Here is a 70,496-nt window from a genome sequence, read left to right as displayed (position 1 = left end):
GGCCAGTTATTTAAAAAAAATCAGAATGATGTATGATAAATGCTGGGCCTATTATTCTTGGGTGTTGACAATGATGAGACATGGAGTCGTGGACCCGTCTCTATTCGTGAGTTGCAAAGTGGGGTCGGGGGTTCGCAAAGTTATCTATTTTTCAACGCCCAATTCGTACGGGTTCGGGAGCGCGCGGGATGATGAGGCATGATGAAAACTTGATTTTTGAAAAATGTGGAGTAGTCACGGTTACCGACGCAAACGTCAAAATTTGGCGACTTGACTACAATGGGCCAAAAACCAAAAACGGTATGTTTACTTCCGCACGTCAATGTTTATGTTGTTATCGGTTATTCGTAAATGTTCGAAAGCATTTTGTTTATTGTCATATTCTCGCATTTGGAAACGATTGAATGAACCTGGAATGCCAATACCGGTCCTAACGATTTCACAAAGTCTTTGGAGGGATACAAGTCGGATCCTACGGGGTGCCAGGGGACTTTCTTTATCAACTAGAATGTGCAAAGAAGAAAGCATTTTGTTTATTGTCATATTCTCGCATTTGGTAACGATTGAATGAACCTGGAATGCCAATACCGGTTCTAACGAGTTCACAAAGTCTTTGGAGGGATACAAGTCGGATCCTACGGGGTGCTAGGGGACTTTCTTTTTCAACTAGACTATGCAAAGAAGAAAGTCGTTTTCGTGATTTTTCAAAAAACCGAGAACATTCAGTGAAGATTGACGACAGTTCAGCTCAGTGGAGGGAATTGGTGAACATTTGAAGATAAATTCTACTCAGTGGAGAGAATTTGTTCAGTGAAATTGATGACAGTTCCTTTGAAGTGGAGGGAATCTGTTAAGGTTTAGAGGTCTTACAAAAGAAATGGGGGGATAAAAATTTTCATATGTTGAATTTCTTTGGTAAATTTCTAAACGCAATTACAGGTGGTAGAGTTTGTGATTTTCTGGTGATACTAAAGGTTCTACGTGGAATGTTTTGCACAGACACATATTTGAGGATTTTAATTAATTCTCCAGCCAGCGTGAAGAGTTTTGCACGGAAACATATAGGTATCTAAAGTCGACAGTAGTTTCAAAGCGCTGTTCACTGAAGACCTGGGGGAATCTTTATGAAAGCTGATAGTTCAAGGCTGAAGACCTGCAGGATTCGGTTTTGGGTTTGATGTTTCTTTGGGATTTTACAGGGATCTGGGGGTAACTCAATTCGTTGAGTTTGCAAACGATGTACTTGGTCAAACTGACATCCTGAGTACTGATGTTGAAGATCCGTAGTGCTTTACTTGGTCAACTTCACAAAGGCGAGACAATGAGATCTGGATGTAGTTCAACTAAGCGTGCTGTTTGGTTGAGCTTGCAAGGGATATACTCGGTCTAGCTGACTTTCCTGAATATTGATGCTGAGGATTAAAGTGCATTACTTGGTCGATTCCACAAAGACGGTTTACAGAAGACAGTTCACCAGAAATCTCTACCAATGTAGTATGCTTGAATGAAATAGAGTTCTTATGATAGATCAAGACTTGATGCAGTTCTTAAAGAATGGAACCCTTATCAAATGCCGGTTGGAGTATTGGAAGATCAGCGGAAGATTGGTCAATTGAGCCTTGTGAGGACATTGCACAACACGCAACACGGATACGCGTACTTTAAGGGGGAAATATTATACAAGGAGCGTCAAGATACTACTTACTTGGATCATCGGTCAAGGGGGAATTTGTTAACACAGAGATGATAAATATTTGACTGAAGATCGATTGCAGTTGCATTTTCAGCATTCGACAGCAACGGACAAAGGGGAATTTGTTGATGCAGATTTTGTGTCCGATGCTGTTCGAATAGTTTAGTTTTTATTTTATGTTGATTATATAATAGTTAGTGAAACGGTCAAACGAATGTGTATTGACCCGCTCGTTTGAAGTGGTCAAACGAGAGGGTTATGTGTTTGACCATGTGTGTGTGAAAGTGAAGTGGGTGTGGCTATAAATACCACCCCTTTGGTTCATTTGCATGAGAAAGAAAGATAGAGAATGAGCTCATTTGAGAGAGTTCATAGTGAGTTGTGTTTGGTTTGGGGGAGAGATCACCACTTGGTCTCTCCCCGGATGTATACCCCTTTGGTATTAGTTCGGTTAGCTTGTAATCGGGCCGATTTGTAATGTTATACTACCGGATTAATACAAAGAAGTTGTTTGTTTGTCTCTAATCTCTCCCGTTTTGAACATAATTACTCACTAATCATGGTTTCGGTCCCGAAACACGGTCCTACAATCATGAAAATTAGCAAATTTTAGAATTTTGATTTAATGTGCATGCATATTTAATCTTGTTAACCTGATTACATGTTTCACTTGCGTTTTTGTTGATGTCTTCCATGTATGAATGCTAGTTAGGTGATGGACTGTGTGTTAGTGACTAGTTTACAACTGTGCACAATTTCCGTAAGAACTGTGATTAAGGTTTTTAATATGATTTAATATTTTACCAATATTTATATCCGTAAGGTGAGAGATTGTTGGTCCGTCTTTATTGTTAGATTGCTAGGGTTTGGTAATTCGTAAGAATATCAACTTAATTTACCTTTCATTATTTACTTACCGAGTTAAATAAGATTCTTTAGTTGCCTTAGATTTTCAACCGTGAGGTAGTTAGTCATATTAGGGCATTTTTCTAGATAATTTAGATAATCGTAAGGTAATCTTAATAAACCGGTAGTCTTAACAGCTTTTAGAGTACCATAGGTGTCTTTCCGAGAAAGATCGGGGGTCCTGTTCGGTTTCTCTTACGGTTTAGCACTTAAAGATCCCGATTCCATAAACACATTAGCATCGATAGAAACCATACGATAAAAATTGGGATTCCAACCTAGGTAGTTATTCGTCATCAGTTGAAAAAACACTAGATAAATGGTCGGAACCGAGATATCTAGGGGGTTTGAATTCGCATAAAAAGGTTAGTTTCCACTCGATCGATTTAGGTCTAACAGACCTTCTTCTCTGGTAATTCTGCAAAAAAGAACACCGTTAGCCTCGTCAAGGGGAGAAGTGGGTTCTCTCCTTGACCCGACTCCGGTGTGAGAATAAGTATTGGTAATGAAGAAGAAGGTGTATTTGAGAAGTGTGTGTAACTTGTATTCATACCTGATTTTTCTCATATTTATAGCCGGGAGTCGTTTAAAGGCGGGAAAACCCGTTAGTGAAAAGAAGACGGAAGATGCTAACTCCGTAAGCGGTTATGTTTTCTTCCGTTAGTACTCCTTGATCCGACGTGATAGCACACGGATCGTGGTTTAGATCAAAGGCTAGGGATTGGCCACGTGTAAAGTGACTTAAGTGGAGATTACTCTTCATTTGCATGCATTCGTTGTGAACTTAGGGACGACTGATATAGTGACACGTGTCCAGACGGTTATAACCGTCTTGGTGGTGCACGATTGCATTACTTCTAGAAGATTACTGCTGTAATCTGGTGTGACATCTTATCATGTGGAAACAGGTGAATAAATCCCAAGTCTGGGCAAATAATATCCAAGTCTGGATATTAAACGGAAGTATCTAACTCTGGATTCTTATCCTTAGTTTTGTGTAGGAGAGGCGCAAGGTTTTATGGTTCCCTTTAGGCGCAAGTGTTGACTGCTGTAGGCCATTTAGGCCTTTCTTTTTGTGAGACCAGTGCGCAGCCGCGCAAGGTGCCAGGCTGAAAGTTAAGGTTGTGGTATGGTCCCAAGCACTTATTATGAGGTTTTTGGGACCTTACCCCTTCAAGTCCCCCAGTCTAGTGTTGTACTTATGCAAATATGTGGAGCACTGGACTTTATGAGAGGAAATGCATTTGGGTGTGGTATGTAAGGAATCTTCTACGAGAAGATTTTTAATTTTGTTAAAAAGGTTTTTTTAGGAGAAATTATGACTTCTGCCCTCTTGTAATCATGCCCTGACGTGTGGTGACATCAGTTTGCAGTAAAATTGGTATATTTCCTTTTTATCTTGGGATTCGTAGTGGCGCTTGTCAGGCCTTATTTATGGGGATATGACGCTTGCTCCTGTAGCGCCGTTTTGAAAAGACATCTGACAGGTAATCATGCCCTTCCAGTTCTCGGAATTATGTGCCTATATATGTGAGTGTTCCTCTTCGTCTCTTTGTTTGTTTCTAGAAAGATGAAGATCGGTCGTTCCCCTCGTACTCGACGTCTGTTGGAGGTTCTGAATATGTTTGAGGATGCTGAGAGTCTCTTACTTCTTGCTAGCTCACCACCGCTAACAGTTACCGGAGTCGGGGAGCTGATATCTTCTGTTCATCCCTCCTTGACAGGGGTTAGCTCTGAACTATGTGCACCGGAGATTAAAGAAGAAACCGGTGCATTGTCTGCTGAAGCCTTGATGGCTCGTTTCCCAATGCTTCAACCTGGTGGATGCGAGTTAGTATATCGTCGTCGGCAGAATCGTCGAGTTGGTCATGTTTCGACTGGTGATGCTACCGTTGAATAGGGTAGGTTTGGGAACTGTATATTCCCTTCTTTTTTGATGTTTAAGTTGGTTTTGTTTCTGAAAACTTTTTGTAAATCACTGTCGTGATTGTTGTGAATGGTTGTTTATGCCGCCTGATGATATGTATATTTTTAATGCACTGTTGTGCCTGTAGGTTTGTTTGTTTTGTATGTTTGGGTTACAATATGTTGCATGTGTTTTAATTGCTTTGATCAGGTAAAGCGAATGAAAGATGGTATTGTGCTCATGTGTGAACGTTTGTCCAGAATGTGCGCTTATGTTGCGCTTTTCTCAGACTGTTCATGAGGTGTACAATGTTTACCATATTGTTTTCGCGCAAACCAAAAGAATTACATGCAATTTGTAACAAACAGAAACAAGTATGAAAATAATTTTTGTATTGATAAAGCGCGAGGCTTGTAATACAGGAGTAAATAGGAAATACATTGCCTGTGAATGATTTGACCTACATGTAACACCTGCGCAGCTGCTGCGCGTTCCAGGTGCGTGGGACTAGAGTCCCGTCAATTCTCTTGAGAGTATATGCCCCCTTGCCTAGGACCTCGTTAATGACATATGGTCCTTCCCATCTTGGCGCTAATTTGCCCGGCTTCTCAGCGTTTGATGCTTCATTATCGCGTAAGACGAAATCACCCGGAACGAATGTACATACGCGGACGCGCGCATTGTAGTATTTTTCGAGTTTGGATTTGTATCTGGCCTCTGTGATAGCGGCATTCTCGCGCCGTTCTTCGAGGAGGTCTAGATCCAATCTTCGTTCGTGCTCATTATTCTGTTTTTCCATGGCTATCATGCGTGGTGATGGTAAGCCAATCTCAGCTGGGATGACGGCTTCAGACCCATAGACTAGACTGAACGGAGTTTCGCCTGTGCTAGTTTTTGGCATTGTTCGATGCGCCCAGAGGATGCTGGGGAGTTCGTGGACCCACCCTCTGGTTGCTGTTCCTAGTCGTGCTTTTATTCCGTCGACGATCTGTTTGTTTATACTTTCTACTTGACCGTTCGCTTGTGGATGCGCGACGGAAGCAAAATTATGCTCGATCTTCATTTCTTTGAACCACTTTTGAAGATCTTCTGAGGCGAAGTTTGTGCCGTTGTCAGAGATAATGCGCAATGGTAATCCAAACCTGCAAATGATATGTTCCCATATAAATTTGTGAATTACCATTGCTGTGGTTGAGGCCAAGGCTTTAGCTTTCACCCATTTGGTAAAGTAATCGACCGCTACAATGATGAATTTTACTGCGCCTGGCGCGTCAGGAAATGGGCCAACAAGATCGATGCCCCATTGTTGGAATGGCCAGGCGGATGTGACAGGTACTAGCGGATTTTTTGGTCGGAGTGTCTTTGGTGCATGGCGTTGACAGGCTGCGCATCTTCTTAATAAATCAACTGCGTCCATATGCATTCCTGGCCAGTAGTATCCGGCGTTCATTATTTTTGCCACGACCATGCGCGGTCCCGCGTGTATTCCACATAAACCTCCATGGATTTCTCTGACCAGGTATTGAGCATCTGTTTTATCGACATAACGTAATAATGGTCCCATGAATGACTTTCGGTAAAGGACGTCATCCGCCATTTCGTAATTTATCGCTTTGTGTTGGAGTTTTCGGGCTTCTGCTTTTCCTTCCGGAAGTTTCCCGTGTTGTAGGTATAAGATGATCGGAGACATCCAGGATGGGTTACCGACCTCTATAACGTTTACTTGCTTGAGATGGATCGATGGATTAGACAGTACCTCTATGCGCACTTCTTTTGCTAAGTGCTTGAAGCTGGTAGCGGCCAATTTGCTAAGCGCGTCTGCGTGCTTATTTTCGCTTCTATTTATATGGTTAACCCTGAATGTCTGGAATTGGCTGATTAACATCCGTGCTTGTTCAAGATATAATGCCATAGCTTCTCCTTTTGCATCGTAGTGACCGTTAACTTGCTCGGCTACTAGTTTTGAATCAACGTTGGCCTCAAGGTTTCTTGCCCCCATTTTGAGCACTAGACGAAGGCCTGCTAAGAATGCTTCGTATTCTGCTTCATTGTTGGTACTTTGGAAGTCTAAGCGTATGGCATATGTGAGCTCGTGATTGTCCGGACTGACCAATCGGAGGCCTGCTCCTGCTCCGTCATCATTGGAAGCGCCATCTGTGTGTAAGGTCCAGACTCTGTCGTTGAAAACAGGTGTAGGGTTCTGGATTGCCTCGCATTCTTGTACTTTATCGATGGGCACTTCAGTAGCGAAGTCTGCTAGAACTTGCCCATTGATTGCTGGTCTTGGCTTATAGAAGATATTGTATCCTCCCAGCTCAATGGCCCATTTAGCCAATCTTCCCGCCACATCGGGTTTTGATAAGATTTGGCCTAAATGATAATTTGTGAGAACCGTGATGACGTGGCCCGAGAAATACCTGCGCAAATGTCGGGATGCGTGCACTAGTGCTAGAACCAATTTCTCTATCATCGAGTAACGAGTTTCTGGGCCGGTGAGCATTTTGCTGATATAGTAAATTGGAGTCTGAACGTTTTCTCGTTCCACCATTAATACTGCTACTTCCGCGGCTGATAGGTATAAGATTAGTGGCTCTTTTTCTTTTGGCGCAGTCAACATTGGTAGCTGAATTAAACATTCTTTCATTTGTTTGAATGCTGCTTCTGCTTCAGGTGTCCATTGAAAGGGGGTTTTCTTCCCGCAGTTTCGTAGCGTACTGATAAATGGATAAGATTTAGCCGCATGATTAGCCAAGAATCTGTTCAATGCTGCTAAGCGTCCGGTGAGTCTTTGCATTTCTTTTATTGTTGCGGGTGAGGGCATTTGCTGGATAGCCTTACTTTTTCTGGGTTTACTTTGAAGCCCTCTCTTGTGACTATGAAGCCTAGAAATTTTCCTTCTTCCATGCTGATGTATTGCAAAATACATCTTTTATTCGTGTAAAGTTTGTATAGTTTTCGTTATATTTAGTTTTGATTTTCGTTAGAATATGCATGCTATTAATTAAATCGTGTTTCGCAGGTCTTGATGTTCAAATATGCGAGAAAGCGAGTAAAACGAGTAAAAATATTGAAGTGTAAAGTCTTGAAGCATGTTGGAAAGGTCGAGGAGTTGAAATAGAGCTAAAGAGCTGAAAAATCACTCTCTGGCACCCCATCACCCACTAAGCAAGTCTGTGGCACCAGGCGAGAGTCTGAAGTTAGTACATGAGCTGAAAAACAAGGTGGCACCTAATGTGTGTAAAATGCAACATATAAAACACATCAATTAAGGCATAAAACTAACCCTTTTTAAGTACTAATGTTGGAAAAAGAGTGTTTTTGTCTTTCTTTTGTATTTTCAGGATGAAATGAGCTCAAATTCACAAAAGAAGCAAAAGGACAACTAATTCTAGCATAAATACAAGAAAAGGAATAAAAGTAGACTGCCCGGACCCTCAACGGCATCCTCCAAGGCAAAGAAGAGAAAGCAGAAGACTGAACACGCCCCGTGTCCAGCGGACACGGGGCCGTGCCCAAGAAGCAGCATAAAAGACAAACCTATAGAAGCTTCTATTGCCCACCACGGGGCCGTGTCCAGCGGGCACGGGGGCGTGGTGAAAGTACAGCAGGCGCATTAATTGTAATTGCGAATTACAATTAATGAGGAGAGAGAGTGTCAGACGGGCACGGGGGCGTGTCCAGCGGACACGGGGCCGTGCCCAGCCTTCTGTTCAGCCTATAAATAGGAGTGCTTGGTTTCATTCCATCTCATCCCTTGGCACACCACCTCTCTCACACTTCATCCACCACCCACCACCACCATAACACCATCATCCACCACCATCATCCATTGTCCATCGTAGAGTGTGTGAGTCGTCTCGGGATCCAAGATTGATCGTAAGATTTCTTGACAATCAAGGCCATGTTTGCCTAAGTCTCTTACATCACTTGGTGAAGACAAGTGTTTAGTATAATACTTTTTATTTTTAATCTTTTGCACTTTTTATTTGGTTTTGTATTAATGACTTTAATAACTAGTTGCTTATGTTGAAGGTGATCTTTCCTTATCGTTTGTCCGTGGTGTCTTGACATTATTTTACTGTCTATATAAAATAAAAGATTTTCACCATTCATATCTCCACGGTCTATATGGAGGTATGTTGGCTACCTGGTCGGGGGTTAAGGGAACGGTTTGGTAAGGGTCTTGCCCTTGTTCAGCGTTTAGAGGTCCTGCTTGGGACCTGGGTCAAATTTAGTAGGATCTCCTTCAATGCCCATAGGTATTGGATGGCGGGGATCCAAACTCTTTGACCCCCTCATAAGTTAACTACTATTAATACTATAACCCGGCTATTTAGGACTGTATCCCTGCTGACTCAGACTACTTAGCCGAGGGTAACGTCACCGCCAAAAGCGGGGCCTACCATAATTTGCATTAATAACTTAATTCATTATCTTCCAATAATCCGACCCTTTAGGATTGTATCCTTGCTGACTCAAACTACTGGGTTGAGGGTAACGTCGCCTTCAAAAGAGGGGCCTACTACAATAACTAAGATAATCTCTTAAACAAGTGCAAAAGTGCGAAAATAATCAAAGGTTATACTAATACACGAGTCGGATCCAAGTGATTCATCTTGTCTATCTGTTTTTATTTTTATTTTATTTTTCAGCATTTAGTTAGATTTTATTTTCTTAGTTTAAAAACATTTTTCTCACTTTTTGATTTGATTAGACGTTGAGGATAAACCGGTATTAAAAGCTCTTGTGTCCTTGGACGACCTCGGTATCTTACCAACACTATACTACGTCCACGATGGGTGCACTTGCCCATATGTGTGTTTAGTGTTAGTGAATATCGTGTTTTATAAATTTAAAACTTGGCTAAAGGTGTAAAAAGGGCTTAATTATATATCTAAATTATATACACACCAACACACATCAAGTTTTTGGCGCCGTTGCCGGGGACACAAGGATTTTAAGAAAGCTTAAAATCGACGGCCTAATCAGTTTTTCAAAACCTTTTCAAAATGCGCGCACAGTTTTCTGCATTTTAGTTTAGTTTGCATTTACAGTAGCCTGAACACGGGGCCGTGCTCGCTGAACACGCCCCCGTGCTGCATATTTTTAGAGTAGATACCCAGATACAGAGTCTGAACACGGGGCCGTGCTCACTGAACACGCCCCCGTGCTCAACGTGACCAGTAACTTTAATTAAAACGCCCAGATACAGACCCTGACCACGGGGCCGTGTTCACTCAACACGGGGCCGTGTCCAGCTTCTGTTTCCGTCTTTATTTTTGTTTTCTGGTCCCGAGACTCAGTTGTGATCTGTTGAGTGATTCTTATGGATCAATACTCAAGAGGTTACAACTACACCTATGATGAGGATGATTATAGGGGTAATTATTGCACTAATTGTCGTAACGCACGCTCAGTTCAATATAATAACTCATATCAACCATCCAATTCATACAACTACTATGAGGAGCCCAGGTACGAGCCATCAACTTCATACACATCCTATGAAGACCAAAGGTATGAACCTCCTCCCTCATACTCATATTTTGAGGAACCAAGTTATGAGCCTTCATACTCCTACTTTGAAGACTCAAGATACGAGCCACCACCTTCATACTCTTATTATGAGGAACCATGGCGTGAACAACCCACCTCATATGAGTACTATGAAGAACAAAGTTTCGACCCTTATCCATCATATACTTACAATGAAGAACAATGGTGTGAACCATCTACTTCATATGAGTATTATGAGGAGCCAAGGATCGAACAACCGGATTCAAGCTTTGAGGATCCAAATTCTTTTTCTCTCACCGAAGTGACCAATAGGATATTAGAACACATTAAAACTATCGAACGTTACATGAAAGAATCTCGCGCAAGGGAAGAGGAATCCCGCGCAAGAGAAGAATTGAATAGTAATAATAACGTAGAGATAGTTGAAAATGTAAAAATGGAAGAACAAGAAAGTGAAAAACCGACACATGAGTTAAACAATGAAAAAGGTGAGTCCGATAATGTTAAAATTCATGAAGAGTCTAATTTTGAAGAAATTAATCTCTTGTCACCTACTTTCGAAAATCATTGTTTAGTAACCCCTCATGCTAAGTTTTTAAAAGAGTTAAACACTAGTGCCAAAATCAAAGAACTAGTAAGTGTTAAGTTAACTAATGATCAAACTTCGCTAATAAAAGAAGACCCTTTTGAAATTAACATTACACCGGTTCCATGTTTCTTTCAAAATTCATTTATTAGTAACATCACCATTGATAAGGATCTTTGTGTTAACATAATGCCTAACTACATTTTTGAAAAATTAAGTATTAGTGATTTTACTCCACTTCAAATTCCCATTTTTCTATCCGATCGGAAAGTTATAAAATCAATCGGTGTAGTTGAAGATGTTTTGGTTCACACAAATCAATTTGTAATCCCAACCGACTTTGTCATCCTTGATGACGCCCCTCTAGTCTTGGGAAAACCTTTTGTAAAAACTCATAAAGCATTGAAAAACCGGAAATTCAACAATCTACCTCTCCAATTAGGGGCATTCAAAAGGAGCATAGATCTTGAGCGTTCAATGAAATATCCTTTTGGCAATAATGACCCTCTAATTGAAGATGAAGCTGAACCACCCGATACAACTAACGAAGAAGACCACTTTGTCGAAGAAGAGATAGCCATAGAACAAACCTTTAAGGTTCTTAATCTAGATGAGCCACAAAATAAGGTGTCTTCTAAAGACCCATCCATTGAGCTCAAAGAACTCCCAAAAGGTTTGGAATATGCTTTTCTAGGCAAGGATGGTAGTTTACCTGTAATTATTTCATCTAAATTAAGTAACGTAGAAAAAGAGAAATTAGTTAATCTACTTAAAAAACACAAAAACGCGATCGCTTGGAAGCTTGTAGATATTAAAGGAATAAGCTCTTCCATGTGCACGCACAAAATTTTAATGAATGATTACTACAAAACGGTAATTCAACCACAACGAAGAGTGAACCCCAATGTTCAAGAGGTGGTTAAAAATGAAGTTATCAAGCTGCTTGACGCCGGACTAATCTACTCTATCTCCGATAGCCCGTGGGTATGTCCAGTTCAAGTAGTCCCGAAAAAAGGAGGTATGACGGTAATAACTAATGAGAAAAATGAATTAATACCAAGGAGAACCGTCACAGGATGGAGAGTTTGTATAGATTATAGGCGATTAAATGAAGCAACAAGGAAAGACCACTTTCCTTTACCCTTCATTGATCAAATGTTAGAACGATTATCCGGTCATAAATTTTATTGTTTCTTAGATGGTTTTTCAGGTTACTTTCAAATACCGATAGCACCAGAAGACCAAGAGAAAACAACTTTCACATGTCCCTACGGAACTTTCGCATATCGACGCATGCCATTCGGTCTATGTAATGCGCCTGCAACATTCCAACGTTGTATGGTGGCCATTTTCCATGATATGATAGAAAAGACAATGGAAGTCTTCATGGACAACTTTTCCATCTTTGGAGACTCATATGACCTATGCCTCGATAATCTTGAACGAATGCTATCCCGATGTGAGGAAACTAACCTCGCCCTTAACTGGGAAAAATGCCATTTCATGGTAACAGAGGGAATAGTACTCGGTCACAAAATCTCAAGCGAAGGAATGGAAGTTGATCGAGCAAAAATAGATACTATTTCTCGATTACCTCCTCCATCCTCCGTAAGAGCAATCAGAAGTTTCCTAGGGCATGCCGGATTTTATAGAAGGTTTATCAAGGACTTTTCAAAAATTTCAAGGCCTCTAACAAAATTACTTGAAAAAGATGCACCCTTCATCTTTGACAAGGAATGCAATCAAGCATTTCTAACCCTCAAGGAAATGCTAGTCAATGCACCTATCATGATAGCGCCGGATTGGAAATTTCCTTTCGAAATCATGTGTGATGCAAGTGACTTTGCTGTTGGAGCAGTCTTGGGACAAAGAAAAGAAAGGCATTTCCACCCAATCTATTATGCTAGTAAAACTCTTAATGATGCACAAGAAAATTATACAACTACAGAAAAAGAATTACTAGCAGTGGTGTTTGCTTTTGATAAATTTCGTTCTTATCTTGTTCTTTCTAAAACTGTAGTTTATACAGACCACGCAGCCATCAGGTACCTTTTCAAGAAGCAAGATGCAAAACCCCGTTTGATCAGATGGATTCTACTCCTCCAAGAATTCGACATCGAAATCAAGGACAAAAGAGGAGCAGAAAACACTGCTGCAGATCATCTCTCACGCTTAGAAGACCCAGCTTTGGAAACGACCAGAGACGAGCAAATCAACGAGAAATTTCCCACAGAATCCTTGGAAATGATGGAGAGTAGACAAGAGCCATGGTATGCCGACTACGCTAATTTTCTAGCTAGCAGTATAGTCACCAAGGGATGGCCACATCATCAAAGAAAGAAATTCTTTGCTGATGTAAAGCATTACTTTTGGGAAGACCCCTATCTTTTCAAAATGTGTGCCGACCAGCTCATCCGAAGGTACGTCCATGGTAATGAAGCACGAAGAATTCTCCGTCATTGTCATGAAGGTCCATACGGAGGACATCACGGTGCCGCAAGTACCGCACGAAAGGTATTTGACTCAGGATTTTACTGGCCAACCATTTACAAGGATGCACAAAACCTTGTGAAGACATGTGATGCCTGCCAGAGATCAGGTAATATTTCTTCCAAACACGAAATGCCTCAAAATGGCATTCTCGTTTGTGAAATCTTCGATGTGTGGGGACTCGATTTCATGGGACCTTTCCCACCTTCAAAGGGAAACAAATATATACTTGTGGCAGTCGATTACTTGTCTAAATGGGCAGAGGCCGAGGCTCTTCCAACAAATGATGGAAGAGTAGTGGTAAAATTTCTGAAAAAACTGTTTTCTCGCTTCGGGACACCAAAGGCTTTAATAAGTGATAGAGGTACCCATTTTTGCAATCATCAACTCGAAAAAATATTAACAAGGTATGGGGTCTATCACCGGGTCTCAACAGCATATCACCCTCAAACAAATGGGCAAGCCGAAGTGACTAATCGAGGTTTAAAACGAATACTTGAAAAAACCGTAGGAATAAATAAGAAAGAATGGGCCAACAAATTAGACGATGCTTTATGGGCTTTTCGAACTGCTTATAAAACCACTATAGGCACAACCCCATATAAGCTGGTCTACGGAAAAAGTTGTCACTTGCCAGTAGAAATAGCTCACAAAGCCTACTGGGCAATAAAAAACGTAAACTTAGATTTAGAAACTGCCGGTAAAAATCGATTTTGTCAAATAAATGAATTAGACGAGCTAAGGAATTATGCATATTCTAACTCCGAAATTTATAAAGAAAGAATGAAAAATTTACATGATAAATATATTAAATCTAATGAATTTCGGGTAGGAGATCAAGTTCTATTGTTTAATTCGCGACTTCGATTATTTCCTGGTAAACTAAAATCTAGGTGGTCAGGACCTTTTTCCGTCACCCATGTTTTTCCGCACGGTGCAGTAGAAATTAAAACTCGAAATGGGATACCATTTAAAGTCAATGGCCAACGACTAAAACTCTACCGAGGGTCCATTGAGGATGAGGAAGAGGAGATCTCACTTCAACCGGTTAACGAATAAACTCATACCTGACATGTTACAAACAGGTAAGTGTGCGTTTAAAAACCGGTAAGTCTTCTAGCCATTTTCGGAAATAAGGGGGCATGCACACGAGCACATAAAAAAATAAAATAAAAAAAAAATTTTTTTGCTCGGCACGGGGCCGTGTCCGCTGGACACGGGGCCGTGTCGAGTCAACTGTCGAGATAAAACCCTCTTTTCATAACAGTTTCCTCATTCCACACGCCCCGTATTGCCGAAAACGCTCTGGTTCCAGGCGATTTTCCGCAGATTTCCGACGTCACTACCGAGTTTAACAACATCAAGGTATGATTCTATCATCTTTAGTAGTTAGATTAGTTACTTGCATGTAGTTAAAACATCAAAAATTGGGAAAAATCTAGGGTTCTTCATGTTCATCCGGATCGAACTTCAAATTTTTGATGAAATCTGTTAGTAGTAGTTTAGATTAGTGTAGTAGGAAGTAAATAGACATGTATTGTTGATAGATTCGTTCGATTTCCCCACTAAAACCCCAAACCCTTGTTTTTGAACCGAAAAACATGAAATTAAAAGGGTAAACGGTTTATTTTGGGAAAAACGACACTTAGGGTTTCATTTTCGGGGGAAACCACTACTATTGGGCTAAAAATTTTCAGGTTTTCGAAACCGGGACGAAAAATGAACTTTTTAGGTTAAAGACGCCTGGACACGGGGCCGTGTTCGCTGAACATGGGGCCGTGTCCAGCCCACTGTTTGCAGTTTCACCCCAAATATCTTTGTTTCGTACTAACTTTTGGTGTATTCTTTCAGATGTCAAAGTTCACAAGGTTCAACGCAAGCGAACTCGATGCTAGGGCACGATATGAGACACTCCAAACAAGACCCGAGGAGTACCCTAGGCGGGCATGTACCGACTTGTTAACCATGGTGAATCAACTCGACCGATTCAACAACATCGTGACAGGGCCACTAGCAGTTGCATTGAACACTCGGCTTCGGTCGGTACATCAATGCACCATGGAGTTCTACAGTACTTTCAATTTCACCTCGAGGTGTGACCCGTTTGACAATGAAGGGGTTGCATTTCGATGTGGCGGGACAATGTACTCGATCTCCATGGCACAGTTTGGAGCTATAATAGGACTGTACGGGGAAGAAGAATCGGGGAATGAGGAGAATACTGGGGGATTACGAGACTTGGATGCATCTGAACGTCAAGCCGCATGGGCTCAGATCGGTGAAGGAATCTACAACCCTAGCAGCACCAAGAGTACCAAACTGAGGGACCCGCTTTACCGCTACATCCACAGGCTGCTCACCTACTCGCTGAACCAACGTCACGACAGTAGTGGCGTTGTAGGGTTGAAAGATTTGGTTGTCCTTCACTGCATCCACAACCAGAAGCCTCTCGATGTTCCATATCTCTTGTTACGAAACATGCACCTCAATCGCCTTGCTCACGCTCCTACGCCTATCTTCTTCGGGGGATGGGTGTACCGTCTTTTCAAGCATTTCACGAGAATCCCAAGGTCCTTTGAAAGGAGTCCATGGTCGGGACGAGTTGACTACCACATTTGCCGAGCCATGAACTTACTTTATGAGGCGGAAGACGGGACGGTGAGCTTTCAAAGGACACAAGGCTATGCATGGAACCCACAAGAGGCTCTAGTTCTTTATGCACCACCTCCCCACTATCAGTACCAACCCCATGGCGATCCGGGTCAATCCTCCTCACAAGGAGGCGGTTTTCCTAACTTTCAAAGCTTACATGATCTTTTGCAGGAAAACCTCATGTGTACCAGGAACACCTACAACCTCGCCAACAACACATACCACCGGGTTGGAGCTATTGAGCGCAACATCAACGATATACAAGATGATATCGGTAGCATCCGGGAGTACATGGCGGGGCATGGGGATGGAGGTGATGATAGCGGTGAAGACATGGACGTTTGAAGGAACAAGGGGCAGGTTGGTGATGAGCCCACAGGTTTAAGTACCCTTCTCTATCGAACAATTTACGGCCTGCGTGCCGCTTGTTGAACAATTTACTTTCTTTAACTGTTTTTTTTATTTTCACTTTATGCTTGGAAACAATTAACGTTGGTAAATTAGGATGGTTTATGTTTGTTTGGTGTGGTATTGAGTGATTAAATAGGTACAATGCAAGGGTTAGAGTGCTAAACATTAGCACTTGCAGCCCCAAAATGGAGAAACCGGGAGACAAAACCTGTTTTTCAGGCTCACAGACTGTCCACACGGGGACGTGTCCAGCCGACACGCCCCCGTGTTCATCTCCCAGACCTGCTGTTTGGTTACTGACCTGCAATTATTTGCCAGACACGAGGCCGTGTCCAACCGACACGCCCCCGTGTTCATCTTCTGTAAGTTTTTATTACTGGCAGTTCGCCACGGGGCCGTGTCCACTGGACACGGGGCCGTGTCCAGGATGCCAGTAACATAAATCTTTGCTTTTTAACCCACTTTTACACATTCTAATCAACCGAAAATATTATTTTTGGGACACATTGAGGACAATGTGTAATTTAAGTGTGGGGGGATGCTAAAACCTTGAATTTTGCAAATCCTAATTACAAGCCTTACACAAAACTCTATTGGAACCGCTAAACACCCCAAATTTTTTCAAAAACTTTTCGTCTTTTTACTATTTGCTTGTCTTGGTTTGATTTGGAAATAACAAGTTCTAAAAAGGTTATATTTTTACAAATTTACAACCGATAGCGTCGTGATAATAAAGAACCAATATAAGAAAATTACGAAACGGCATAACAAGTCTAGTTAAAAATTCGATTATATATACTTGATCACATTAAAAACCCATTCCCACAAAAGTGAGTTTTGAGCCTTTGTTGAGTATACAAATATACATCTTTAGACTAAATGCTCATTTTTCGTTTCTTGTGTGAATAGCCGCTTGGTTCTTACAACTCTAGAACTTGCCACGACGATACATTCCCGGTCCTTACCAACTTAAACCCAAGTAAGTAAGTGATGGAGGCATTAGGACTAACCATATTTTTCTTTCTACACCATTATTTTTCATTTTTTTTTACCACCTACCCAAAATCCCCATAGTTAGCCCCTTTGAGCCTAAACCTTTCATTTCATTACCCCAAAACCCTTTTTACCCACCAAAACCCCTTTTTTTTTTATTTTTCACCCTTTATTTTAGTAACAAGCTCGGTTTTTCGTAAGCTCGCCATTTTATGTGATTAAAAAAAATGATGGTGAAGTCAAAAACAAACAAAAGCTATATAAAAGCTTGTTTGGAGAAATACTTCAAAATAAAAAGTCACAAAAAAAACAAGGTATGTCACGAAAACTGACGCTTTTTACAATTTTCGCCCTTTTTCTAACCACTAACCCAACCACCCACCTTTAACCCAAGCCTAACCCTTCACCCAAAAAAAAGTCCTCTGGATATTTACAAAGGTAAAAAGTTAAAAAGAAGGAGGATTGATTGCTTGGCAAGCCTATGGAAGGCGTAAGTTCCATGCCGCTCTCGAGTGATTCACTAAAAAATTACACCTTCGGCCGAGTGTTGAGTGATCTCCCGTGAGGTATGTGAACTTGTATATGAATGGAATTTTAATAAGGCATGCTATGCCCAAATAAGTAATTTATCTTATGAAACGTTCTAAATAAATCATAACGAATAGGATTGTAAATAAATAAAAATAAAACTTACAAAGATCTTGGATTCCCGACACTCTAGGACAAGCCCAAAAACTTTCTCTTCTACCCATTCCATTTGGGAGTGTAAGCCACATTTAAAGAGTTTTGCTTGAGGACAAGCAAAAGTTCAAGTGTGGGGGTATTTGATGTGTGTAAAATGCAACATATAAAACACATCAATTAAGGCATAAAACTAACCCTTTTTAAGTACTAATGTTGGAAAAAGAGTGTTTTTGTCTTTCTTTTGTATTTTCAAGATGAAATGAGCTCAAATTCACAAAAGAAGCAAAAGGACAACTAATTCTAGCATAAATACAAGAAAAGGAATAAAAGTAGACTGCCCGGACCCTCAACGGCATCCTCCAAGGCAAAGAAGAGAAAGCAGAAGACTGAACACGCCCCGTGTCCAGCGGACACGGGGCCGTGCCCAAGAAGCAGCATAAAAGACAAACCTATAGAAGCTTCTATTGCCCACCACGGGGCCGTGTCCAGCGGGCACGGGGGCGTGGTGAAAGTACAGCAGGCGCATTAATTGTAATTGCGAATTACAATTAATGAGGAGAGAGAGTGTCAGACGGGCACGGGGGCGTGTCCAGCGGACACGGGGCCGTGCCCAGCCTTCTGTTCAGCCTATAAATAGGAGTGCTTGGTTTCATTCCATCTCATCCCTTGGCACACCACCTCTCTCACACTTCATCCACCACCCACCACCACCATAACACCATCATCCACCACCATCATCCATTGTCCATCGTAGAGTGTGTGAGTCGTCTCGGGATCCAAGATTGATCGTAAGATTTCTTGACAATCAAGGCCATGTTTGCCTAAGTCTCTTACATCACTTGGTGAAGACAAGTGTTTAGTATAATACTTTTTATTTTTAATCTTTTGCACTTTTTATTTGGTTTTGTATTAATGACTTTAATAACTAGTTGCTTATGTTGAAGGTGATCTTTCCTTATCGTTTGTCCGTGGTGTCTTGACATTATTTTACTGTCTATATAAAATAAAAGATTTTCACCATTCATATCTCCACGGTCTATATGGAGGTATGTTGGCTACCTGGTCGGGGGTTAAGGGAACGGTTTGGTAAGGGTCTTGCCCTTGTTCAGCGTTTAGAGGTCCTGCTTGGGACCTGGGTCAAATTTAGTAGGATCTCCTTCAATGCCCATAGGTATTGGATGGCGGGGATCCAAACTCTTTGACCCCCTCATAAGTTAACTACTATTAATACTATAACCCGGCTATTTAGGACTGTATCCCTGCTGACTCAGACTACTTAGCCGAGGGTAACGTCACCGCCAAAAGCGGGGCCTACCATAATTTGCATTAATAACTTAATTCATTATCTTCCAATAATCCGACCCTTTAGGATTGTATCCTTGCTGACTCAAACTACTGGGTTGAGGGTAACGTCGCCTTCAAAAGAGGGGCCTACTACAATAACTAAGATAATCTCTTAAACAAGTGCAAAAGTGCGAAAATAATCAAAGGTTATACTAATACACGAGTCGGATCCAAGTGATTCATCTTGTCTATCTATTTTTATTTTTATTTTATTTTTCAGCGTTTAGTTAGATTTTATTTTCTTAGTTTAAAAACATTTTTCTCACTTTTTGATTTGATTAGACGTTGAGGATAAACCGGTATTAAAAGCTCTTGTGTCCTTGGACGACCTCGGTATCTTACCAACACTATACTACGTCCACGATGGGTGCACTTGCCCATATGTGTGTTTAGTGTTAGTGAATATCGTGTTTTATAAATTTAAAACTTGGCTAAAGGTGTAAAAAGGGCTTAATTATATATCTAAATTATATACACACCAACACACATCAAGTTTTTGGCGCCGTTGCCGGGGACACAAGGATTTTAAGAAAGCTTAAAATCGACGGCCTAATCAGTTTTTCAAAACCTTTTCAAAACGCGCGCACAGTTTTCTGCATTTTAGTTTAGTTTGCATTTACAGTAGCCTGAACACGGGGCCGTGCTCGCTGAACACGCCCCAGTGCTGCATATTTTTAGAGTAGATACCCAGATACAGAGTCTGAACACGGGGCCGTGCTCACTGAACACGCCCCCGTGCTCAACGTGACCAGTAACTTTAATTAAAACGCCCAGATACAGACCCTGACCACGGGGCCGTGTTCACTCAACACGGGGCCGTGTCCAGCTTCTGTTTCCGTCTTTATTTTTGTTTTCTGGTCCCGAGACTCAGTTGTGATCTGTTGAGTGATTCTTATGGATCAATACTCAAGAGGTTACAACTACACCTATGATGAGGATGATTATAGGGGTAATTATTGCACTAATTGTCGTAACGCACGCTCAGTTCAATATAATAACTCATATCAACCATCCAATTCATACAACTACTATGAGGAGCCCAGGTACGAGCCATCAACTTCATACACATCCTATGAAGACCAAAGGTATGAACCTCCTCCCTCATACTCATATTTTGAGGAACCAAGGTATGAGCCTTCATACTCCTACTTTGAAGACTCAAGATATGAGCCACCACCTTCATACTCTTATTATGAGGAACCATGGCGTGAACAACCCACCTCATATGAGTACTATGAAGAACAAAGTTTCGACCCTTATCCATCATATACTTACAATGAAGAACAATGGTGTGAACCATCTACTTCATATGAGTATTATGAGGAGCCAAGGATCGAACAACCGGATTCAAGCTTTGAGGATCCAAATTCTTTTTCTCTCACCGAAGTGACCAATAGGATATTAGAACACATTAAAACTATCGAACGTTACATGAAAGAATCTCGCGCAAGGGAAGAGGAATCCCGCGCAAGAGAAGAATTGAATAGTAATAATAACGTAGAGATAGTTGAAAATGTAAAAATGGAAGAACAAGAAAGTGAAAAACCGACACATGAGTTAAACAATGAAAAAGGTGAGTCCGATAATGTTAAAATTCATGAAGAGTCTAATTTTGAAGAAATTAATCTCTTGTCACCAACTTTCGAAAATCATTGTTTAGTAACCCCTCATGCTAAGTTTTTAAAAGAGTTAAACACTAGTGCCAAAATCAAAGAACTAGTAAGTGTTAAGTTAACTAATGATCAAACTTCGCTAATAAAAGAAGACCCTTTTGAAATTAACATTACACCGGTTCCATGTTTCTTTCAAAATTCATTTATTAGTAACATCACCATTGATAAGGATCTTTGTGTTAACATAATGCCTAACTACATTTTTGAAAAATTAAGTATTAGTGATTTTACTCCACTTCAAATTCCCATTTTTCTATCCGATCGGAAAGTTATAAAATCAACCGGTGTAGTTGAAGATGTTTTGGTTCACACAAATCAATTTGTAATCCCAACCGACTTTGTCATCCTTGATGACGCCCCTCTAGTCTTGGGAAAACCTTTTGTAAAAACTCATAAAGCATTGAAAAACCGGAAATTCAACAATCTACCTCTCCAATTAGGGGCATTCAAAAGGAGCATAGATCTTGAGCGTTCAATGAAATATCCTTTTGGCAATAATGACCCTCTAATTGAAGATGAAGCTGAACCACCCGATACAACTAACGAAGAAGACCACTTTGTCGAATAAGAGATAGCCATAGAACAAACCTTTAAGGTTCTTAATCTAGATGAGCCACAAAATAAGGTGTCTTCTAAAGACCCATCCATTCAGCTCAAAGAACTCCCAAAAGGTTTGGAATATGCTTTTCTAGGCAAGGATGGTAGTTTACCTGTAATTATTTCATCTAAATTAAGTAACGTAGAAAAAGAGAAATTAGTTAATCTACTTAAAAACACAAAAACGCGATCGCTTGGAAGCTTGTAGATATTAAAGGAATAAGCCCTTCCATGTGCACGCACAAAATTTTAATGAATGATGACTACAAAACGGTAATTCAACCACAACGAAGAGTGAACCCCAATGTTCAAGAGGTGGTTAAAAATGAAGTCATCAAGCTGCTTGACGCCGGACTAATCTACTCTATCTCCGATAGCCCGTGGGTAAGTCCAGTTCAAGTAGTCCCGAAAAAAGGAGGTATGACGGTAATAACTAATGAGAAAAATGAATTAATACCAACGAGAACCGTCACAGGATGGAGAGTTTGTATAGATTATAGGCGATTAAATGAAGCAACAAGGAAAGACCACTTTCCTTTACCCTTCATTGATCAAATGTTAGAACGATTATCTGGTCATAAATTTTATTTCTTAGATGGTTTTTCAGGTTACTTTCAAATACCGATAGCACCAGAAGACCAAGAGAAAACAACTTTCACATGTCCCTACGGAACTTTCGCATATCGACGCATGCCATTCGGTCTATGTAATGCGCCTGCAACATTCCAACGTTGTATGGTGGCCATTTTCCATGATATGATAGAAAAGACAATGGAATTCTTCATGGACGACTTTTCCATCTTTGGAGACTCATATGACCAATGCCTCGATAATCTTGAACGAATGCTATCCTGATGTGAGGAAACTAACCTCGCCCTTAACTGGGAAAAATGCCATTTCATGGTAACAGAGGGAATAGTACTCGGTCACAAAATCTCAAGCGAAGGAATGGAAGTTGATCGAGCAAAAATAGATACTATTTCTCGATTACCTCCTCCATCCTCCGTAAGAGCAATCAGAAGTTTCCTAGGGCATGCCGGATTTTATAGAAGGTTTATCAAGGACTTTTCAAAAATTTCAAGGCCTCTAACAAAATTACTTGAAAAAGATGCACCCTTCATCTTTGACAAGGAATGCAATCAAGCATTTCTAACCCTCAAGGAAATGCTAGTCAATGCACCTATCATGATAGCGCCGGATTGGAAATTTCCTTTCGAAATCATGTGTGATGCAAGTGACTTTGCTGTTGGAGCAGTCTTGGGACAAAGAAAAGAAAGGCATTTCCACCCAATCTATTATGCTAGTAAAACTCTTAATGATGCACAAGAAAATTATACAACTACAGAAAAAGAATTACTAGCAGTGGGTGTTTGCTTTTGATAAATTTCGTTCTTATCTTGTTCTTTCTAAAACTGTAGTTTATACAGACCACGCAGCCATCAGGTACCTTTTCAAGAAGCAAGATGCAAAACCCCGTTTGATCAGATGGATTCTACTCCTCCAAGAATTCGACATCGAAATCAAGGACAAAAGAGGAGCAGAAAACACTGCTGCAGATCATCTCTCACGCTTAGAAGACCCAGCTTTGGAAACGACCAGAGACGAGCAAATCAACGAGAAATTTCCCACAGAATCCTTGGAAATGATGGAGAGTAGACAAGAGCCATGGTATGCCGACTACGCTAATTTTCTAGCTAGCGGTATAGTCACCAAGGGATGGCCACATCATCAAAGAAAGAAATTCTTTGCTGATGTAAAGCATTACTTTTGGGAAGATCCCTATCTTTTCAAAATGTGTGCCAACCAGCTCATCCGAAGGTGCGTCCATGGTAATGAAGCACGAAGAATTCTCCGTCATTGTCATGAAGGTCCATACGGAGGACATCACGGTGCCGCAAGTACCGCACGAAAGGTATTTGACTCAGGATTTTACTGGCCAACCATTTACAAGGATGCACAAAACCTTGTGAAGACATGTGATGCCTGCCAGAGATCAGGTAATATTTCTTCCAAACACGAAATGCCTCAAAATGGCATTCTCGTTTGTGAAATCTTCGATGTGTGGGGACTCGATTTCATGGGACCTTTCCCACCTTCAAAGGGAAACAAATATATACTTGTGGCAGTCGATTACTTGTCTAAATGGGCAGAGGCCGAGGCTCTTCCAACAAATGATGGAAGAGTAGTGGTAAAATTTCTGAAAAAAACTGTTTTCTCGCTTCGGGACACCAAAGGCTTTAATAAGTGATAGAGGTACCCATTTTTGCAATCATCAACTCGAAAAAATATTAACAAGGTATGGGGTCTATCACCGGGTCTCAACAGCATATCACCCTAATTTCGATTAGAGGACTTCTAGGGCGACTTATTGAGCATTCTTGGAGCTTTTTCGGAGATCTTGAAGCCTAGGAATCATCGGTACGAGTTCGGGGAAGAAGACTTGAAGATCTAATCGGGTTTACTAGTTCTTTATGCTTGACTTTTCTTACGAAACTTGTCATGATGAATTCATGTTTTGACATCTTTGAATTGTTTTCACGTTTTATGATTCTTGGCTAAATTTATTAACCGCCTAGACTTTGATGAATGGATTAATTTAGAGTTTTTACCGGTTATGTTATTTGCATGATTAATTTGGATTAATTGTGTTTTGTAAGCGGTTTGATTTAATGGTTTGATGTGTATGCGTACTTTGAATTGGTTTATTGTTATTATTTGCTTCATATGATTCTTAGTGACGGTCTATATCACAACATAGAGTCATATTAGGGTTTAGGATTTCGCTGAGTGTCTATATCACATAAGAAAACCTTAGCTCTTTAGGGAGAATCAGCTGATAACCCCTAGAAGTAATTGGTAATAATTCACTAAGTCTTAGTGTTCTACTAGTCCTAATACCTGGAAAGTGAGGGGCTATTGGTAGGTCTTACCCGGCGAATTGCTTTAGATAGTCCTTGGAAAAGGTCATGTCTTGGTTTACCCGTCGGTTTTATTAGTCTATCAAGTCAAATTGATTACTTCAAACTACCCTAGATCTAGGATTGGAAAAGAATTAGGGTACTTACACAATAATTAGACAACTGGAAATGGGCCAACAAGATCGATGCCCCATTGTTGGAATGGCCAGGCGGATGTGACAGGTACTAGCGGATTTTTTGGTCGGAGTGTCTTTGGTGCATGGCGTTGACAGGCTGCGCATCTTCTTAATAAATCAACTGCGTCCATATGCATTTCTGGCCAGTAGTATCCGGCGTTCATTATTTTTGCCACGACCATGCGCGGTCCCGCGTGTATTCCACATAAACCTCCATGGATTTCTCTGACCAGGTATTGAGCATCTGTTTTATCGACATAACGTAATAATGGTCCCATGAATGACTTTCGGTAAAGGACGTCATCCGCCATTTCGTAATTTATCACTTTGTGTTGGAGTTTTCGGGCTTCTGCTTTTCCTTCCGGAAGTTTCCCGTGTTGTAGGTATAAGATGATCGGAGACATCCAGGATGGGTTACCGACCTCTATAATGTTTACTTGCTTGAGATGGATCGATGGATTAGACAGTACCTCTATGCGCACTTCTTTTGCTAAGTGCTTGAAGCTGGTAGCGGCCAATTTGCTAAGCGCGTCTGCGTGCTTATTTTCGCTTCTATTTATATGGTTAACCCTGAATGTCTGGAATTGGCTGATTAACATCCGTGCTTGTTCAAGATATAATGCCATAGCTTCTCCTTTTGCATCGTAGTGACCATTAACTTGCTCGGCTACTAGTTTTGAATCAACGTTGGCCTCAAGGTTTCTTGCCCCCATTTTGAGCACTAGACGAAGGCCTGCTAAGAATGCTTCGTATTCTGCTTCATTGTTGGTACTTTGGAAGTCTAAGCGTATGGCATATGTGAGCTCGTGATTGTCCGGACTGACCAATCGGAGGCCTGCTCCTGCTCCGTCATCATTGGAAGCGCCATCTGTGTGTAAGGTCCAGACTCTGTCGTTGAAAACAGGTGTAGGGTTCTGGATTGCCTCGCATTCTTGTACTTTATCGATGGGCACTTCAGTAGCGAAGTCTGCTAGAACTTGCCCTTTGATTGCTGGTTTGGCTTGTAGAAGATATTGTATCCTCCCAGCTCAATGGCCCATTTAGCCAATCTTCCCGCCACATCGGGTTTTTATAAGATTTGGCCTAAATGATAATTTGTGAGAACCGTGATGACGTGGCCCGAGAAATACCTGCGCAAACGTCGGGATGCGTGCACTAGTGCTAGAACCAATTTCTCTATCATCGAGTAACGAGTTTCTGGGCCGGTGAGCATTTTGCTGATATAGTAAATTGGAGTCTGGACGTTTTCTCGTTCCACCATTAATACTGCTACTTCCGCGGCTGATAGGTATAAGATTAGTGGCTCTTTTTCTTTTGGCGCAGTCAACATTGGTAGCTGAATTAAACATTCTTTCATTTGTTTGAATGCTGCTTCTGATTCAGGTGTCCATTGAAAGGGGGTTTTCTTCCCGCAGTTTCGTAGCGTACTGATAAATGGATAAGATTTAGCCGCATGATTAGCCAAGAATCTGTTCAAGGCTGCTAAGCGTCCGGTGAGTCTTTGCATTTCTTTTATTGTTGCGGGTGAGGGCATTTGCTGGATAGCCTTACATTTTCTGGGTTTACTTTGAAGCCCTCTCTTGTGACTATGAAGCCCAGAAATTTTCCTTCTTCCATGCTGATGTATTGCAAAATACATCTTTTATTCGTGTAAAGTTTGTATAGTTTTCGTTATATTTAGTTTTGATTTTCGTTAGAATATGCATGCTATTAATTAAATCGTGTTTCGCAGGTCTTGATGTTCAAATATGCGAGAAAGCGAGTAAAACGAGTAAAAATATTGAAGTGTCAAGTCTTGAAGCATGTTGGAAAGGTCGAGGAGTTGAAATAGAGCTAAAGAGCTGAAAAATCACTCTCTGGCACCCCATCACCCACTAAGGAAGTCTGTGGCACCAGGCGAGAGTCTGAAGTTAGTACATGAGCTGAAAAACAAGGTGGCACCCCACCACCCAGTCCCTGATTTTATGGCGCCCAGCCAGAAGCTTCTGGCTGGCAATTATTACGAATTTAATAAGGGTTTTTTATGGGAAGCCATATATAATCATCCTAAACGTGAAAAAACCCTAATTTCGATTAGAGGACTTCTAGGGCGACTTATTGAGCATTCTTGGAGCTTTTTCGGAGATCTTGAAGCCTAGGAATCATCGGTACGAGTTCGGGGAAGAAGACTTGAAGATCTAATCGGGTTTACTAGTTCTTTATGCTTGACTTTTCTTACGAAACTTGTCATGATGAATTCATCTTTTGACATCTTTGAATTGTTTTCACGTTTTATGATGCTTGGCTAAATTTATTAACCGCCTAGACTTTGATGAATGGATTAATTTAGAGTTTTTACCGGTTATGTTATTTACATGATTAATTTGGATTAATTGTGTTTTGTAAGCGGTTTGATTTAATGGTTTGATGTGTATGCGTACTTTGAATTGGTTTATTGTTATTATTTGCTTCATATGATTCTTAGTGACGGTCTATATCACAACATAGAGTCATATTAGGGTTTAGGATTTCGGTGAGTGTCTATATCACATAAGAAAACCTTAGCTCTTTAGGGAGAATCGGCCGATAACCCCTAGAAGTAATTGGTAATAATTCACTAAGTCTTAGTGTTCTACTAGTCCTAATACCTGGAAAGTGAGGGGCTATTGGTAGATCTTACCCGGCGAATTACTTTAGATAGTCCTTGGAAAAGGTCATGTCTTGGTTTACCCGTCGGTTTTATTAGTCTATCAAGTCAAATTGATTACTTCAAACTACCCTAGATCTAGGATTGGAAAAGAATAGGTCAACATTAGGGTACTTACACAATAGTTAGACAACTGGAAAGGCGTCTAATAACCGGTAAGATTAGCGGCCTAGGTAGTTCCACAGGTTTCTCCTTGAGAAGGGTCGAGGGGCCTCGATGGTTCTCAATAGGTTTAGTACTTTAAGATCCTGGTTCCATAACTCGTGCACTTAACTTAATCGGTAATCCCTTAAAAACAATCCAGGATTCTTGTCTACGTGGTCTCGTTCTCATATAAGCAAACCCTATCTTAACAAGTTCGTCATTGTCTTCATCGACGACATTCTGATCTACTCCAAGAGTCAGGAGGAACACGAGCAGCACTCACGTCTTATCTTGGAACTTCTTCGAAAGGAGCAACTGTACGCCAAGTTTTCTAAATGCGACATCTGGCTTCGTGAAGTCCACTTCTTAGGCCATGTGGTGAACAGGGATGGGATCCATGTTGATCCATCCAAGGTAGATTCGATCAGGAACTGGCCTGCACCGCGTACACCAACGGAAATACGCCAAATCTTGGGTTGGCGGGGTATTACAGACGATTCATCAAAGACTTCTCCAAGATCGCACAGCCGCTCACAATGTTGACATAGAAAGGTGTTACCTGTCGTTGGGGTAATACACAAGAAACGGCTTTTCAGTGTCTGAAGGATAGACTATGCAGCGCACCTATTCTCTCACTGCCAGAGGGCACGGATGATTTTGTGGTCTACTGTGACGCATCGATACAGGGGCTTGGTTGTGTATTGATGCAGCTTGATAAAGTTATTGCCTACGCTTCGCAGCAACTCAAGGTTCATGAACGGAACTACACGACGCACGATTTAGAGCTGGGAGCTGTTGTTTTCGCGGAGCTGTTGTTTTCGCGCTTAAGATATGGCGATAATACCTGTACGGTACCAAGTGCACTATTTACACCGATCACAGGAGTCTCGAGCATATTTTCAAGCAGAAGGAATTGAACATGCGTCAACGACGATGGGTCGAACTGCTTAATGATTACGAATGCGCCATCAAGTACCATCCAGGCAAAGCCAATGTCGTGGCTGATGCTCTCAGTCGAAAAGACACTCTACCTAGGCGTGTACGAGCCTTGCAGCTCACTATTCAGTCTGATCTTCCTGCACAGATACGAGATGCTCAGGTGGAAGCATTGAAACCAGAAAGCGTAAAGGCTGAAGCTTTACGTGGTTCGAGGCAACGAATGGAACAAAAGGAAGACGAAGCCTACTATGTAACGGGGCGTATTTGGGTCCCACTATATGGCGGTTTACGAGAACTTGTGATGGATGAAGCTCATAAGTCTCGCTACTCGGTACATCCAGGTTCGGATAAAATGTACCACGACATCAGAACTACATATTGGTGGCCTAGCATGAAGGCCCACATAGCAACTTACGTCGGCAAATGTTTGACGTGTGCAAAAGTCAAAGTGGAGTATCAAAAACCAGCGGGCCTACTTCAGCAGCCCAAGATACCGCAATGGAAATGGGAAGAAATTTCCATGGATTTTGTTACAGGCCTACTCAGATCCCAGCGTGGGAATGATACTATATGGGTGATCGTGGATCGACTCACCAAGTCTGCACACTTCCTGGCTATAAAGGAAACGGACAAGTTCTCCACCCTCGCAGACGTTTATCTTAAAGAAGTTGTTTCGAGGCACGGGGTGCCCACCTCCATCATTTCAGATCGGGATGCACGATTCACGTCAGAGCTATGGCAAGCGATGCACAAATCTTTCGGCTCACGGTTAGACTTGAGCACAGCGTATCATCCTCAGACGGATGGGCAGTCTGAGCGAACGATCCAAACTCTTGAAGACATGCTTCGGGCATGTGTTATTGATTTCGGCAACGGCTGGGAAAAAGCACCTTCCTTTGGTGGAGTTCTCATACAATAACAGTTACCACACCAGCATACAAGCCGCTCCATTCGAGGCAATGTACGGACGTAAATGCCGGTCACCTCTCTGTTGGGTAGAGGTGGGGGATAGTCAGATTACAGGTCCAGAAATGGTAGTTGACACTACTGAACGAATAGCACAGATACGACAATGCATGGCGGCAGCACGCGACCGTCAGAAAGCCTACGCGGATAAGCGTAGGAAACCGTTGGAATTTCAGGTCGGGGACCTGGTTTTATTAAAAGTCTCACCCTGGAAGGGTGTGGTTAGATTTGGTAAACGAGGCAAGCTCAATCCACGGTATGTGGGACCATTCGAAATCACTGAAAGAATAGGCAAGGTAGCCTACAGACTAAACCTACCAGATGAACTCGGTGCAGTTCACAACGTGTTTCACGTGTCGAATATGAAGAAGTGCCTGTCAGATGAGACCCACATAATTCCTTTTAAGGAACTCACTATCGACGAGCGGTTGCAGTTCGTCGAGGAACCAGTTGAAATCACGGACCGGGATGTTAAGGTCCTCAAAAGCAAGAGAATCCCTCTTGTTCGAGTTCGTTGGAACTCCAAACGTGGCCCAGAGTACACCTGGGAACGCGAAGATCAAATGAAAGAAAAGTACCCCCAGTTATTCGGAACCAATGCACCCACTACTGAGACTGAAGCTACTACTGCGGAATTTCGGGACGAAATTCCAAATCAACGGGGGGATGATGTGACACCCCAGGAAAACCAGTGAACAATACAGCTTACCTAGCTTCCTCAGTGAGTGCGTACCAAATTTCGGGACGAAATTTCTTTTAAGTTGGGGATAATGTGACAACTCGAATTTCCAAGATTTCTAGTTCGCATTTATGGCACGTTTATTGATTGTTTAATTGTTTGCTTGCACAATTAGTTTGCTGTGAAACTGCAACGTTTTTGATTCAGTTAAGTATATGTGTTGATTATGAAAGATTTGTCAAATGTATGAATGTGGTGGTGAAACTGTGAAACTGTTTGAGATGGTGTGCTATTGTAAGATATAGTAATTCAGGGTGTAGAGAGCAATTAGTGAAATCTAAGTCATAGTTAACCCTAATCTCTTTCTCTAATCATTCACTAATCATCACAAGAATCAAAACACGTACCCTCACATTCTCTAATCCTCTCTGCAACCATCTTCTCATCATTCTTGGATTCACAAGTCTCTTGCAACAAGTTTAATCTTCCAATCCATTTAGAATCAATCAAGGTAATTGTTTAATCATTGTTTGATGTTAATTGTTGATTGATTGATTGATGTTAAAACCCTAGTTCTTCATGTGATAGGCTGTGATTATTGATTGATTCTGATTATTGTGTTATGATGATGATTAGTCGTGAAATCATTTGCTTGTATGATGATGATATTTGTTGAATTGATTTGTGCCATGTATTGTACGAATTAGGGTTCTGGGATCGTATGAATGCTAGAACGTAACTGATTGGATTCTTGTGATTCTGTGCCATGGTTTGGAATTCACACGCTATTGTTAGTCTGAGTTTTACAATATGATGAAGGATCCGAGTTTTAGTTACATAATGTTGTCCGAGTTTCTTGAAGAATACACCTATGTCCCGAGTTTTCTAATACAAACATGCATGTCCGATCTTTTTAAACATGTAATCATGTCCGAACTCTTTGGTTTAACAACATGGAGTCCGAATTTTATATGTATTTGATGTTCCGAATTTTATACATAGGGGGGTCCGAATTTTGTAATATTGGGCACAATGTCCGACTTTAATGAATGATGGCATGGTCCGACCTTGTTAAGGAATATCAAGGTCCGACTTTTTAATATATATGGCAAGTCCGACTTTTATTGAGACATATACATATGTCCGACTTTTAAACAAGTCCATGGAGTCCAAGTTTCAGTTAATGAACAAGCATGAGTCCGACCTTTACCCCCACCCTTGTTCTATCCGAGTTTCATTGTCTTAATTGGTCCGAACTTTAACTCCCCATACCCCTTTGTCCGAGTTTTGTTACATCCTAATCATATGGTCCGAATTTTGTATCCTTACACCTTATCCGACCTTTACCATGTACGTTGGTCCGAAATTTAAAAGGCATAAGGCCTTGTACGAGTCTCATGTTAACTAAGTCAGTAGATGGTTAATTGTATTTATATGGGCCGCACACCTCTGTTGGTGGGCCGAAACTTAGGGGATTATTATAATCTCATATGGTAACTAGCATTAATGCTAAGGTAGACTTGTAAATCGTGCTTGGACTTCAGAATAGGTTGGGTTGTTATGTTTGGGTTGGGCTAAACGGGTGAGTATCATTTGGGTTGCATGTTGACAGGTTTGGGTCCTATTCTCTTGTGATGACCAAACTAGTTAGATATGATAAAATAACACATGCGTGTACGGCTCTAATTTGCAATGTGAACGTGTGACGGTATGGATACTTGCTACAACTTGTGTTATAGTACGAACTATGCTTGTTATGATATACGTGATGTTTATCTGCTAGTTGTTTATTGCCTGAGCAATAGGTGTGTAACTGGATACGTGAATTATGAATTCATGAAACTGACCGTCTCTGGTAACCACAATAGGGTTTGATAGATCATTGTGAGGACGTAAGTTAGCATACCGAGCAAACCAAGGTGAGTTCACACAGCCAAGGCATGGGGTTTCCAGGGTGGGAATGGGATTGATTTATTTATTTGTACCTCTCTAGATAATGGAACGTAATGATATGATCCTCGGGTGAGGAAGGTGACTGGTTAAGATACTGCTAGACTAGTGATGCTTATAGAACTGATCTTCGCACACACGCCGGGGTTGGCTGCGATAATATGACTGATCTTCGCACACATGCCAGGGTTGGCTGCGATAATATGACTAATCTTCGCACACATGCCTAGGAAGGCTGCGAACTATACATTAAAACTTCGCACAGGTGCCGGGTGTCCGCGATGCAAACATACCTAGTCTAGAATACTTGAGAACTTTCCCTAGCCTTCGCATACATGCCTTGAAGGGCTGCGATACGAACTAATACGATACATGACTTAATGAACGAATACAAGGCTTATTACACTATTGCCATTACTGAACTATAAACTGTGAACTCGCTCAACTAGTTGTTGATCCTCTGTTACATGCCTTGCAGGTCGTTAGATACATGGAGCTTGCACAGGGAGGAGCAGGTCGTTGTGGAGCATGGATCGTGGATGTTTTGTTTAAACATTTAAACATTTGAACTATGATATACATTGGGTTTTCACACTTATGCTTCCGCTACACTTGATACTATAATTATGTTTTTGAACACCTATCGTATTGAATGATTGGTTGCATTTATTATACTTGATATTAATTACATGTTCAATATGATTGGTGGCTTGATCCTGGTCAGTCACGCTCCCAAGCGGTGATATTCCGCAGGTGGATTTTGGGGGTGTGACAGATGTGTCAGGAATACCGGATCAAATAAAAAGATGTATGGTAGGATTTAAAAAGGGCGTCATGTTATTAAAATACCTCTGAACGACCCCAAGGGCGACATGTTATTAAAATACCTCTGAGCGACCCAAATTTATAAATCCCAAGATCCTTAAATCGTTTGACAAACATCTTACATATATATATATATATATATATATATATATATATTAACCGGTCGTTCCTAAAGTCCGTCTTTTATATGGAATTTGGATTATTGGGAATGTTGCTACTAAAATGCTGAATAGAATTCTTGTGAAAAAGAAAATTAATAATGGTTAACTAGCATAACCAACTCTTGTGAGAATCCAAGATTTAAATCCTTGGAAATGTCCGTCACTTTAAGAAATTACAAGATGCCAAAGTGTAGAAACATGTAAGGGACATACAAGCATGCAATGGCTGAGCCAATAGGTCCCACAACTGAGAAAGTAGCATGAAGTTCGGAATCCACGAGGTTGCATGGTCAAGACTTGAAGTTTGTGAAAATTTTGTTTCTGACCAACAGTTACGGACCGCAAGGCCCTAGTCTTACGGTCCGTAAGGAGGGTACCTGGGCGATTTCAGCAAGGGTCGGTTACGGACCGTAACTGTTTCAGCATACGGTCCGCAAGAGATGCTTACGGACCGCAAGGCCTTAAGCTTACGGTCCGTAAGGCAGTCGCTGGCAACAGGAAATGGACAGCTGCCTGTTCAACCTGTTAAACCGACTTAAATGAATGGTTTTCGAAACCAGGGGCTTGCTAGGCAGTTTATAGCATCATAGAGACACCTGGGGTGATCTTGTAACCACTCTAGACTACCTTGGCATCATCTTGGACCTCAAGGTTCACTATATAAGAACTTGATGTTGTGAACATTTGGTATGCTCATTTGCAACTTTGGTTCAAGACTTCACTGGAGCTCCTGGACTACTACAAATCTTTCTTAGGCCTCATAAGCATTCTTAAGACTCTTGTAAGTGTCCTTAATCCCCTCTAATTACTTTTAGCTTAGTTAATTAGCTAAAAATCAAACCATCGTAATTAAGGTTTGACTTCGGGATTAGTCCATAATTACTCACTAATATCCCGAATTAAAAGTACCTTTAAGTAGGTAATTATGTGGGTAACAAACCCTTAAAAGGGTATTTCCAGTTTCCCACTCTAACTATGTTAATTGTCGAGTCAAAGCTTGTTATAAAAAGTCAACAGAAAGGTTAATTGCGAATTAATACATAAATAACAATGTAGGATGCATGCAACCTGTTTAATCATTAAAACAACTTGGTAATTAATGTAAGAACATGTTCCAACATGTTCAACTCGACAATTTTCAGTTTAGGCTCGGTTTGGAACCGAAAGTCGCAAAGTTTGACTTCTGCTTTGACTTTCAGTTCTGGCCCGTTTAAGCCAAGATTAGGATTGCCTTAGAGCTTCTTTCGAACCTATTTACATGTTAGTATAACTCTCTGAGATTATACAACTTGGTTCATTAGATATCCTTTTCACATGCATGTTTCCGTTAATCGCTTATATGTTGACCATTATGCCCATTTGACCTTAAAACGGGATTTTTGAAAATGTAAAAGGGTAGGCACCTTAGCTACTGATTTATAAACTTGCACCCAAAATTTGAAGTCAGTTTGAGGTCTAGATTAAGAGTTATGCTCAATAGCGTAATTAAGAACTTCTTTACTAATTAAATGGCGTAAATTATGTTTAGCCTATCAAAACCCAAATTTTTATACCAAACTTTTACCCACTGTTATAAAATAATATTTTGGGATTTTTGGAGATTTTTATTTATTTTTAGGCTGAGCATAACTTAGTATTCTAGGATTAATTCGGTTTATGCCGGTTTTACCCTTTTTAGCCATAAAATGAGTTTTACAAATCCTTTTGACCTCAAACCAATTTCTACTGATTTGTTATGATAAATTAATTACTTTGAGCCTTCTGGAATATTAAAAATATCAGCTTTTTACAGGAAACCCGGAAATGGCTCCAAATCGCCTTTTTAGGCATTTTTAACACATAAGTGTGCACTAGAACCTTATTTAGCTTAAGGGTTTGAACCTACTGATGTAATTAGTATACTTTTATATTTTAAACAGTAGGCAAATGTTTTGAACTCAGAATTTCCAGAATTGACCTTTTAGGCACATGTGAAATTACCAAAATGCCCCTACGGTGCATAGTAAGGTTAAAGATAATAAATTTCACATAAATTTGATACCCTACTGTTATAACTTAGTAAATTAAGTATATTTACTAATTTAATCAGACCTGTAACTCAGGTTATCATTTTTAACCCTTTTTCACCTTATGAAATGACCAAAACGCCCTTTTGAGGCATAGTTTTGGTTCATAATCATTTGGGGCATAATGAAAGGTATCATTCTGATATCACAGCATATTTTAAGCATATTGACTTCAGAAACTTGTATTTGACTCTTATGGTTACTCGTTACGCATTATACGCGTTCGGATCGGCTTAAGTGACTAGTTTGGCCATTTTAGGCATTTTTAACACATAAGTGTGCACTAGAACCTTATTTAGCTTAAGGTTTTGAACCTACTGATGTAATTAGTATACTTTTATATTTTAAACAGTAGGCAAATGTTTTGAACTCAGAATTTCCAGAATTGACCTTTTAGGCACATGTGAAATTACCAAAATGCCCCTATGGTACATAGTAAGGTTAAAGATAATAAATTTCACATAAATTTGATACCCTACTGTTATAACTTAGTAAATTAAGTATATTTACTAATTTAATCAGACCTGTAACTCAGGTTATCATTTTTAACCCTTTTTCACCTTATGAAATGACCAAAACGCCCTTTTGAGGCATAGTTTTGGTTCATAATCATTTGGGGCATAATGAAAGGTATCATTCTGATATCACAGCATATTTTAAGCATATTGACTTCAGAAACTTGTATTTGACTCTTATGGTTACTCGTTACGCATTATACGCGTTCGGATCGGCTTAAGTGACTAGTTTGGCCATTTTAGCCGAAACGGGTCAAACCATATCTTTTTGGTCTCAAAATCCAGAATGTGATTATGTTACCCATATAAAACAAGTGTACAAGCTTGTTGGGGCAAAACCACATTCTAAAACGGTCTTCGCCTTATTGTGCGTTTAAAACCGTAATCTTTATATAAAACTAACCGGTCTAAGCTTAAGACTCGTTAGGATTCTAATAGGTTATTAAAACCTTAATTTCCAGATCTAGGAGCCCAGTAAAAGCTACTTGCACTCGTTATATTTGGTTTATACTTGCTCAGGTAAATACGTTTAACTTATTTTCCCTATACGGGCTTGGGGTACGGTATATAAAATACCGCTTGGTCGGGAAATTGACCTTAACCGGTCTTGGTTATGTGCAGTCAAATGAACCCGTTTGAAAATGCTGTTTTGTTTGTTTAACGCCTTTGGGGGCTTAATGACCATGTCCCGGATATCCTTGGCATCATTCAAAGAATGGCCACGACCTTAGCACTCGGGTGTAGGCGTACACCCGTAGTGCTGTATAACATGTATAATCGTCGGTACGAGAGAAGTCTCGCGGCGGAATTATATTAAGTGGTGTGTCTATTAATCTTTAACCCGGAACGAACCCGGGCTACTGAACGCAGAACGAACATGTAATTCTTTTACAAGATTATTAAGCAAATAATTATCCCAAGTTATAAAAAGTATTATGCCACGAGCATTTAAATCAATTTTAAACATTTTCAAAATGAGTCAGTTAAATTGTATTTACCAGTGTAAACTGATGTATTTTCCAAAAAGACTATGTGCAGGTACTACGCGTAATAGGCTGGTCACTCCTTAAGCATCCATAGAAGTCTCGCAAGCTTAGGATGCACGAAGTCTGTTGAAATGAAGTTTCCTTTTTGTTTGATTCTGCCTGTGGATTCTATTTCAACATTTTGTGATACTCGAATATTACAATAAATTTTAAGTTGAAATAAATCTATCTTTGCTTCCGCTGTGCATTATAATTTGTGTTGTTTGACTATGATGATATCAACTACGTCACGTTAATCCCCCACCGGGCCCACCGGTGACACGTGGAAATTAGGGGTGTGACACATGTATGGTATTTTACTTCGCGCAAGATTCCCGCATTGAGTAGCTCTACCACTTGTTCGTCCATGGCTTTCGCTTTTTCTTCGCTAAAGCTGCGCCTCGCCTGGGCAACAGGTTCCGCTGATGGTTTAATATTCAGGCAATGTTGCGCTATGTCGCGTGGAACCCCAGTCATGTCTGCTGGGCACCAAGCGAATATATCTTTGTTGTTGGACAACAGTGCTTTCAGTTGTATTCGTGTTGCTGGTGAAATGGCATGTCCTAGTGAGATGGTCTGCTCTGGGTATTCTTCGTTCAGGACCCATTTCTCCGGTTCGTTTGATGCTGAAGGTTTGACTACCTTCGCTAGTGGCTCGTCGTCCACGTACATGACTTCTTTGCTTGAGTACAGAATTACAACTCCGGTTTCCGTTGGGAACCCACATGCAGCGTGTAGGATAGATGTAATCATACTGAACTCTCTTTGTGATCTTCTTCCGAGCAGAACATCATGACGTGATGTTGCCCGCATGACCATGAAATTGACTGTAACTGTTCGTGAATGTTCGCCATCCGATAAAGTCACAGGGAAAGCTATTTACCCTAATGGGAAAACAGCTTCATTGCAGAATCCGGTGAGGGGAAAATCGACCGGTTTTAGACGTGCTTTATCGTCTGGATCAAGTTGTTTAAAACACTGCTCGTATATGATATCCATTGAGCTTCCCGGATCTATAAACATATAGTCTGTCCGGTAATGACCGAAGATGCCAGTAATAATTACTGGTCGCTCTTCCTGAGGTCCTCCTGGAACGACGGGAAATACGACTTGCTGTTCCCTCCAATGTTGGTCATAACTTCGTTTGTTTGTCCTTCGCGATGGACCTCCTTGAATCATGTTTATTTGTTTTGGCTTAACTTTCTGATGGCTGCTATTTCTGAATTGTATCTCAATATTACGATTAGATTGGATGTCCCCCCGACAGGGTGTTGGTGGGTCCAATATTGTAATGTTGCTCTTTTCACCAGATCTGATGTTTGGGACCTCAGATCTGGTGATTTGTATAACGATTGTGTTTAAAGCAGCTTGACATCTGTTGAACCAATGTGTTGGAGATCTTTCTATGATTAGATCTGAGAAATTCTCCCTATCTGAATGACCGTTGTTTTGAGTGTTTTTGGTTGTAGACCTTTCAAACTCGGATCGGGGATCCGATGAGTGAAATAATGAATCCTCTGCCATGTGCAAAACAGAGGATGAAAAGAACTAAATCGAAACGAGATGAAAACTAGAAAAAACAGAGGAATCGGTGGGCGCCAATGAAGAAACACTAGATAAATGGTCGGAACCGAGATATCTAGGGGGTTTGAATCCGCATAAAAAGGTTAGTTTCCACTCGATCGATTTAGGTCTAATAGACCTTCTTCTCCGGTAATTCTGCAAAAAGAACACCGTTAGCCTCGTCAAGGGGAGAAGTGGGTTCTCTCCTTGACCCGACTCCGGTGTGAGAATAAGTATTGGTAATGAAGAAGAAGGTGTATTTGAGAAGTGTGTGTAACTTGTATTCATACCTGATTTTTCTCATATTTATAGCCGGGAGTCGTTTAAAGGCGGGAAAACCCGTTAGTGAAAAGAAGACGGAAGATGCTAACTCCGTAAGCGGTTATGTTTTCTTCCGTTAGTACTCCTTGATCCGACGTGATAGCACACGGATCGTGGTTTAGATCAAAGGCTAGGGATTGGCCACGTGTAAAGTGACTTAAGTGGAGATTACTCTTCATTTGCATGCATTCGTTGTGAACTTAGGGACGACTGATATAGTGACACGTGTCCAGACGGTTATAACCGTCTTGGTGGTGCACGATTGCATTACTTCTAGAAGATTACTGTTGTAATCTGGTGTGACATCTTATCGTGTGAAAACAGGTGAATAAATCCCATGTCTGGGCAAATAATATCCAAGTCTGGATATTAAACGGAAGTATCTAACTCTGGATTCTTATCCTTAGTTTTGTGTAGGAGAGGCGCAAGGTTTTATGGTTCCCTTTAGGCGCAAGTGTTGACTGTTGTAGGCCTTTTAGGCCTTTCTTTTTGTGAGACCAGTGCGCAGCCGCGTAAGGTGCCAGGCTGAAAGTTAAGGTTGTGGTATGGTCCCAAGCACTTATTATGAGGTTTTTGGGACCTTACCCCTTCATCAATGATCTCAATCTTCGTTTAAGTCGCGTCTTAGTTATTTAATTTAATTGTTTTAATTTAATTAGGATTTTTAGTACCCCCCCCCCCCCAACCTCAAAATGTAAAATCAATTTAGTCATATTAGTCTGTCAAGTCTATAGAGTCTAGTTAACGTAATTAGAGAGTCTCGTGGGTTCGATACACAGACTTACTTAAGTTATACTACATTGACCGGTACACTTGTCGGTTGTGTTTAATTTGGGGTTTAATTTAGATAATTTGTTTAGACCACTTTTAGCAGATCAAATATGTTGCCGTATGTTATTAATAACATAATCCAATAAGTGGGTCAACAGCTTGAATCAATAACACTTGGTAATGGTGTTATGGATAACTCGAATTTGTTAAACAAAAACCGAAAAAAAAATCCAAAAATCATTTTGTACCCGTAAAAAAAAAGCTGACCTAAATTGTTATTTCACTTTTCAGATTGGTTCTTAACAATATCCGAATAGTTAATTCAGATTTGGGATCGGTTGTCGGTTTCACAAATTTTGCTTATTTAGATAATCAAATCAAATTCCATCGAATAAGCCAAATAATAACTTGTTTAATTCAATAACAGAACCGAATAAACTATATAAATTGGTTTAATTAGTTGAATTCGGTACGGTTAGACACTCATAAATTCGGATCGGTTGAGTAACAAAAATAATTTCAAATTCGAATAAACTGATCCGAACAAAAATAACGCGACCAAAAGACCTTGAATGCATCTTAGTAGGGATGCAAACGAACCAAATGAACACGACTTTGTTCGTTTGTTAAGAAATATATGTGCTCACGAATTGTTCATGAACATTTACTAAACGACATTTTATGTTCGTGTTCTTTTGTTAACGAAATTAACTTGTTCGTGTTCATTTGTGTTTGTTTGTTAATTTTAGGCAACGAACGAAAACAAATGTTGATGAACACAATGAGCACAAACATGTAATTTATTCTAATGTTTATGAACACAAATGGAAACAGAAAAAAACAAACAAAAGTTCATAAATAGAATATATAATACACTAACACTTATTAAATATTTTAGTTGTCGGAATTTTGGAACATTTAAATAAAATATAAAAACTTAAGATACTAATGAATTATCAAACAGAAACAAACATGTCAACGAACGTTCATGAACATAAATGAACGAGCATGCCTTTTGTTCATGTTCGTTCACTTAACTAAACGAACGAAATTTCTTGCCCCTGTTCATTTGTTTAATAAACAAACAAATACAAACGAACTTCTCGCCGAACGGTTCATGAGCGTTTGGTTCGTTTCCAGCCCTACATCTTAGTTTGCGCATCCCTTAGGCCGTTTGTAACCCAGGTATAGGTTTTTGGGTAGACGGACAACGGGCATGAAATTTAGAGGGAAAAGAGAGTGACTGACGTTGCTGACACGGCGAGGAGAGAGAGGCAACTGTCCATGAAGGGCACTAACCATTCTTTGAGAAGATAGGAGACAATGAGGTAGCCCGTCTGATGTCTTTGAGATAGCGTAATGTGGAAGGGTCCGTAAACATCTCGTGATGCCAATGCTCTTGTTTTATCCACAAGATGTAAGATTTGCCTTGGATGTTACATTTGAAGATATTGGCTTCCTCCATGGATCATCATGTTACTGCAAGTTACAGGTTTATAGATAAATTATAATATACTTGAACAACATGAATACATCTAATAAGATTGAATCTATTGCTTCATTACAATGCATTTGATATTTGTGTCTTAAAAGAATTATATACATAAGTTAACAAAAATTACAATGTCTAAAAAGAATTATATGCAAAAGTTAACACAAATTACAAGATCTTATAAATACAAGTGACACCAAACTAAGTTGTGAGTTGCATCAAAGGTCTCGTAGTAATATTGTGATATCAAGGTGTGTATATAGTGGTCTTTCTCTCTATAAAGTTGAAGGTTCGAGTTATATCAAGCTACGACAACACTAACACTATGAGAGACCTTCTCACCATCCGAAGGCAAATTAACGTAGTCGTGAACAAACACCTCAGGCTCCGCAACCTCAAGCGCCAATTCACCCCGCAAAGCCTTGCAGTAATTATACAGCACGGTGTTGGCCGCAGTGATCCCAAGTAAGATCATCATTACAACAAGCGAACCAATCATCTTAAGCGCGAAAACATCTAGACATGAAGAGCAAATCCCCACTATGAACGCACCAAAAACGCCAAAACACAACATAACTAACAACGAAACCAATCTCATCCCTTTAATCAAATACTTGCTCCGCTTCAAAGGCGAAAATCCCCATTTTGATTCCACCACAACAACGACAAAAGCCAGCGACCAATTCACGTGAAAGTATACAATAATCGCAATCAGAACCGCACCCATGATTGCCGAAAACCACAGGATGTAAACCGAATTGTAATCAATAACAAACCCTGAGGTGTTTGCTAATATAAGAACTGCTACAACAAACAAAAGGAAGCATATGGTGATCAAAACTATAAGAACATAAGCTGCAATCGCGGTCGAAACAAGCAGGAAGAAGGAGAAGATTAGGGACTTGAGGGTGTCTAAGAAGTTGACCGGCTCACCGAAGAAAGCATGGTGTGTGGTGTAGGTTATCGTGCCTATGGCACATAAGGCGATGACATGGACGATCAGGGTGTAAAGAAGATACGATGTTAGAAGCTTTTGATGGTTGTTTGAGTTGTCGTTGGTGAAGGGTTGGTCGGAGAGATTGCGGCTGAGGGTGGGGCTGATGATGAGAGAGAAAGAGAGAGGGAGGAAGAGAAGAGAGAAGGCGATGAAGTGGGTGTACCTGGAGAAGATGATTCTCTTTGACTGTGAGATGACTCCGGTGAAGTTTAAGGTGTGGACTTGTGTTATTTCCATGACGGCCGGCAGATCACGGTGGTGGGGCGGCTGCGGATGATCTGTAATCCGTTAGTTTTGATGAGTTGTGTACTTGTGTTCCTGTCTTTATTAAATATATATATATAGTTGATCTGTCCAATGATTGTTTGCCATGTGGGATGTCGACTTTGACGATGTCAATGAATTGGTCTATTTAGGGATGCTATATAGGGACTCTTGTTTCCTTGGAATTTGACTCGTGCATATTAGACTTGGAATACTTGGGATTTTTACATATTTTCTAATCTGACTTATTAGGTATTTCCTTAAATAAAAAGAAAACAATTACATATTTTTTATTTTTATTAAAAACTCTTATTAAATGACTATTTTATCTTTAATAAACTATTAAATTAATATTTACATATTTCTTATTTCTAATATTATCAATCAATTACATATCTCCCCAACTTAAAAGCTGCATAAATTAGACAAAATAACCCTGGTCTTAGTGTCACATCAACCAATTTTAGCGTTCTTCTCCAAAAGGGGAAAGTATGTTGTAACAACAGATGCTTGCATGGCTTGCCTTTATTTGATACTGAAATGTATAGGTTGTAGTATGAAGGATTTAGTGTATTTTTAGATGCATCATTTGGAGTCTTCTTCGTATGCATGCTCTTATATGTACATATACTTGCATCTTTGCAAACAAAGAATTTTATGTTGTAATATGTAGTTTTTGATGGTTTGTAGTGTATCCACATCCACTAATGATTAACTTCAAGCATATTTTGAGAGGATAAGAATATCATAGATTCGTATGTTATTCTTTTAAGATATTCAAATAGAAGCATGATCTCAATTTATGCATTTAGACATTTGTTTTCTTGGGATGGGGAACTTCAATGCATTTTTACCTTATTGCTAATTGTATTTCATGATAATTTTGATTATGGAGTAAGGATTACATTTTTTTTGAAAGTTTGTACTTTTATTATGATTATTATGGTATATGTACTTGTTTTTTTTATTTAGAGAAATACATAATAAGCCAAATTAAACGGGAGAAATATAAAAAAAATCACTTAATATAAACTCATAAAAGCCCAAATATGATGAAAGCATACTTTTCAATATTTAAATTTTGTCTCTATTATTTTTCTCCAAACTAATGATGAAAGCAAAGTTTTCAATATTTAAATTCTCTCTCTATTATTTTTCTCCAAATACAATGATGAAAGCAAAGTTTACAATATTTATATTTTCTCTCTATTATTTTTCTCCCAATTGTATAATAAAGTTTTAGCGTATGACAAAAGTGTGTAATATTATATGTTACAGAACGATCCTATAATTAGGTGAATCAAATGTGTAACATGAAGTGATATTACATAATTTTCATAACTAAACATACAAATTAAATTTAGTTGAATACATCTCATCTTTTTATTAAAGTATAATAAAGAAAATTACAAAAGTAATTAAATCCCATCTTTTAAATATGACAATTATATAACAATAAACTTTAGCTAATTTGTTTTATCCCTAAAGTAAGATTCACCATAATTCTCCTTTAAATTCTCCTTTTTTTTTATACAATTTACTCATTATATCACTGCAATTCACATCCAAATCTCATATAATCATAATTACAAACTTCAATTCTCCCATTTATCCGTGATTTGCTTCTGCTGCCTAAACCCATTTAAGTTGCAACCCTAGGGCAAGTATCTGCTGAGTTGCGTCTAATGGAGCCTGAGTTTAATAGAATCCATGTAAGTTTTCACAACTCACTGTGATTTATTTGAAGGACTTAGCTTTCTGTTAGTGCACGCAAGGTGTTCGACGAAATGCCTAGGTGATTTTTTCGGGGTTTTTTAGTGTAGCGGATCAATTACCTTTTGACCCATCAGCTGCGTTTCTTTTAGGTTGGGTTTTTTATATTGGTGGTGGCGTACGCGACATTATCTAAGTGTCGACTCCGCTTACTTAGTTTTGTTATGGGTGGTTCTAATGGTAGCGGTTTCTAGCCTTGTCCTTTCCGACGGTTTCATTGTTGCCCCGATGGCTTGGTGGGGGCTAAGGGATTCCCAAGGTTAATGGCACATATCAAGAGTCACCATTTTGGCTCAGACGAGAGGAAAGATTCTTTGAGATGTGCAATTGCTGACGATCTTAATCTTTTTACCTCTGTTTGTGAAGTTTTGAGGGTGTCCGGACAATGGTTATGTGGTGAGTGTATGTGCCCTCATGCTTTCAGTTGGGCGTGCCACCATGAGGATAAGGTTATTCGGTTTGTGCCAGGTGAGAGAGATAAACAGGGTTTTATTGTTGGCATCACTAGACCCGGTGTTGAAAACGTTGATACCTTGTCGGAAGAGTTGGGTGTAGATATTGCTTTGCTTGACCGTGTTTTCTCTCTCCCCATCAAGACTGTTAAGAGTATCCCCCTTAGTTGTCGTATGGCTTTTGCCCAATCCTTAACTGCAACTTTGGACAAGGTGGTTGCTATGCCTGATTCTGTTGAGGCATGGGTTCGACTTTTGATATTACCACATTGCACCTTGCGGGTTTCAAGTCTGCTGGTCGTCAGGACAAGAGGTCGGGCAATATGAAGACGGGCCAATGCCTTAGCATCCAGCGGTCTTTGGCTCAGTGGGGTGATCGTGAGGGTTTTGCCACTCTTGTCCAGTCGTTGTTTGATCAACCTGCGAGGGGGGTTACGGATGGAGTCAAAAAGGGCACTGAGATTGATAATGAGTGTGGGTGACCAATGTGAAACAATGTTTACGTATGGTTGCTGATGGTCATTTCACTGCAGCGGTTAAGGTTTTATGCTCCTTGGGGGTCGCCCCTCTCAATAAGAATACTCTGGAGGCTTTAGTGGCTAAGCACCCATCTATGCCCCCTCCTTCCATGCCTGCATCCTTGCCTTCTGAGTCTCCTCTTGTGGTGGAGCCCGATTGTGTGCTCGGATGTATTAAATCTTTCCCCAAAGGTACGTCGTGCGGGAGAGACGACTTAAGGGCCCAACATCCTTTAGATGCTTTTGTGAGGAGGGGTCTGTGATTGTTGATAGCCTACTTAGGGCTACTTCAGCTATGGTTAATTTGTGCTTGGGGGGGGGGGTGCCCGAGGAGTCTGGCGGAGTTTGTTGCTTCTGCTCCTCTTACACCTCTTCTCAAACCGGATAATGGGATTAGGCCTATCGCTGTTGGGTCGATTTGGAGGAGGGTGATCTCCAAGGTGGCCATGAAAGGTGTTGGGAAGGAGATGACCAAATACCTTGGCGATTTCCAGTTTGGGGTAGGGATTCCGTGTGGGGTAGAGGCTGTTCTTCATAGTGCAAACAGGTTCCTTAATGAGTACCACCAAGATGGGTCTCTTGCTATGCTTACTGTTGATTTTTTGAATGCTTTTAATTTGGTTGATAGGACAGCCCTACTGTGCGAGGTAAGGAAAAGGTGTCCTTCTTTTTCTACGTGGGTCGATTTTTTATATGGTCAACCAACTAGATTATATGTGGGGGATAAGTTTATTTGGTCTACTACTGGCGTTTAGCAGGGGGACCCTTGGGGCCCCTCCTTTTTGCCCTTGTTCTACACCCCCTTATTCACTGAATAAGGGATCGCTGCAAACTTCTATTTCACGCCTGGTACCTAGATGACGGAACGCTTATTGGAAATGCCACCCAAGTGGCTAATGCTTTAGATATCATCAGAGCTGAGGCTCCTTCCTTAGGGCTTCAACTTAATATAAAGAAAACTGAAGTTTTCTGGCCAACCCGCAATGGTGTAAAGGTTCAGGAGGGCATATTCCCTCGGGGGATTGGGAGGCCGGTGCTGGGTGTGAAACCCCTGGGGGGTGCCGTTAAGCGTGATGCAGAGTTTATTAGTAGTATGACTCTTAAAAGAGCGAACGATGCAGAGCTGATGAGATGCCTTAAACGCCTACGGGACCCTCAGAGCGAGCTCCTTTTGCTTCGTTCTTGTATGGGTGTTGCTAAATTACTGTTTGGTCTTCGAACATGTCAACCTTCTTTGGTCGAGGGAGTTGTCTCTGTTTTTGATGAAGGCCTCCGGGGAGCATTAGAGGATATTGTTCTTTTTGGGGGTGCCTTTTTTGGAGATCTCTAGTGGAGGTTGGCTTCTCTCCCGACCCAGTTCGGAGGCTTAGGGATTTGTACGACCGAGGATGCCTCTTCATATGCTTTCATGGCTTCAAGGGCCCAATCCTGTGGTTTACAAGACCACATACTCCGAGAATGTGGTGGGGATGTTTTAGACTCCGATTACAGGAGTGCGTTGGACCTTTTGCATAGTTCTCTACCCGACCTTGATAATGGCGGTTTCTACATTAAAGACACCGCCCCTCCTAAATCCCAGAAAATTATGGCGAATGCCTTATATGGCGAACTTGTCAAGAGGTTTGAAAAGAAGTTTGTTTTATCCCCTCGGCAAAGAGCTGTGTTTGAATGTCTACGTGCCCCCACATGCTCAGGATTTTCTGTCTGTCACACCTATTGAAGGCTTGGGGCAACACATGTCGGCTGTGGAATACCGTGATATCCTTAGATACCGACTGATGATTTCTTTGTTCCCAGTTGACGAGCCATGTTCGGTATGCCGCAAAGCGTGTTTGGATTCTTTCGGCGAGCACGCAATCCACTGTAAAGAGCTAACAGGGTTTAAATATCGGCATGATTGGGTGAGAGATGTGTTATGTGATGTTCTTAAGCAGGCCAGGATCTCTGCCAAAAAGGAGGCTCCAGTAAATTTCCTGACTGACCCCTTAGAGGGGAGGTCCACTTTACGCCCGGCGGACATCCTTGTGTTTGGATGGGAAGGGGGGAAACACGCTTGTGTAGATCTAACTGGAGTCTCCCCCCTTATCGGGCTCAAGGACAAGGGCTTTGTCGTAGGGCAAGAGGTGCTCAAGGCAGAGGCGAGCAAAGTGGCAAAACATGAGAAAGCCTGCCTAGAGAATCAACATGTGTTTGTCCTGTTTGTGTTTGATGTAGGTCCGGGTTTCAGGACCGAAACCGTGATTTTCATGATTATGTTCATAGACGGAAGAGATTAGAGATGATAAACAAACAACTTTGCATTAATCCGGTAGTAAAACATTACAAGTCGGCCCGATTACATGATAACCGAACTAATACCAAAGGAGTATACATTCGGGAAGAGATCAAGTGGTGATCTCTCCCGGTGAGGTCACAAACCTCCTCCAACTCTCTTGTGTTGCAAATGACAAAGTGTTGGTATTTATACCCAACACAGGTTGTATGGTCGAAGGATCAAACTGACTGATCGATAGATCATCTGTCGATCATTCAGCTTTCGAAAGATACACATATACCTCGAAGGATGACATATCCTTCGAGGTCCATCTTCATCTATCGATGGATATCTTTCGAGCTCATCGAAGGATATACACAATCCTTCGATGCCTTATCCTTCGACACAAAACATTATACAACCATAATTTGTCTAGCAAACACACGCGGCCAAACATATAACCCTCTCGTTTGACCACTTCAAATGAGCGGGTCAATACACATTCGTTTGACCGTTTCACTAACTATTACAAATTCAGCGTAAAATAACAACTAATCTATTCGACAAGCATCGGACACAAAATCTGCATTAACAAATTCCCCCTTGACCGATGATCCAGGTAAGTAGTATCTTGATGCTCCTTCATCTACATCAACAAATTCCCCCTTGTCCGTTGCTGTCGAATGCTGAAAATGCAACTGCAATCGATCTTCAGTCAAGTATTCATCTTTTCTGTGTTAACAAATTCCCCCTTGACCGATGATCCAGGTAAGTAGTATCTTGATGCTCCTTGTATAATATTTCCCCCTCAAAGTACACGTATCCGTGTTGGGTGTTGTGCAATTTCCTCAAAAGGCTCAATTGACCGATCTTCCGCTGATCTTCCAATACTCCAACCGGCATTTGATAAGGGTTCCATTCTTTAAAAAAAAAAAACTGCATCAAGTCTTGATCTTCAAGCATACTACATTGATAGAGATTTCTGGTGAACTGTCTTCTGTAAACCGTCTTTGTGGAATCGACCAAGTAATGCACTTTAATCTTCAGCATCAACACTCAGGAAAGTCAGCTAGACCAAGTGTATCCCTTGCAAGCTCAACCAAACGGCACGCTTAGTTGAACTACATCCAGATCTCATTGTCTCGCCTTTGTGAAGTTGACCACGTAATGCACTACGGATCTTCAGCATCAGTACTCAGGAAGTCAGCTTGACCAAGTACATCGTTTGCAAACTCAACGAATTGAGTTACCCCCAGATCCCTGTAAAAACCCAAAGAAACATCAAACCCAAAACCGAATCCTGCAGGTCTTCAGCCTTGAATTATCAACTTCCATAAAGATTCCCCCAGGTCTTCAGTAAACAGCGCTTTGAAACTACTGTCGACTTTAGATACCTGTATGTTTCCGTGCAAAACTCTTCACGCTGGCTGGAGAATTAATTAAAATCCTCAAATATGTGTCTGTGCAAAACATTCCACGCAGAACCGTTTGTATCACCAGAAAATCACAAACTCTACCACCTGTGATTGCTGATGTCTGTCGTTAGGGACATGCAAAAACCAACTAAACTATGTAGATAGGATAAGTCGGATATCGAACCAGAGGAGGATTGTGGAAAGTGTTATTATGCTAAGTATTGATTAACTACTGCTGAAAAGTAAAACTCAATTGATAGTTTGATTGTTTGATTAACTAGCGAATTACAAAAATAAAAAGTTGTAAACAATGGGAGAGAACAATGGTTCCTCCGGACTTTGGAATTGCAGTTAACTTCAATTATCTGTTTAATCGAGCACTTACATAGACATAAGTGGACTAACCTAATCAACTAATTGTGATAACCAAAGACTAAGTACTCCGGTCAATACATAACGGGAGGTTATCTAGTGGTTACCAATCACAATTACTAACCCTAATCCCATAACAAATATATCCCAATTACTAGAACTCTCGGGAACTGAATGATCAAAGAATAAGGTTAAGCAAATGCAATCGATTACAATTAATTAACTAAATAAGTGAAAAGCATCGAATGCTTAGATCACTGAATCAAACGATTGTGTCAACACATAATATCAATCAACTTACAAAAACCCTCCATCCGGAGGAAACCACTAAAAAGACTAGCCGCTCATGATGGGTTGATGATCTTCAATCGCTTCCGTCATCCCCTTCTGCCGTCAAAGATTATGATGTTATATGTGATGATTATAGAGATGTGTTGTTTTTTCCCCGTGTGCCTCCTCTACTGCCGTCGAGATTGATAATTATTTTGTGTGTGTGTTTTTTTTAATCATCGGCCCATGTTCCAATTACTTCCAAGTCGGCCCAAAAACAAATCCACATGCCTCTATATTGATGATGAGATTATTTTAGAAAATCCAAGCCTCCAAAAATATGCTTATATGTTTGCTCCAAGTCCACGTGATGATGATTCATTAAAAACCACAAAATTCCTCCACCAAATTCGTCCAACTTCCTGTTAAGATGTTGGCTCTTTTTAAATGCCATCCACCACACCACAACATCACATGCACTGCTTTTTTTCTATTAGATTTTGTGGAAAATAAATATAATCAGTCCAAGTTTGATGCCCACTACCGTCCAACAAGTTGCCTTTGATGTAGTAGGGTTTTAACTCTTTTATTATATTCCCACAAAACAATGCATGCCTCCATTACTACCAACGTAGCTTACACTTGAAACCGTACCCTATGGTTTGTGTTTGCTGTGAATCCAACTCCCAACAACCGTCCCTCATGTGCTGCCCAATTTTATATGCATTTCAACTTTGAACAAATGACCCAAAGGTCCCTGCACTTTGAGGTTTCATGTTTCTCATGTTCTTAAGCTATATCTCGACCGAACAACTCCCAGAATGATATGCTTTCTCTCAATAATTATCCTTGATCATTCCGATTCGCTTCAACACACTATAACTTCACCGAATTACGTGATTAACCTGTAAAACCACAAAAGCTCATAGTTAACATATTCAAGGCGCATTATCACTTAAAATATAATAAAACATGTATTATACCCACATTAACACACAAGATTCACACTCTACATCACATCCCCACACTTGACATTGATTGTCCTCAAGCAACCATCACAAACATTACTTACCATTTTAACAAATCACCATTAAATCCCTTACCGAATCAACAGTTTAAGGTCCCAAGTCATACCCGTCTCATAGACTGACAAAATCAAGATTGACAATCTGACAATTAAGTGGTACGCATTTAAAACACTTTAAGACTTGCCTAACTAAAACTAACATGCTTATGATACTACACACATGCCACACTCCCCTCACAATAATCACTTCTCTCGGTTTAATCAAAACTAGCGTGTAATGTGCTAGTGTATATTTCACTCAAAACCAACTATGCTACCTTGCAATCATAAGCTTGTATGGCAATCACACCTCCACTGTATCAAATAACGTAACACATATCAAAAGGACTTTCGGGTTTTTGGTTAAGGGTAAAGGTAAGGAATTATTTTTGGCTTTTTATATTTATTTGGCGAACACAAAAGAACATACCAAACCATGACAACTTATTCACAATAATTACTAACACATGGTGATTTTCACTAACACGAACATAATAATGATTTTTTTTCTTTTTCTTTTTTTTTCTTCTTTTTTTTTCTCTTCAGTTTTTTTTTCTTTTTTTTTCAACAAACATCTGACACACAATTGCCATTATGGTTGATAATCAAACGAGTCAAACGAGGTGTAACAAACGAAGGGTATAAGGCTCAACATGGTTAACTAAGGTGGGTGGATAAACAATCAACAAATAACACAATGGAAGGGATCCTAATGCCTTTATCATCTATGTGCATACGCTAAACCACAGTCTCGGCACGTATCAAACCACACAAGCTCTAACACAAAGCAACATATGGCCTACACTCAATAAATGAACATTTATTGCAATTCAACTAACAATCTAGTAGGCTCAAATATCTCACCGAACAAAGGAATATAGGTTACCGACATATAGCATGTGTAATTCCTAAAGCATGTTACCCCTAGTTAGGCATCTCTTTTTAACTATTTTATAAAAGCATGTCAGAAATACTCTCATGAAACTTAAAGGGACAACCATGACTAGGGATCTAAGTTAGACTAATATCAGCAAGAAACCCCTTAGTGATTGAAAATGTTGGTTTTCATGAAGTTCAAGCATACTTGAGATAAAAATTGAGATAAAAATTTTCAAAATTTTTCAATTTTTTCCAATTTCAACCAATTCAAGCATTTAAGATCAACAATCTTACCAACCCTCTCTCGAGTTACCGCATCCCCACACTTGGGATACATTGTCCCCAATGTATGGTGCAATTTATAGTCTAAACTCGAGATATACCACCTAACAAACCCTGAACGGCTAATAACTAGACGACTCAACACAAAGAAACCACTCCTAAGACAAAAATTTCACACCACCAAGTACACGAAAACAAATAAAACACAAGATAGATAAACACATGCACCTGATTAGAAAACAAGTGAGTGTTTGTAGCGGTGTAACTGTTGCGATCTAACCGGAACATACGCCCTCATAGATTCTTTGAAATCTCACCGGGGATGTTTCCAAACATCCCCACACTTGATTCATTGCATCCGTGAAGATGGAACGTAGAAACCTGTCAAAACACAAACACACCAAAGGAAACCAAAACAAAGTACAAAATCTACATCCTCGGGCTGCCTCCCGAGAGCGCTAAGTTTTAGGTCTTCAGCTAGACCGTACCTGATATGCGTTACAGTGGTCTCAATGCACACTTACCCCTTGTATTTCCCATGAATGCACAGTACCTGACATCGTTGATCCAGCGGGGTCTAATTTTTATCAAGATGTCCACTGAAGCACTACAATCCGGCCTCAATCCACACTTTCCTATCGAGTTCCCAACATACACTCGATAGTTAACTCTCCACATGCGTTTCTTTTTACTCAATATCAGCAGATAAGTTGGATTATTGCACAACCACTTTATGATGATCTGTCTGATGTCCTTCACCTTCACCTTCACCTTCACCTTCACCTTCCTCATCTCTATATGTGCATCCCCACACTTATTTTTTGGAATGTCTTCTTTCACCTCATCCTCACACACCATTTGATCCACCTGTGACTCTTCATCAGATAAAGGATTCATCGGTGTGGTATTATCCTCCACAACCTCATCCTCCATGTGAGAATAATCTCTAATATCAACAGGTAATGGTGAGAGACGTTCTTCTATTTCTATCTTCATTTTTAACTTCTGACACTTGGAAACTAGGCAGCTGATTCGATCTTCATCGGAAAGGTTGGGTGCTAATAAATACTGTTCGAGTTTGGACAAACTCGCTTCCAACGTAGCAAGCTTTTTCTCCTCCTCGGTCTGATAAGTATAGACACCCTCGGGCTCAGGATATTCCTCGGGATGATACTGTCGGTATCCCTGATACGGTGTTAAGATGTACGCATCCATCATTTTTTTATTCCAATACACTGGATTTTCCAAATACACCGCGCACACATCCTCATCATAAGAAGTATGATAACAACCGCAACAGAAACATCGTCCATCCGTCCTTGGCTCATAATAAGTATCCTCGTCCCGATCATATCCATCCGAGTAATAATCATCCTCCACCGTTGTATCATAATCATAAAAATATGGTGGAGGGGAAGGATTATCATAGCAAGGCATCGGTGGTTCTGCCAATTTCGCTCTTTCCCGTCTAAATCGGGCCTCGTGGCAACCGATACACGGGTGAAGTGGTTCCCTGCACAAAATGCATCTAAGAGAGGTGCATAATATCGTAAGATCTGTCATCCTGCACAAACACAAAAACACAAGCACCACGCATAAATCTGAACAAAACAAAACAAAACAAAACTGACACTATTTTTGGATTTTTATTTTTTTTATTTTTTTATTTTTTTTAAACTAAAACTTAACACTAAACACTTTGCGCACGCCTCCCCGGCAACGGCGCCATTTTGTTGTCTGTCGTTAGGGACATGCAAAAACCAACTAAACTATGTAGATAGGATAAGTCGGATATCGAACCAGAGGAGGATTGTGGAAAGTGTTATTATGCTAAGTATTGATTAACTACTGCTGAAAAGTAAAACTCAATTGATAGTTTGATTGTTTGATTAACTAGCGAATTACAAAAATAAAAAGTTGTAAACAATGGGAGAGAACAATGGTTCCTCCGGACTTTGGAATTGCAGTTAACTTCAATTATCTGTTTAATCGAGCACTTACATAGACATAAGTGGACTAACCTAATCAACTAATTGTGATAACCAAAGACTAAGTACTCCGGTCAATACATAACGGGAGGTTATCTAGTGGTTACCAATCACAATTACTAACCCTAATCCCATAACAAATATATCCCAATTACTAGAACTCTCGGGAACTGAATGATCAAAGAATAAGGTTAAGCAAATGCAATCGATTACAATTAATTAACTAAATAAGTGAAAAGCATCGAATGCTTAGATCACTGAATCAAACGATTGTGTCAACACATAATATCAATCAACTTACAAAAACCCTCCATCCGGAGGAAACCACTAAAAAGACTAGCCGCTCATGATGGGTTGATGATCTTCAATCGCTTCCGTCATCCCCTTCTGCCGTCAAAGATTATGATGTTATATGTGATGGTTATAGAGATGTGTTGTTTTTTCCCCGTGTGCCTCCTCTACTGCCGTCGAGATTGATAATTATTTTGTGTGTGTGTTTTTTTTAATCATCGGCCCATGTTCCAATTACCTCCAAGTCGGCCCAAAAACAAATCCACATGCCTCTATATTGATGATGAGATTATTTTAGAAAATCCAAGCCTCCAAAAATATGCTTATATGTTTGCTCCAAGTCCACGTGATGATGATTCATTAAAAACCACAAAATTCCTCCACCAAATTCGTCCAACTTCCTGTTAAGATGTTGGCTCTTTTTAAATGCCATCCACCACACCACAACATCACATGCACTGCTTTTTTTCTATTAGATTTTGTGGAAAATAAATATAATCAGTCCAAGTTTGATGCCCACTACCGTCCAACAAGTTGCCTTTGATGTAGTAGGGTTTTAACTCTTTTATTATATTCCCACAAAACAATGCATGCCTCCATTACTACCAACGTAGCTTACACTTGAAACCGTACCCTACGGTTTGTGTTTGCTGTGAATCCAACTCCCAACAACCGTCCCTCATGTGCTGCCCAATTTTATATGCATTTCAACTTTGAACAAATGACCCAAAGGTCCCTGCACTTTGAGGTTTCATGTTTCTCATGTTCTTAAGCTATATCTCGACCGAACAACTCCCAGAATGATATGCTTTCTCTCAATAATTATCCTTGATCATTCCGATTCGCTTCAACACACTATAACTTCACCGAATTACGTGATTAACCTGTAAAACCACAAAAGCTCATAGTTAACATATTCAAGGCGCATTATCACTTAAAATATAATAAAACATGTATTATACCCACATTAACACACAAGATTCACACTCTACATCAATTGCGTTTAGAAATTTACCGAAGAAATTCAACATATGAAAATTTTTATCCCCCCATTTCTTTGGTAAAATCTCTAAACCTTAACAGATTCTTTCCACTTCAAAGAAACTGTCGTCAAATGTTCACCAATTCCCTCCACTGAGCGGAACTGTCGTCAATCTTCATTGAATGTTCTCGGTTCCGAAAAATCACGAAAACGACTTTCTTCTTTGCATATTCTAGTTGAATAAGAACGTCCCTGGTACCCCGTAGGATCTGACTTGTATCCCCCCAAAGAATTTGTGAACTCGTTAGGACCGGTATTGACATTCTAGGTTCATTCATTCGTTACCAAATGCGAGAATATGACAATAAACAAAAGATTTCTTCGTTGCATATTCTAGTTGATAAAGAAATTTCGCCTAGTACCCCGTAGGATCCGACTTGTATCCCTCCAAAGACTTGTGAACTCGTTAGGACCGGTATAGACGTTCCAGGTTCATACGTTCGTTTTCAAATGCGAGAATATGACAATAAACAAAATGCTTTCGAACATTTCCGAATAACCGGTAACAATCATAAATATTGACGTGCGGAAGTGAACATACCGTGTTGTTTTTGGCCCATAATAGTCGCGTTACCATTTTTGCCATTTGCATCGGTAACCGTGACTACCCCACATTTTTCAACAATCAAGTTTTCATCATCTCTTGTTTTCATCATTCCGCATCATCCCGTGCGCTCCCAAAACCCATACGAATTTTGACCTTGATATTAGGAGCGCGACTCAAATCAACTTCACCAAACCTCAACCCAACTATGCAACTCACGAATAAAGACGGGTCCACGACTCCATGTCTCATCATTGTCAACATCCAAAAATAATAGGCCCAGTAAATAGCTACATCATGGCCCAAAATTCAAGAGTCCCAACTTTTGTGCAGTCACATAATTGGGTCCAAACCAACAACCATTCTTTAACAATTAGTGGGCACAAGATTTAAAAATAAAGGAGTAAATTGTCCCACTAATACTTAAGTCTACGATGACTTAAGTTTAGAGCCCAACAAAGAAAATGATTTCACAAATTAGTGGCCCACTATGGAAACTGATTACATGATGGGCCCCAAATGAAAAATCACAATCTCTCTCCTCAATACACATCTAAAAATCCAAAACCCTACTAATTCCCTTTTTCCCAGCCGCTACACATCACTGTCTTCGTTTTCTTCTCTTTCTTCGATAAACAACAAGCAGCCACCAACCTCATCTTCTCTCATTTATGGACAATAATCTCAGCTGACAAGAACCACACATCAGCCGACATCAACAAACGAAAGATGATTGACGAAGGATCAACTTATCGAAGGGTCAACCGAAAGATCAAACGAAAGACAAACACCAAACCGGTCTCGAAAGATGATTCATAGATCTTTCAAGCACATGTCAGATCTGGATTTCACAAACATCAGTTTCTATCTTTCGAACATATCAGATCTGATCTTTCGAAGTTGTTGATGTCCCTTCGAAATATGTTTGATCTTTCGAGGTTGTTGGGGATTGTGATGATCCTTCGAGGTTGTTGAGGGGTAAAGGTGATTGAGATGACCCTTCGAAACAGTTGAGGAGTAAAGGTGATCTTTCGAATTGTTGAGATGACCTTCGAAACAAAACAGAGCTGACCTTTCGAAGTTATTTAGGAGTAAAAGTGATCCTTCGAAGTTGTTAGGTGATAAAGGTGATCTTTCGAATTGTTGATCTGACCCTTCGAAATCAGTTTAAGCTTTCGAGCATACTTTTACATCTTTCGAAACATGAAGGCACCAAGAACATCAAGAACACAGGAGACTGTGTAAATCTGATGATTGATGAAAACACTTTGTAGATAATTTTTGATGATGATAACTTGAGTACTTAGGTGAAAAACATAAAACCCAACACTCGTTTCATCACAGATCTGAATATTCGGGTCCAGATCTGAGTTTTTCTTGATTTTCACCATTTTTACATTTTGAACAAAAAGCACAAAAATCACAAATCTATAGCACATGTGACTTAGTAAACGGTTAGATTTACTAAATCGGCCACCATGGCTCTGATACCAATTGTAGGTCCGGGTTTCAGGACCGAAACCGTGATTTTCATGATTATGTTCATAGACGAGAGAGATTAGAGATGATAAACAAACAACTTTGCATTAATCCGGTAGTAAAACATTACAAGTCGGCCCGATTACATGATAACCGAACTAATACCAAAGGAGTATACATTCGGGAAGAGATCAAGTGGTGATCTCTCCCGGTGAGGTCACAAACCTCCTCCAACTCTCTTGTGTTGCAAATGACAAAGTGTTGGTATTTATACCCAACACAGGTTGTATGGTCGAAGGATCAAACTGACTGATCGATAGATCATCTGTCGATCATTCAGCTTTCGAAAGATACACATATACCTCGAAGGATGACATATCCTTCGAGGTCCATCTTCATCTATCGATGGATATCTTTCGAGCTTATCGAAGGATATACACAATCCTTCGATGCCTTATCCTTCGACACAAAACATTATACAACCATAATTTGTCTAGCAAACACACGCGATCAAACATATAACCCTCTCGTTTGACCACTTCAAACGAGCGGGTCAATACACATTCGTTTGACCGTTTCACTAACTATTACAAATTCAGCGTAAAATAACAACTAATCTATTCGACAAGCATCGGACACAAAATCTGCATTAACAAATTCCCCCTTGACCGATGATCCAGGTAAGTAGTATCTTGATGCTCTTTCATCTGCATCAACATTTGATACCTTTGGTGGTCTCGCTCCTGACACTGTGCTACTTTTGAATCGGGTTCAAAAAGTCATTAATAGTAATTCTTCGTCGCTAAAGGTTTCAAACTTTGTATTTAGTAGAATTGGTTTTTCTATTCAAAAGGGGGTGGCGGCGCAACTTGTTGCCCGACTACCTGCCGTTGCTTTGTAATTGCCCTTTTTCGTGTGGAATGATATAGTGTTTCAGGTAAAAAAAATTTATCTTATACTACCGCACGCATTTAGCGTAGCAGAAATTTGAACGCTCATACCGACACAAACGATGGAGCTAAGGCCATAGTAGCAGCAGCAACAACAAATATGAATAGGAAGATGAAGAAGAATACGCTTACAGGAAACATATATGTAAGACTTTCTCGGGGCACCTTTTTTAACATCTTTAAATACCTATCCCATGTATCGCTCGGGGATATCGTATGCTAGTTGTCACATTGTGGTCTTGCATTTTTGTAGGTTAGGAAAATATCACAGATTACGTCTATCATCTTCCCTTTGTTGGAAAAATTGAATGTCGCGTTCAAAGTCACCGACAATTCATAAGAATAGTTGGTGACTCATTCAAAAACAACACCAAAAGGTAGTGTTTTCATACAACAAGTTTTTAGAAAAATAATCATTCACGAAACGACCATGAGCAGCCTCATGATCCTGTTGAAGCAAAGGTCGTCTTGTACGTGGTTGTGAGCTTTCGCATTCGTTGACAAAAATTTGACCCTTGCTCGATACGCAACAATGAAAAAACTCATTTTCCAAGTTGGTATGAGATGAAGAGTGGAAGTCTAAAGAGCCAGAGTGCGGTGCTTGTCTTGTACGAGCAACAGTGTGATCTTAGAGTTCCAACGGATAAGGTTCGATCCAAGAAACACATTATAACTAGTAGGAGACCAAATGATCTGCTGGACAATTGACCCACCCAGCATCAGAATAACATGTATGATAAAACTATCAGATCATCAAATAGTGAGTCCATGAGAAACTGTGCCACGAAAATATCTCAAAATACACTCAACCACACCTAGTAATGATCAGTAGTTGTCTGTAAGAGTTATGACACCTTACTGGCCCATAAACAATCTTAGGTCGATTCAAGACTATATATTGTAAGGCACAAGTCAGACCAGTGAAGGGAGTACCAATATAACGCAAAAGTTGTCATCCAGAATAAACACATGTACATAAAGATCTATAATAAGCAAGGCTTGTGCACTGTACTAAATCAAGCAAATAACTCTAATGGGAGAGATGCAAAGTATCATAAAAAATGTAGTCTAAACATCCATGAAATAGGAGAAATTACCTAAATTTTTTAAGTTCAAACTGAGAATGTAAATCCTAATTAACTCCATCACAAACATAGAGGAACTCCCAGTATTAATAGTATTAATGATATCATTCACAAATACCAAGACATGCAAAGAATAGACTCCCTACTATTAACATAGATTGAGGCACCTGAAATGCATTGTGAAAAACCACTAGTAAGAAGTGAAGAGGATAGCTTGAAAAACCAAGCTCATGGTGCCTGCTTTAGGCCATAAAAAAAAGCCTTCTGCTAGAAATAAACATGATGAGATCGATAGGTGTTACGGCTTCAATGAAGATTAATCGAAAGTTGTTTAAAAGTATTGATAACATCGGTCAAGGTTGATTGTTAGGCCCATAATTTTGATTGATGCTTATCAAATAAACCAGGAAGAGCATGCTTATGGGCATAAATAGGTTTAAAACTTGTAATTGATTAGGATTTAAACGAGAACACTTTCTCCGGGGTTTACGTGTTGTATTTGAGAGGGAGAAGTGTAGGGTTTGCTTGTAAACATCTTTCATCAGTAAACAACTTGGATTGTATTTACATCTTGATCTTCATCATGTTCTTATTAGATCATACACGAATTGAGAGATTGTGCATCTCACTTCGTGATTCGAACAGATTCTTATGAGATATTTAGGACTTACTAGCGGTATTAGAGTTTTTTTTCCAAATTTAAAGACTTACAAATCAAAGATTTGGTCCAAAAAAGTATACGCTTGATAAACAAGTGTATATGCTCGAATCCGGAGCTAAGCGCTCGGGATTGGAAGTATGTGCTTGAAAACAGTTTTGGTGAAGTATGCGTTTGGTACCTGAAGTTCACACTCGGATTCTTATTCTTTCTCTTTATACTTTCTGCTTCCCTCACACACACTTGTATGTGTTCTTGGTGAAAGCGATGAAGATTTGAACATGTTGAAGATGTAAATGTGAAGTTGACATATGGATTCAGATGAAATATTAAGCATCGATTTTATATAGGTTTCGACACAAATTTAAGTGATTGCTTTGACTATTATATGAATTGATGATGATGTTGGACGGATGGTCATACAAATGAATTCTTGATGAATAGGTTTGAATATGCAATTTCTCCTTCACACAATAGGGTGTGTGTTTAAAAATCACATGCAATGAGCAATCTAATTCTTTTTTATGTTTACTTTCCACCGTATCCAAAATAAAGTTGCAATCTCCAATTAACTTCCTCACCAATTGAATCAAACAGATGCACGATCTTCTTGAAATGATCCACCAATTCAAGTATCAAAGTGGTACAAATTTAAATTACTGAACGTTTGCTTCTTGATACAAACGGATATAGTGAGAATAAAAGAATAATGAGCTTGATTTCTTGAATCTTGAACCAACAATCACCGATTATAGATCTAATTTTCAAAAATAACACCTAAGTTGTTTAAAACACTTAAATCTTTAAACAAAAATGATTCAAATTGCTAGACACCAACACGAATCAAACTGATTGAACCAGATGGACATGAACTTGATAAAACATCCAAATTCGAGCACCCGCCACCACTAGCTTGGTTTTCCAAGCTATACAATTCATAGTAGGGTTCTTTCACAGTGTTTATTTCAGATACCTCACTCTATGTTTGTCTTAAGGAATCTATTCGTTATGTCTTGGTATACGTGGATGATATTATTATTACGGGGAGTTCTTTGTTTTTGTTACAGAGTTGATTAGGCAATTACATTCTCAGTTTTCACTTAAAGATTTAGGTATTCTCTCCTATTTCTTGGATATTCAGGCAACATTCTAGATGATACATTACATCTCTCCAAGTAGCGCTATTTGCTTAATTTACTACATCGCACAGGTCTTGCTAATTATAGATCTTTATCTATACATGTTTTCTTCTGGATGAAAGCTCTCAAGTTATACTGATCAATTTGAGTAAATAGATTTTGCAAAATATATTATGCATTACAATGATAATTTTTTTTTTTTTTTTTTTTTTTTTTGTTAACAAGGGTATTTCATGAACTATATAATAACTCATATTGTTGTTTCATACATGAACATATATTCAACAAGAGTAACTTGTCATTATGGATGCTAGTTAGCAGCAATTAATGGTGTTATAGATAACACAAGTTTGCTAATATTATATAGGCGGTGCATACAACCCTAATATACGGCCAAAATGCTTTGAAGACACAATAGGTCGAGCATCTTTAGACCATCTACAATCCACACTTTCGGGGTTAACGAGCAACATGCATGGAGAGAGAGAGAGAGAGAGAGAGAGAGAGAGAGAGAGATTCATGATACATAGGTTGTAAGGAGAGAGACCTTGCAGTTTATGGCCACGGGGTGTTTGTGAGGAGTACTAATCATTTTTGTAAAAGGGGGAGGCAAGAGAAAGGGACCGCTGTCCATGGGAGGGTGATATAACGAGGTAGTTTGTGAGGTTATTTTCGTGCAAGCTAACGTGGAAGGGAATTGTAAACGCCTCACATTCTAGATTCTCTTATAAGACACAGTATTTTATGTCCATAGCTAACATCGAATTTGCATTCAGAAGTTGGATTGATTTTTTGAAAGACAATCTATACTACTCCTACTAGTAAAGTACACCCCATATGTATTACACTTACCCAAGATAGAACATGGGACCTCTCTATAAATGGTTCTCTTAAAAGCTTCGCCTCTGCTACTAGGCCACCAACCGTAATGGCATTAAGAAGTTAGATATGTCAAGATGTTAGCCATGATTTTAAAAACCGGTATATACCGGGTGGACCAGTTATGTTGGTTACCGGGGTGTTGGAAGACACGATTCAGTCCAGTATTTTGAAGGAACGACAAAGACGGTTAAAACTGCCGGTAATTTGCTAAAACCGGTATATTAATCGGTCCAATACACTGACAACATTTAATGTGGCTAATTAGTCAATCCGCTTAAACCACCTTCTACAATCTGGTTCAACTAGTTGAGCCATTTTTTAGGGCAACCCGATATGGTTTAAATACGGGTTTTTAAAACATTGGTTTTAACAATAGGCTTCCGGATGGATTATCCATTAAGCAACTGACATGTTGATAGATAATTTCTTTTCCCAAATCAAGCAATAAAATTGAAAAAAAAAAATCTGGTTTCTAAAGAAGGTGGGTCTTTGGTGCCGTATCCCTAGTTTCTTCGTGTTCTCTTTTAGAGATCTTCTCGAAATTCATAATTATTGCGGGAATGGGATGGCGGAAAAGGAGGCGGTTCATGGCATTGTGAGGAACGCTTGTTGGAGTCTTTGGAAGGCTAGGAACAAATTAAGGTTCAACGGGAAACAAGTCAATGTTGAAGACATCTTTAACGAAGTGAGATCGTTGGGGTTTATGTGGTTTAAAAATAGATCTAAGTTTATGTCGACGCTATGGTTGGACTGGTGTAAATATGTATTTATGTAGTTTTTCTCTTCGGTTTCCGGCCCGGTTTCGTGTTCGGCGTGTTTCTAATGAAGTTTATGAAAGAAGCTCAACCAACATAAATACATCGCAAGATTGAATCATTTATATGCTTCATTACAATGCATTCAATATAGTACATCGCAAGATTGGATCATTTATATGCTTCATGACAATGCATTCAATATACATGTCTTGAAAGAATTTCACGTATCAAGTAATTACAAGATTACCAAGTAATTACAAGATTACCAATGGGGTGGTGGTCCATTGTCAAAGACAAAACCTTTAAACACTAGGTTTGAGAGGGGGAGGTCTTACGGTTCAAGTCCCACACTCCCACAAACAACATGGTTTAAAAGAAACTCGTGGTTCAAAGAAAAAGTAATCACAAGATTTTTTTTAAAATACAAGCGACAAGAAGCGAAAGTTGATTATAATATGCAAATTTATTTATGCGAAATACGCAAATCTTTTAAATACAAGCGACAAAAACACTTATTTATGCGAAATAGGCAAAATTTTCAAGCTGTGACAACACTTACAACGTGAGGAACCTTCACAACATCCGATGGCAAATTCATGTAGTCGTGACCAAACCCCTCAACAGCCTCAAGTTCAAGTTCACCATGCAAAGCCTTACAATAATTATACAACACGGTGTTGGCAGCAATGATCCAAAGCAAGAGCATCGTTACAACAATCGAACCAATCATCGTAAGCGCCATAACATTTGCAGAGCAGGTCATCACCATAAGGCCAACAAAAACAACAAAAACAACAAAATACAGCCTCACTAACCTCGAAACCGATCTCATCCCCTTAGCTAAATACGAGCTCCTGATCAAAGGCGCAAATCCCCATTTTGATTCGACAACAACCACCGCAAAAGCCAGTGACCAATTCACGGGAAAACATATTATAACCACAAGTAGACTCACACCCATGATTGCGGGAAAGTAAACCGAGTAGTAATCAATATCAATAAACCCTAAGTTATGTACCAACATGATAACTGTTGCAACAAAAAGGATGACACTTAGGGTGATCATAACCACAAGAATGTACGCTGCGATTATGGTGGAAGCGAGCCGGAAGAAGGAGAAGGTTAGGGACTTGAGGGCGTCGACGATCTTGACCGGCTTACCAAAGAAAGCATGGTGTGTGCTGTAGGTGATCGTGCCTATGGCACATAGAGCGAGAACATGAATGAGTAGGGTGTAGAAGAGATAATAAGTTACATGTTTTTGATGGTTTGAATGATCTTCGATGTAGACTAACGTATAGGGTTCGTCGGGGAGGCTGAATCTGGACAAGGTGTACCTGGTGAGAGAGAAAGAAAGAGGGAGGAAGAAGAGGGATAAGGTAAGGAAGTGACCGAATCTGGACAAGATGATCCTCCGTGACTCGTAGAGGGATCCGGTGATGTTTCGGGTGTGAAACTTTGTTATTTCCATGGTTAAAAATTGATGTGTTAGCAAAATGAGTGAATGAGTTGTGAACTTGTGTTCATTTTATATATATAGCAGGTTTATGGTTTATCCATTGACTATTGTTACCGCGGAATCTTGACTGTGCGTGTGGGTCAGCTTTGTTGCAAATTGCAATGAATGAATAAACTTATGAAAGTGCAAAACGTGTAATATTATATTAGAAAGTTTTGACTCTCGTGTTGCCATGAATGAATAAACTTAAAGGTGTAATTTAATATAAGAGTAAACTTTCGTTTTGCTCCGTGTGGTTTGGTCGTTTTAACGGTTTTACCCCAAATCTTTAAAAATAGCCATTTTGCTCCAATAGTTTACTATGTTATTTCCATTTTGCTCCCCGCCTCTAACTCCATCCAAATTGTTTGTTACTTGAAACATTTTAGTAACTACAAGTATAAAAGTAAGGGTATTTTAGTAAAACTATAAATAAAGACTATACTAAATTAAATAAGAGTTAATTGCTCGGATGGTCCCTGTGGTTTCAACATTTTTCATGTTTAGTCCCCACCTTTTGAAAATAGCAGGTATGCTCCCTATGGTTTGTCATTTTGTTACTCGGATAGTCCCTGAGTAGATGTCAGTTAGTTTGAAAATAGCAGGTATGCTCCCTATGGTTTGTCATTTTGTTACTCGGATAGTCCCCAGAGTAAATGTTGGGGGACTATCCGAGTAACAAAATGACAAACCATAGGGAGCATACATGCTATTTTCAAAATGTGGGGACTAAACGTGAAAAAACATGAAACCACAGGGACCATCCGAGCAATTAACTCATTAAATAATAATATATAATAAAACCCATATCTGATCATGTCTCTCTCTACCGTCTATCTTCTCTCTCTACACCCTCTCTTTTCTCCATCACCAACAACCACCACCGCCACCAACCCTCACCACCTCACCATCAACCCTAACAGCCACCGCCACCTGCTACATGCACCAATAACCACCACAACCGGCCACCAACACCAACAATCAGCCACCTACACCAACCTGCCGCCACCATTAACACCTACAACCAGCACCACCTAATCAACCACCACAACCTGCCATCAACACACAACCACCATTGTACCACCTCCACCGCCGACATCTTCCCCAAAAAACCTACCACCACCGACATCTTCCCTGAAAACCTACCACCGCTGACATCTTCCTTAAAAAACCCACCACCGTCGAATCCCACCACCGTCTCTCAAAATCACCCCACCTCTAAACACAAAACTCGATAAAGCAAACATCTAACTCCATAAACGAGATCTGTGACAAGATTTGACCGGAAATTACACCTAACCTTGGCCGATTATAAGATCTTTAAGCAATTAGCTCCGACGACTGTGGTGCCGATTAGCTCCGACGAAGGTGGTACCGATGACAGTGGTGTCGATTAGCTCCGACGAAGGTGGTACCGAGGTCCGACGGCGGTAATGATTCTTCAATAGAACATTAAATGGTGGATGATGGTGGTGGTGGGCTAGTCGTGATAGCAGGTGGTGGTCGTCGTATTGTAGCCTTGGGAGGGGGAGAGGTGGTACTGAGGTCCGACGGTGTTGAATGTTGTGAATGAACTGTGATGTTGAATGAATTGTGGCGTTGAATGTTGTAAATGAAGGTGATGAATGTTGTTAGCTGTAAATGACAAGAAAGTCAAAAGAATATTTATAAGATTTGATGAAATTGAATAAATGATTATTATAATTCATTTTAAATATCATTAAAAAAACAATAACAGATTTAAAAAATTAATAAATGATTTTTATTTTGAAGAGAAAAATGCCCGGATAGTCCCTGTGGTTTCGCCTTTTTTCACCTATAGTCCCCAACTTTCTAAAATTACCTGAATAGTCCCCAAGTTTTCATTTTTTGTTCCCGGATAGTCCCTGGGTCTAACTTCAGTTTGTTTTCTCTGTTAAGAGGGTGTGAAATGACAGAAATACCCTTTCCTTAAAAGGCCAAACCATAGGGACTATCCGGGCATCTTCTTCATATTTATTTATAAAACCCCACCACCACATTTCATCTTCAACCTCCACCCACCATCACCCTCCTCCACCCTCCACCATCACCGCCACAGTTTCAGAGAAAACTCGCCCGTCTAAAGGCCAACTGCGATAAAAGTTGGGCTCGGTCCCGAACCGACCTTTACTTTCTAAAGCCCCCATTTCCCACCTGTCGAGGATTCCCCATCTCCCTCTCACTTCTCTCTCTAATATCTCTAGTGTTCACCCCATCTCACCTTCATCTTTATGCATTAATGAATCCAGGTTCCAAAATCCAAATGACCCTGCGACTCCACAACACAAACACCACTACTCTGAATTCAAATCAAAATGTTGAATCCACAAGCAAAAGCTCACTTTATTGAGCCGTCATAGTGTACATTAACTGCAATTTCTTCAAAAAGATTCCACTTTATTGAAATTAAGTTGAAATTCTAATCCCCTGTTCCTCTATCTGTTGAAATTTGTAAAAAAGCTATTCACTTTTTTATATGTTTTCCGAATTGGAATTTGGGTAAAAGATAGGAGGGGGATTCTGGGTTATTGGAATGTTCATGAACTTTCATGTGAAAACTTTCTGAAATGGAACCAGTTTGATTAATTTTCTTCAAAAATACAAACTATAATTCAAACTTTTTAACATTTACAAGACCAATTTATGCAAATTTCTCAAATTAAACTCCTACGGTTGAAGAACAGAGGATATAGGGGTGGAAAATGAGACCCACTTGGAAGCTCATCGCAATATCACTGCGATAAATGGTTTCCCCGCCCATCTTCAATATCACACCATCTTCAACCACTCGGAAGCTCGTCGGAGACCAGTAACCCGCCTTCGATGAGCAGTTGCTGGCAAGCCGGCGTCTCCGCCGTTCCTTCCGCGTCTCCGATCTCCGGTCTCTCTCTCTCGTCTCCCTTTCTTCCTGTTCCGGTTCTGTCGCCGCACCCCCGCCGCGTGCGACGCTCCCTTTTCTTTCGTCGGAGTGGGGAGCTACCGGTCATCGGCCGGTGTTTGGCTCCAATGGCTTTGCGGGTATCAGTCGAGAGGAAGGAGAAGGCAAATGAGGATTTTATGTTTTTGGTTGTCTGTATGTAGTAATCGAGAGGGAGGAGAGTGAAAGATGATACTTGGCTGTGTTGTTAGGAATAGAGAGAGAGCGTGCATCGGGGGAAGAGGAACGATGGCGACAGCGGCGCCGCCGTCTGCGGGTGGGTGGCGGTGATGGTGGAGGGTGGAGGAGGGTGATGGTGGGTGGAGGTTGAAGATGAAGTGTGGTGATGGGGTTTTATAAATAAATATGAAGAAGATGCCCGGATAGTCCCTATGGTTTGGCCTTTTAAGGAAAGGGTATTTCTGTCATTTCACACCCTCTTAACAGAGAAAACAAACTGAAGTTAGACCCAGGGACTATCCGGGAACAAAAAATGAAAACTTGGGGACTATTCAGGTAATTTTAGAAAGTTGGGGACTATAAGTGAAAAAAGGCGAAACCACAGGGACTATCCGGGCATTTTTCTCTATTTTGAAGTTACCAGAATACCCTTTCAAGTAAGAAACAATTTGGATGGAGTTAGAGGCGGGGAGCAAAATGGAAATAACATAGTAAACTATTGGAGCAAAATTGCTATTTTTAAAGGTTTGGGGCAAAACCGTTAAAACGACCAAACCACAAGTAGCAAAATGGAAGTTTGTACTAATATTATTGACTAATGAGTAATGACACATGTGATTTATCATATTGCATTTTTCGTACTTAATACAGAAATTACATGGATTGTTCTCATTGTTTAGCAACAGATAACAAGAATTGATCTCAGATATAACAAGAATTGATCTCAATATCGTTGTTATCAAACAGTTTTCTTAATAATGATTCGCAAGTTGAACCTCTATAAGATTATCTGTTTGTTTTAGTTATTCGAGTATGGGACCGGTTATAAACTGATAAAAAAAATTGCTGCTTTAGGACGAGTATGGGATCAACATTTCTTCTTTCAAATTAAAACTAACTGTATAAACCTGAATGCCATCTAAATTCATGTAGTAAATACCAAAATATAATGTCGTGATTGATAATCAATTGACATAAGTAGTTATGCTCATGAAAGGTTTCTTACTCCAACTCATAAAAATTAGAGAAAAATGCCCGGATAGTCCTTGTGGTTTCGTCTTTTTTCACCTATAGTCCCCAACTTTTTAAAATTACCTGAATAGTCCCCAAGTTTTCATTTTTTGTTCCCGGATAGTCCCTGGGTCTAACTTCAGTTTGTTTTCTCTGTTAAGAGTGTGTGAAATGACAAAAATACCCTTTCCTTAAAAGGTCAAACCATAGGGACTATCCGGGCATCTTCTTCATTTTTATTTATGATCCAGATGCAGACTAAGCTTGTTTACACACCAATATGTGGCTGGTTATTTAATCTGATAAGCAAGCAAATTAACTTCTAGTAATAACCACCCTCATCACCACCGAGATCATCATCCATGTTGAAGACGTCATCATTGTCATCAAAATCAATGTTCTGATTATAATCGTCACTGTCCTCTTCTTCATCTTCAATATTTTCAATATCCTCCTCATCATCATCTTCATCTTCCTTCTTTTCCTTTTTAACGTCATCAGGCTCTTGAATATCAGGCTCCAGGTCTCGATTGGAAGTGCGGGGTTGGGAAACAAGGCCTTGGAGGAAGGGGGAATAGGGTTTAGGGTTGTTGAGACGGTGAATGGGTTCATCGGTGTCTTTTTGGGGATCGATTTTGTCTTGGAGCCATTTGTTTCGTTCGATTTCTTCGTCGGTGAGGGACCAGAGAGAATTCAGAGATTATGGAGGTTGGGAAGAGGATGAAGAAGAAGCTTGGAGAGATCCAAAAGTTTTGTCGACTCGAGCATTGAAGCTGTCCTCTATGGATGTTGTTTGGTTTCTACAGGCAGATTTTGATTCAGGTTTAGGGTTTGTGCTCATGATAGTAGGTGAGCGATTTTACACTTTTAGACACAAGGGTGTTTGGGTTAGATTTTGATTCCCTGTTTGTAATGTCATCTTAGCATGTGATATTTTGTGTGGACACCTCAGATTTGAGCAGAGTGACTGTGGCGGTGATGGAGGAGGGTGGAGGAGGGTGATGGTGGGTGGAGGTTGAAGATGAAGTGTGGTTGTAGAGTTTTATAAATAAAAATGAAGAAGATGCTAAAATAGTCCCTATGGTTTGACCTTTTAAGGAAAGAGTATTTTTGTCATTTCACACCCCCTTAACAGAAAAAATAAATTGAAGTTAGACTCAAGGACTATCCGGGAACAAAAAATGAAAATTTGGGGACTATTCAGATAATTTTAGAAAGTTGGGGACAATAGGTGAAAAAAAGCGAAACCATAGGGACTATCCGGGCATTTTTCTCTAAAAATTAATAATATATAAAATTTTGATAGTCAAATTTGGATGAAATTCATTTATTTGAATCAAAAAGTAACAAGACATACGAGTTAATAGTTAAGATTGTAAATGAAAGTGAAAGAATAATAGTAATGATAAAAGTATAGATAAGTATTATTTTAATTTAATAAGAAAGAAGAGTTAATATTTAAGTTTGTAAATGAATTAGTGAGAGAATAATAGTAATAATAAAGTGCATGTAGATAAGTATTATTTTAGAATTAAATGCTTGGTTGGTTCTCGTGGTTTTTAAAAATTTCATACTTGGTTCTAGTGGTTTACTAATTACACTCGTGGTCCCAAAACTTGTCAAAAGTGCACTCTCTTGGTCCCCAGCCCTAACTTCAGTTAACTTTCTCTGTTAAGTCCATGTTAAATGACCAAATTGCCCTCATCCACCACCACCATCAATCCCCACCACCACCATCAAAACCATCTCATCTCCTCCACCTAATACCCACTACCACCACCACCATCAAATCCCCAAATTCCGCACCGGTGTACAAAATTCCGAAATGTTCCCGTAAACCTGCAATTTTCTTATCTCTTCTACACAAAACAGATCTTTAATTATCTGCTCTACACAAAACAGTTTTTACCGTTGATTGTTGGTTTTTTTCTTTTTCCTTTGAAAATACACCTGCAACTTCAAATAATATCACTAATTCAACAAGATTCAGTTGTCACTATTTCCTTTTCAACACTCAAAAAACATCAGCCGCTGATCAACAACAATTCTACTTGCTTCTCCTACAATCTAATCTTCACTCTTCTTATACCTCAGCCACACATCAATGTCCAATAGTATGAAATCTAGATGTTTCGAAATCTCATAGTTACAAACAACTCAATCCGTAAAATTAACTTTCGAATCAGATCTTGTCTACTACTTTTTCATATCTTTTTCAGACTATACCAAAGAACCACAATATCAAGATATGTGAGAAAAAAATTGTTGATCTTTAAAGAAAACGAGATTGATGAAAAGTGACTTAAATTTTTCGAATCTTTAGCCAATTCAACAAAAACGAATAAACGCTGACTATTCGTAAACAGAAACCGATACCTAGGCTTTGAGGCGTCATTTTTGTGCACGACGGAGGTGAGATGGTGGCGGATTTCCGGTGCAGAGTCTGACAATGTGGGGATGGAGGTGAGAAGTGGCGAAGGTGAGATGGTGGTGGTGGGTGAGATAGTGGCGGTTGTGCTTCTTGTTTGAGAAGAGAGAGACCTGAAGATGGGTGTGTGGCTGTCATCGAAGAAGAGCAGAGGGAATCAGGGGTGGGTGAGATGGTTGGGATTAATAAGCAAGGGTATTCAGGTCATTTAACATGGACTTAACAGAGAAAGTTAAGTGAAGTTAGGGCTAGGGACCAAAAGAGTGCACTTTTGACAAGTTTTGGAACCACGAGTGTAATTAGTAAACCACTAGCACCAAGTATGAAATTTTTGAAAACCACATGGACCAACCAAGCATTTAACTCATTATTTTAATTCAATAGAAATAGAGATTGATAATAAGTTGTAGAATGTTTAGAAAATGAACAATATT

At 39.9% G+C, this 70,496-nt stretch overlaps 3 protein-coding genes across 3 annotated transcripts; all 3 read right to left on the bottom strand.

Moving 5' to 3' along the window:
* Positions 1-24,524: 24,524 nt before the first annotated feature.
* Positions 24,525-26,185, bottom strand: LOC110892540. Its single transcript, XM_022139697.1, has 2 exons — positions 25,677-26,185; positions 24,525-25,566 (listed from the first exon to the last, which is right to left on the bottom strand). The coding sequence occupies exons 1-2, from the start codon at positions 26,183-26,185 to the stop codon at positions 24,525-24,527; spliced, it is 1,551 nt and encodes a 516-aa protein (XP_021995389.1).
* A 13,854-nt stretch (positions 26,186-40,039) lies between these two features.
* Positions 40,040-41,948, bottom strand: LOC110894298. Its single transcript, XM_022141504.2, has 2 exons — positions 40,992-41,948; positions 40,040-40,636 (listed from the first exon to the last, which is right to left on the bottom strand). The coding sequence occupies exons 1-2, from the start codon at positions 41,881-41,883 to the stop codon at positions 40,629-40,631; spliced, it is 900 nt and encodes a 299-aa protein (XP_021997196.1). The 5' UTR covers positions 41,884-41,948; the 3' UTR covers positions 40,040-40,628.
* Positions 41,949-62,545: 20,597 nt separating this feature from the next.
* On the bottom strand, positions 62,546-63,478 carry LOC110892542. Its single transcript, XM_022139698.1, has one exon. It carries the CDS (start codon positions 63,476-63,478, stop codon positions 62,546-62,548), a length of 933 nt encoding a protein of 310 aa, XP_021995390.1.
* Positions 63,479-70,496: the final 7,018 nt, after the last annotated feature.

This window comes from Helianthus annuus, chromosome 12, assembly GCF_002127325.2.
Source record: "Helianthus annuus cultivar XRQ/B chromosome 12, HanXRQr2.0-SUNRISE, whole genome shotgun sequence".
NCBI classification, from domain to species: domain Eukaryota; kingdom Viridiplantae; phylum Streptophyta; class Magnoliopsida; order Asterales; family Asteraceae; genus Helianthus; species Helianthus annuus.
This window is presented reverse-complemented; position numbering and strand designations above follow the sequence as displayed.

Coding starts and splice junctions, on each gene's coding strand:
- LOC110892540 (XM_022139697.1), bottom strand. CDS start 26,185: ATGTATTTTGCAATACATCAGCATGGAAGAAGGAAAATTTCTGGGCTT. Junction 25,567..25,676: donor GCATCCCGACGTTTGCGCAG/GTATTTCTCGGG, acceptor TTGAGCTGGGAG/GATACAATATCTTCTACAAG.
- LOC110894298 (XM_022141504.2), bottom strand. CDS start 41,883: ATGGAAATAACACAAGTCCACACCTTAAACTTCACCGGAGTCATCTCA.
- LOC110892542 (XM_022139698.1), bottom strand. CDS start 63,478: ATGGAAATAACAAAGTTTCACACCCGAAACATCACCGGATCCCTCTAC.